General features: G+C 42.7%; 3 protein-coding genes across 4 annotated transcripts in view; all 3 read right to left on the bottom strand.

The window, feature by feature from the left end:
- Nucleotides 1-26,516: 26,516 nt before the first annotated feature.
- Nucleotides 26,517-62,803, bottom strand: COPB1 (COPI coat complex subunit beta 1). Its single transcript, XM_036763500.1, has 22 exons — nt 62,706-62,803; nt 60,943-61,092; nt 55,599-55,828; nt 54,899-55,068; nt 50,552-50,666; nt 50,212-50,304; nt 49,109-49,246; nt 47,507-47,626; nt 42,602-42,709; nt 42,367-42,513; nt 40,924-41,069; nt 39,289-39,385; nt 37,644-37,804; nt 35,315-35,435; nt 34,492-34,719; nt 34,182-34,361; nt 32,404-32,548; nt 30,984-31,103; nt 30,123-30,268; nt 29,235-29,324; nt 28,602-28,757; nt 26,517-26,902 (listed from the first exon to the last, which is right to left on the bottom strand). Exons 2-22 carry the CDS (start codon nt 61,031-61,033, stop codon nt 26,843-26,845), a joined length of 2,862 nt encoding a protein of 953 aa, XP_036619395.1. The 5' UTR covers nt 61,034-61,092; nt 62,706-62,803; the 3' UTR covers nt 26,517-26,842.
- Nucleotides 62,804-63,819: 1,016 nt separating this feature from the next.
- On the bottom strand, nt 63,820-64,776 carry LOC118854148 (mitochondrial uncoupling protein 2-like). 2 transcript variants are annotated; one of them, XM_036764487.1, is made up of 2 exons: nt 64,243-64,776; nt 63,820-64,140 (listed from the first exon to the last, which is right to left on the bottom strand). In XM_036764487.1, the coding sequence occupies exons 1-2, from the start codon at nt 64,774-64,776 to the stop codon at nt 63,844-63,846; spliced, it is 831 nt and encodes a 276-aa protein (XP_036620382.1). In that variant the 3' UTR covers nt 63,820-63,843. The 2 variants fall into 2 exon arrangements, with proteins under 2 accessions (XP_036620382.1, XP_036620381.1); XM_036764486.1 differs by having other exon boundaries at nt 63,820-64,776.
- A 4,774-nt stretch (nt 64,777-69,550) lies between these two features.
- PSMA1 (proteasome 20S subunit alpha 1) overlaps nt 69,551-71,543 on the bottom strand; it is a 13,408-nt gene continuing 11,415 nt past the window's right edge. The window contains exons 8-10 of the mRNA XM_036764871.1: nt 71,253-71,332; nt 70,381-70,491; nt 69,551-69,914 (exon numbers count right to left, since the gene is read on the bottom strand). Coding sequence (XP_036620766.1) covers nt 69,858-69,914; nt 70,381-70,491; nt 71,253-71,332 — 248 coding nt within the window. The 3' untranslated portion in view covers nt 69,551-69,857. The remainder of the gene's footprint in view (nt 69,915-70,380; nt 70,492-71,252; nt 71,333-71,543) is intronic.

The following is a 71,543-nucleotide window of genomic DNA, read 5'->3' as shown; positions in this document are numbered from 1 at the left end:
TCTGCCCTTTCAATAAATCCATATGTGCACTACACACACAAACACACCTCTCCTCTATGTTCTCTTCCTCCAGAACTGTACATCTTTATCACATAACGGAAAGGACCTAACAGTGCCAATTGCGCAGATCCTGCCATCCATCCTGGCGCCCAGCTAGGGGTTGCGAGCAAGAGACTTCTCCGATGTGGCTCTATAATGCTCATTGGATGGTCTGGTCTGAGTGGGACTGTATGTAATGGTAATATCTCAGTTATATGAATGAAGGACTCAGTCATTTGAGACAACAAGGTCTGTAATTGGACTAACATGAAGTAACCAGCAAACAGAAGCCAGGAGTCCAGGTCAGCTGGGAGGCTGTTGGATGTAAATTTCTTTTTTTTTTTTGGAGGGGGGAAGGCAGGGGGTTAAGTGACTTGCCCAAGGTCACACAGCTAGTAAGTGTGTCAGGTGTCTGAGGCCGGATTTGGTGGAATGTAAATTTCATGAGGGCAAAGACTGTTTTGTTTTTATCTTTATATCTCTAGTCTCTAACATAGTGCCTTTCATGTAGTAGTTGCTTAAAAAAATGTTTGTTGCACAAATTAATGAATGAATGAGATGAGGTCCAAGGTGAAAATCAAGAAAACATTATGTAAGACCACAAAGAGGTCCATGCAGAGATTTCAGGAGGCCTGTGAGATTGGAATGGAAAACAATTACATCTTTATTTTCCCCAACATCTCAACTGATATTTAGCATTTTCTTTAATTGCTTTAAAACATTCTTCTGGGAGGGGCTCTGTAGGTTTCACCAGGTTGCCAAAGATCCATGCCCCAAAAAAGGTTAAGGGCCCTTCTAAGGTTCAGAAGGGATTCACAAAAGTGGAGCTTCAGTAAGGTTTAAGCTCGCTCAAAGAGGCACGTTTACATCTGTGTCTTGTTACAGTTTGGGGCAAATCCCATACCTCCCACCTAATTATTCTGATTGGCTCTCAGTTTGGGGCACTTCCCAAGGAAGGCCCCAGGTGTTTCTTCCATGGGAAATAGGGCTGTTGGTGCAGCAGCAACCCCGAGAGAATAAACAGGAACTTAGTGGGAGGTGCAAAGGGAGTCTTGCTCTGCCGCAAGAAGTGACCACAGTTCTAGCCTGGTAGCTGGAAGGAGTGGGCATGAGGCAGAGAGGGGCTACCATTTATGCTACGTGGCTTTGAGAGAAGAGTTTAGAACCAAGGAGGAAGAAGCTAGTTCTTCCTGGAAGACTGACTCAGTGGGCTGCTGAATACACTATATGCAACCCAACTAGAACAGAGAGAAGTGGACTTCCTAAGAGTCCAGCAGAGCCATAGGACACCTCCCATAAGAAGAGTGAAGGTGACCCCTATAGGAAGGGGGAGAAGGAGCAAGCATTTACTGAATGTCCACTTTGTGCTAAGCACTTTACAGATATTATCTCATTCCAGCCTCACAACTCCATGTGTGGTAGGTATTAGTGTGATCTCCATTTTACAGATAAGGAAACTGAGGCACAGAGATTATAGCCAGCGTTTATATAGCACCTACTATATGCCAGGTACTGTACTAAGAGCTCTAGAATGATCTCACTCAAGCCTTAGCTAAGTAGGTGCTATTATGAACCCTATTTTACAAATGAGGAAACCAGGGTAAATAGAGATTAAGTGACTTGCCTAGGATCACACAGTTTGTAAGTGTCTAAGGCCCAGGTCTTCCTGACTCAAAGCTATCCACTTCATCCCTAGGAACCTCACTATAGGTGACCATTGGTGCCTCAAGGATGGCTAGATAGGGGAGGAATCGATCTTCAAGCATTTATTTAGTGCTTGCTGTGTGCCAGGCACTGCATTCAGGGCTAGAATATCTTGGGAACAAATAGTTTCTTCTTCTGTGAAAATGGGGATAATAATAGTATCCACCTCCCAGGGTTACTGAGAATAAAATGAGATAATATTTGTAAAGCATTTAGCGCAGCGCCTGGGCACGCGCACGCGCACACACACACACATGCACGTATACACATACACATTGTATGTAACATATATGTATATCATATATAACACATGCATATATTAGACATATTATATAATATATGTATGTTGTATGTATGTGTGTATTATATGTATACATTGTGTGTGTATATGTGTGTGTAATGTGTATGTGTATATGTATATATGTGTGTGTATGTAGGGGTATGATATGTATATTGTATAATATATACATATACATTATACATGATATATACATAAATTCTACACACTATATATGTTATTAGAGATATATTATTATTTATTAGTATTCTTCTGCTTGGACGTGTGGGGTGTTGGGTCTATATACTTGAGACACGACTCTTCGGGTTTACATCTGACGTATTTATTCCTGCCCAAAGTAAATATCCACCTACATAACTTGTCCACATCCTACTTGCCCTTAGCTAGGGAGACCCTTTGATAGGGATGCTCCAAGGGCAGAGTCTGGACATTCTGTGCTGGGTTACAATGTCTCAATACTGTGGGGAAGGGACTGACGGTTCCATGTCTCCTCCGGCCACCCCCTCGGTGGTGTTTTCCCTCAAATCCCACCTGAGATTTTCCTCCATTAGACCATGAACTCCTGAAGGTCAGGGACTGTCTGTTGCCTTCCTTTGTACCAGAGTGCTTTCTTAGCATAGTTCGGGGCACATGGTGGGCATCTATAAATGCTGATTGACTGACCGACCTTATCATAGAAGTCACAGGCATCTGGAGGACAGGAGGAGGAGTAGGATAAGCCTGTCCTCTTGGGGAGGAAGGAGTTGCTCATGGCCACTTGGGCACTGATTGATAGTTCAGCTTCAGGGAAAGTGTTCTCACAACTGCCTCCAGGGAATTTCCACCACATAACTACCTCAAGGTATTAATGAGGATTCTGAAAATTCTTTGCATAATTTCTCGAAGGTAACCGGGCCAAGGCACTAAGTGGGACCCAGGGGAGATGTTTATTGTATCTTCAAAGAATAATTAAATGAATTTCAATTAATATCCCTCTGGAGAAAAGCCAAGTTTTCAGAGGGTTTGAGTGGGAAAATGTATCAAGAAAGTTCTAGAAAAACCTAATCACAGCATCCACATTGTGGATCTAGTGAAAGAGAGTTCCAGGACCAGGCTCCTTTTGGATCCTGCCAGACACTACCAGGAGAAACTCTCCAGATGGAGGGACTTCTGAAGAACCTGAGGGGGTGCCAGTCAGACCCAGGGGCCCAGTCATCCACTGGGGTGAGAAATGAAAATTACTCAGAGACCTTGACACTGTTACTTCAATGCTGTCTGAACCCTGGATCCCTTTTCAAACCTCACTGTGGTTCTTGGTTTTGACCCTTTTCTCTCCCTACTTAGGCAGACAGAGGTTTAAGTGACTTACCTAGCTGCCTCAAGGCAGGTGGTGGTGCCGTGAATAGAGAACTGGTCCTGCAGGGAGTCAGGAAATCCTGAGTTCAAATCCAGCCTCGGATACTTACTAGCTGTGTGACCCTGGGCAAGTCACTTAACTTCTGCTGGCCTCAGTTTCCTCATCTGTAAAACAGGGATAATAACAGGATTGTTGTGAGGCTCAAATGGGATAATATCTGTAAAGTGTTTAGCAGGAATGCCTGTCACCTAGTAGGCATTCTATCAATGCTTATTTCTCCTTTCCCATCTCCATACTCCAGACACCAAATAGTAATGGTTTCTCTTTTGACCAGGAACCCTGACGGTCTTCCCCTCCCAGTTTGATTTTTTTTTTTGAGTTTTGATTAAAGGGGCCATCCCTGGATTAACTTCTTAAAGAAGCTTATTCACCGAATGAAAGCGAGAACCTGAAAAGACCTTAGCCTGGAAAGGCCAGGGTCTCCCAGTGCAGCCTGGGCCATCTCCAGTCATCCTGGTGAATATCAGGCCACTGGACCCAGATGGCTCTGGAGGAGAAAGTGAGGCTGGTGACCTTGCACAGCCCTCCCTCCCTCTAATCAAAGTCAGCTGCGAGTCATGTCATCATTTCCCTGATGTCATGGTCCGCTTTGAGACACCATCGGCTCTTTCACATCCAAGACTCACCGGCCTGAACAGCCCTGTGGCAGCTCAACTCTGACCTCACTATTTACAAGGACTTCTGGGCACCTGCTCCCCAACATAGAGGATTGACCGAGCGCTGGGCACCTTGCCTGATGGCTCTGCTTCCTGCCCTGCTCAGGAACCACTACAAATTTCATTCAGCTCAGCACTTAGCACAGTGCCTGACACATAGTAGGTGCTTAATAAATGTCTATTGATTGATTCAATTCAACCCTCACTTATTAAGTGCTTACTTGTGTGAGGTACGGGGATTACAAAGAGAAAAAATGAAATAGCATTTGCCCCAAAGGAGTTTACATGCTACTGGGCATAAACAACATGAGTCTATTTTAACTCCTTAAGCATGTATGGTGGATAGAATGTTGGACCTGGAATCGGGAAGGCCTGAGTTTGGACGATGCCTCAGATGCCTAGGGGGCAGCCAGGTGGCACAGTGAATAGAGCACCAGCCCTGGAGTTAGGAGGACCTGAGTTCAAATTCGACCTCAGACACTTGACACACTTACTAGCTGTGTGACCTTGGGCAAGTCACTTAACTCCAATTGCCCTTCCTTCCCCCCTCCAAAAAAGAAAAAAAAGAAAACGTGGATCAATCCACTTGTCAACAAATCACTTTAGTCTCTCCTCAGTTTCCTCATCTGTAACATGGGGATAATAATAGTCCTCACAGGGCTGTTCTGAGGATAAATGAGATGCCTTGCACAACTCAAAGTGCTCTATACATGTTAGCAATTATGACACAAATAATTAAATACAAAATGCAGACCCAAAACTTGAGAGGTGGGGCCAGAGAGGAGATCCAAAAAAGGCCTCCCGCAGGAAGGGGCCCTGGAAGGAGCTGGGGATTCGAAGATGAGATTGGGTGACTGCCTGAGCTAAGCATGGAGATAGGAGCAGAAAAGCCACTGTCCCAAGACAGGAAGGAGGGAGGTTGGGCAGGAATGTAGGGAATGGGAGTGTAATGGAAATTGAGTCTGGAAAGATAGTTTGGAGCCAGAGTGTGAAGTGGTAAATAGAGGAATTTGTGTTTATCTGAGAGGCCTGGTTGTAGGCTGTACTACAAGGCTGTGGGCCCTACTGTCTGCAGGATGGGTCTCCCTTCCCCCAGCTTGTCTGCCCTTCTTCTCCAGGGGTCCTGCCCTACCTTGCTCTGCTCCCATCCCATCAGCAGCAGGCTCCCCATGGTCTCTCTCTCTCCCACTGGGCCTTATGTCCTGAGCTCTGAGGTCTCTCTCCTCAACCCCCAACCTCCTCCTCCTATCTTGGTGCTTGACCCAAAGTCCAAAATTCACAATTATGCCTCTGATGACAGCAGGTGAATTTCCAGTTTTAGTGAGTTGGAGGGAGTAAGGGAGACGGCTGCCTAGAACCATGAAATTTCACATCCTGGAAGCGGCCACTTCCAGAGCATATGGGTGAGACCACCCCTTCCTTGGAAGGGTGTCCAGGTCTGCAAAGGTGGGTCTCCCACCACACCCAAGAGCCAGCTATTATTGGGTGGATGTAATGTAAATGTACCTCCCTGAGTCAGAGACAGAGCAAAGGATCTGCCCACAGCTAAGGTTGTTGAGGTTGAAATAGAAAATCTCCTCTCGTATCTCAGGGAGGCTGAGCTGGTCACTTCTGAGTCACAGCTGTGAGAGCTGGCTCAGAAATAGCCTTTTACCCCATCCCCCACCCCCACCCTGGGAATGTTTGCAAGAGACCTCTTTAGGCGCCATTTTCCCCATCTGGGGTGTTTAACTAGCTAATCTCCAAGTTCCTTTCAAGTGGTAATTTCCTATGATTTTATAAAGTAATAACAGCTCCTATTCACACGAGCTTTTGAGATTTGAGAGAGCATATCATAAGTGGCTAGAGATAGGCCTTGAAGCCAGAGAGACCTGCGTCTAAGCCTTGCCTCTGCAACATCCTGGCTGTGTGACCCTGGGCAGGTCACCATCTTTTGGGGTTTTTTGGCTGTTTTATCTGCTTTGGCAGTAACTCCCTGCTGGTTGGGGCTGTCGGTAGCTGTGGGGCAAAAGAAGTTCTCTGTGTGGAAGGGCAAAGGGGGCAAAAACTTGAGCATCACCAAGAAGATAGAGGTCCAGATGAACCCCCTCTGTTCCATCAGTTCTCCAGACATCTCTCTAAGATGCCATGTTGCACAAAAGGTGCCAACCTCCATTGGCAGGGGGATCTTCTTCACCTTTACCCTGGTGACCAGCGAAATCACAGGGCTGGTTCTTATGCCCGTCCCTTTAAGGTTTATGATGCATCTGACTTAACAGCCTCATGAAGTGGGTAGAACAGGGAGTATTGTCTTCATTCTACAACTGAGGAAACCGAAACTTAGAAAGAGGAAGTTACTTGTTCCTGATTGCAAAGCTAGTAAGCATTTGAACTCAGATTCAGGCTTAAAAAAGAAATCCAGTGCTCTTTTCCTAGACTATGAAAATCTTAGAGCTGGAATGAAATCCAAAAGTTCACCAAGTGCAGCCCTTAGTGTTCAGGCATCTCCATCTCCTCTCCCACACCCAGGAAAGAAGCTCATTTCTTCTAATCTAAACCATCTCCAAGAACAGTCGGTCACCAATTCTTAGGTTCTAGGAAGTTACTTCTTATGTCCTATCATAATCCCTCTTGCTTTAGTTGGGACAGCATGGAATAGGATAGATGGCAGAGAGTAGATTCTGAGATAAATGAGCAAGATAAAGGGGAAGGTGGGTGTTGTGGATCCCCAAACTGGCCTGCTCCTCTGAGCCCTAGGTGGGAAACAGGAAATGGAGGGAGTGTCCTTCTCAGAATTTCAAAGGCTTCTAAGAAAGTAAGGCCCACAGAGACACCTCGGCTAGAGAAAAGGGCAATGGGTTGGTGGGGAAGAGTGGGGGAGGAGGAGGAAGAAGAAAAGGGGATTTCAGTCACCTCTCTGCATATGATATCATACATGGGTTCATAGAATTTCAAGCTAGAAGGAATTTTTACTAACCCCTAGTGCTTTCGGGGGATCCACAAAAGTCAAAACTATTTTCGCAACAATACTAAGATGTTTTCATTTTTAATACAGTAAATATGAATAGATATAACCCATAGAAACTAAAGCTCTTTGGGGGCCTCAATTTTTAAAAGCATAAAAGGGTTTGAAACCAAAAAAATTTGAGAATTACTGTCCTAGTTCAATTCTCTCCTTGTACAAGTGTAAACAAACTCACAAACTCAGTGAACTGAGCCCCAAGAGATAAAGCTTGGGGTACCCTAGCAAGTAAGTGAGGACCCTTTGCCTGCCACTTGCTAACATACAGCATGGCCCAGATCCCTCAGGCCCAGCCCCAGGACATAGGCAGAATGGGGTCAGTGTCACAGACTTTTGGTTATTGAATCAACCTACTTCCTCCGAAACATTAGGGTTAGCCCACTACTTACTGTTCCTTTGAAACAAGAAGACAGTGTAAAGGGATTTTCTGCTAGGCACCACCTTGTAACAGAGGAAGAAAAAGGCTGGCTCTCCTTGGGAGCTGAGGGAGGAAGTGGGTGGGGGAGGGCCAAGTGGGTTAAATGGGACTGGTAGGGAGTTAGAGGAGATGAAATTGAATGAGTGGAGTGGTGAAGATTGACCAACCGGGAGAGAGGGAAGGCAAGATGACCCAGGGTGGGGAAGACACGGTGGAACAAAGGGTGATGGGGTCCTGGAGGGGTAACAGGGCAGAGGAGCTTGCCGCTAGCGGCTATGACATTGAAATGGCTGGAGATGGCTGAGTGCCAGGGGAGTGAAAAGAAAACACAGGCCAGGGGCAGAAGAGCAAAGAACAGCTCCATTTATTTAACTGAGGGACAGGGCTTATATACCTTTTAGGCAAGCAGAGTAACAAATCCACTTGCGAGGCATTTGCATAATGCTTGACTTCCTCATGCTTTTGCTCCCCTTTTGCCGTGAACAATATTGTGTTAACAGCCCACAGGTGGTATTTAGCACGAGGGGGCTGCAGGGGTTTTTGAGAGAGCAGGTGTGTACCGGGGAGGCTTGAAGAGCCTTCATCCTGAGTAGCACGTGCATGCCGAGGGAGGGATGGAGAGCCCACGTGCAGAGTTATCAGCCCAAGGGCAAGAATAGGCCTCTGGCCTGTATCTTATTCCAGAATGGACTTTCTCAGAGCTGGCCCTCTACAGGGGCTTAGGGAGGTGGCATGCTAAAATATAATGTCCTGGACTAGCTGTCTGGAGACTTGGCTTCTATAACAGTGAAAGGTAACGTTTATATGTCCCTTTCACAGAAACAAAGACTATCAGTTTATCTAATCCCTCTCATTTTACAGATGGGGAAATCAAGGTCGAGAGAGGTCACACAGGGTCATAGCTTTAGTGCTGGAAAGAATCTTACAGGTTGTCTAAGTTGTATTTTACAGATGAAGAAACTGAGACCCAGGGAGATTCAGCTGACTAGCCCCAGTTCACACAGATGGCAGAGCAGAACTTCGCAACTAGATTCTCTCCCAATCCAGAGCTCTTCTCATTGTGCCACTTGTGACTCTGCCAAGGTCACACACCTCCTGCAACCTGTCCCGGATGACATTTTATCTCTTCTTCCTCCCCACCTCCCTGAACCCCTCTCCCCCCAAATTCTGGAACCTCCATCCAAGGTGGAATCCACAATCCTGGTGTTCCTAGATGGAGAATTACAAAAGTAACTCTATTCCCCGAGGTTTTATTCTCTATTTCTCTTAACTTTCCACACCAGATTCACTCACAATTCTTTCTTTCTTTCTTTCTAGTAGTTTTCCCATTATAATGAAACTCCTCAGGGTCAGGAATTCTTCCCTCCCTCCTTCCCTTCTTCCTTTCTTTTCTTTTCCTTGCCTTACTCTTGCCTTCCCTTCCTCTTCCCTTCCTCTTCCTTTCCTCTTCCCTTCCTCTTCCTTTCCTCTTCCCTTCCTCTTCCTTTCCTCTTCCCTTCCTCTTCCCTTCCTCTTCCCTTCCTCTTCCCTTCCTCTTCCCTTCCTCTTCCCTCCCTCTTCCCTTCCTCTTCCCTTGCCTTCCTCTTCCCTTGCCCTTTCCTTTCTTTCCCCTTCCCTCCCTCCCTTCCTTCCTTTCCCCCCTTCCTGTCTCTCTCTCTCTCTCCCTCTTCCCCCTTCTGTCCTCCTTAAAAGCCTGAAGCTATCAGGACACATTTCTTCTGTGGGGATTTGGACCACATATAGTATCTCAACTGATTCTCACAGTAATCCAGCGAGGTGGGCAGTGCAAATATTCTCATAGATTGTGAGTTCATCTAGCACAGGGACTCTTTTCCTGCTCTCTGTATCCCCAATGCTTTAGCACATAGTGAGCACTTAATAAACGCTTACTAACTGATTAAAGAAACTGAGACTCAGTGGAGTCAAGTGACTTACCCAAGGTTATACAGTGGCCTAGTCAGGACTCTAACCCAGATCAAGGCAGTGGCTCTTTTTATTCTACCATACCACATTCTGGTCCCAGTTCATCCAGTAACGTGCTGTGTGACTTTGGATGCATTGATTCCCTTCAGTTAAGTAAACATTTATTAAGTGCCAACTGTTTATCTGAGGACAGGAAGATCTATTCAAGCTTAGGGAGGTAGGGAAGAAGACAAGGAAGGATCCGTGGAGATGACACCTCAGCTAGGTCTTAAAATTGGGGAAAGATATAAATACGTGGAAATGGGTGGCAGGGAAATCCATTTCAGGTGTGAGGGATGGTGTGGACAAAGGTGTGGTGACTGGAAAGCAGAAGAATAGAAAGAGGAAAAATGAGTAGTCTAGTTTGGCTAGGAGACTAGACAGGGACAGCTGGCAAGCTAGTTCGTCAAGAACCTTGAATGCCAAGAATAGGAGTGTATATCTTATCCTGAAAGTTTTGGTGCAGGGAAATGGCCTGTTCACTAAGAGTGTCACCTAGGCAGGGAAGGGAACAAGCATTTATTTAGCACCTACTGTGTTCCAGGCACTGTACTGTTTTTGTTTTTACAAATATTATCTCATTTTCCCTCCACAACAACCCTGAGAGGTTCCCATTTTTAAAATGAGGAAACTTAGTAAGACTTTAATTGATTTATCCAGTCACCCAGCTGGTAAGGCTGGATTTGAACTTGGGTCTCCCTGACAGCTGGTGGCTGAGCCTTGGTCCTGGAGTCAGGAAGACCTGAGTTCTAATCTAGTCTTAGACTCTTCCTAGCTGTATGACCCTAGGCAAGTCACTTAACCTCTGTTTGCCTTAATCTACCAGAGGAGGAAATGGCAAACCACTCCAGAATCCTTGCCAAGAAAACCCCATGGACAGTAGTGGCGTGCTATGGTCCATGGGGTCATGAAGAGTCAGATATGACTGAATGACAACAATCGTCCTGACTCCGGCACCATCCAGGAGCCTCATGAAAATTAAGAACTAGACAAAGGCGGGGCTGGAGGCATTAAGAGGCTGTGATAATGTAACCCAGGCACAATCTGCACATGCTCCCAAGATCCTTTACAACAGTAATGTGAGTGAGAAGTCATCAATCAACAAGCATTTATTAAATGCCTACTGTGTGCCAGGCGTTGCGCTAAGGTCTAAGGATACAAAGACAAAAGTAAAACAGTCCTTACCCCCAAGGAACTTGCAGTCTATCAGGGGGAGAGCGTAGGTACATAGATACCCAAGGTATACAAAATAACCTACCAAAACCATAAAGGAACACAAAATGCCCACAAAACAAAAAAGCTAATTTGGAATAGAGGAACAATAGCAACTGAAGGGGATTAAATAAAGTCTTTAAGGAGAAAGAACTTCAGCTGAATTTTGGAGAAAACTAAGGATTTTAATAAGGGGCGACGAGGATGATCTGATACTCCTAGAGTGACATTTTTTTCCTTTAGGATTTTAATTTAAACTTCTTGTTATTCTGATCTTGGCAGACAGCAAATATGAACATTTCTATAAACAAAGAATAGAAGAGGGAAAAGTATAAGAAACCTCTGATCCCTATGATGTGCAGCTTTTTAAAAAAAAACATATAATTAATTCAACATATGAAGTCCAAAGGTATCCTGCTGGCCTGTGTCTTTGGGTGACCTCTTCAAATGATTTAATTTCTCAATCTCAGTTTCCTCATTTGTAAAATGAGAGGGTTAAACTAGGTGGCTCCTGAGGGCCTGATGCTCAGCATTGTGCCTGACCTTTGTTGTTGTTGTTGTTGTCACTCTCTGTGACCCCATTTGGGGATTTCTTGGCAAAAATACTAGAGTGGTTTGCTATTTCCTTCTTCAGCTCATTTTACAGATGAGGAAACTGAGGCAAACAAGGTTAAAGTGACTTGCCCAGGGTCATGCAGTCGGTAAGTGTCTGAGGTTGGATTTGAACTCAGGTCTTCCCCATACCAGGACCTAGCTGCCCAGCCTGACCAATACTAGGCACTTAATAAATGCTTATTCACTCTCACGTCCAGCTCTAGGTGATCTGAACTAGTCATAATTCCAGGGGAACTCATGCTGATCCTCGGAGGCAGAGAGACCAAAGTTACTATACGTAGGTAAACTGAGCCCAGATTAAAAGGTGACCAATACAAGGTTGCCCAACAAGTCGGAAGCAGAAGCAGAAGGAAAACTGAGGTGTTGTGTCTCCTAGCCCAGGGCTCTTTCTCCTGTACTAGGTTTTCTTTTGAAAAGATCTTGAGGTCCCGTGGAAAGCTTCCATCTCTGCTGCCTATCAGTTCCACAAGCCCTAGGGATGGCTAGAGGAAGCCCTGGGTGGGGATGGGCCCACCCTTCCGGAAGCCAGGAACAGCTTCTCAGGATCAGCGGGTCTCCCCCTTCCTGCCTGGAGAGCCCACATGCCAAGGCCACGAGTCATTTGTTTTGCCCAAATCCTGCTCAGATATGATAAATCATTGCCAGGCTGGCTCCTGAAACATGATTCAGCTCCAGGGGGAATACTGAAGCTGCATACTCTGCATGCCAATGGCCTGAGGTCAGGCTGGGCTTCAGTGGTGGACAGAAGGGCCCCTGGCCTGGGGACAGACAGACCATGGATCTCTACTTGTCTCCCTCTGGGAACTCCAGGTATGAATGTCTCAGTGACTGGAAAGGAGAGGCAGGACCCAGCACATGGAAACCGAAACACATTCATGAAGCCCTTACTACATGCTAAGCACCGTGCTGAGAGTACTGTCGTGTGAAAGGGGCACGCACGTGTGCCAGGTCATGTGTTCGTGCACCTTGACCATATGTCCATGTATACACAGGATGTAGAGTTTGAAAGGACCTGACAGATCATCCCAGCCAATGGTTCAGCGGTCCCCTAGGGGTCCTGGAGATCCTTTCAGGGGTCCACGAGGTCACAGCTATTTGCATAATAATACTGAAACAGTTAAAGTTTTAATATGGTAAATAGCTGCACTAAGACTTATGGGACACTCTAGGTTTATCAATATTTATGCTTTAGTAGCTGAAAGCTGCGCCGAGATTTTTGGCACATCCTGTATAAGACACATAAATAAAAGCTTTTTGGGATCCTTAATTTTTAAGAGTCCTGAGGGGTCCTCAAGGGGTCCTACATCAGAAAGTTTGCTGAACGATGATCTACTCCAACCCTCTCGTTTAATAGATGAAGAAACCGAAGCCTAGAAAGGCTAAGAGGTCAAGCCATGAGCAGGGAGCCTTGAGCATAGTAGGCACTTTTTAAATAGATATTTATTCATTTTAATTAAGGGACCTGCTTCAGAGTCACACACCTGACAAATCACAGAGCAGGTATTTGAATCCAGCTCCTCTGACTCTTCTGGGTGGCTGAATGAAGAAGAGCTGCTTCAGACGCTTTGCTAGCTGTGAGATCCTGGGCAAGGCACTTAACCTCTGCCTGACTCAGCTTCCTCACCTGTAAAATGGGGATAACCTCAGCACCGACGTTCCAGGGGGGTTGTGAGGATTAAATGAAGTAATGATTGTAAAGCTCTTTGCCAGTGCTTGGCACGCAGTAGGTCCTTCTGCAATGCCGCACTAACACAAAGTAGGCATGTATATATTGTGGGTCTTTGTGTTTATATACACATGGATTGGTTCATGTATGTGTTCCTTAGTGTGGGCCTGTTGTACATGCGAGGCATGGGTTGGGAGCATCAGCTTTGTAGAACCCTCATTCTAACTGCCTGTGTTTTTAGGGTCATAGTTTTAGTGCTGGAAAGAAGCTGGGAACAGTCAGGAGGCCAGGGATCAAATCCTGGCTCTTCTGACCTCAGTCAATTCCCTTTCCTCTCTCGCGCTGTTTCTTCTGCTATAAAATAAAGGGGTGGGGGTGGACAAGATGACTTTTCAGGGTCCTTCCAGCACTGACGTTTTATGATTTAATAGTACATTCTCACAGGGGGCCACTGAGGCTCAAGAATGGCCTGGCTCCTTGAGGGCCTGGGGACCCATGAAGGATGTAATTTCTTTCTCCCCACAGAAGACCTTCCTCTGAGGAAGGACTGGACAGCTCTGTCAGCACCATCCCAAGGGCTGTTGGGACAGGGCTGGGCCACAGCCCAGACCTCAAGCTCCCCTCCCCCTGTCAGTACTGGACAGAGAAGGGAGTGAGTGTGCGAGGCGGGCCACTTGCCCAAATGCCCCACTGAGGGTTCGGGTGGGGGACAGGGTGTACGGCTCCTGAGTTAGCAATAGTATTCTCAGGGGTCAGCGACACTAGTAATGACCCGGGACCAGCAAGACCACATTTGAAGAGGGATGTTTGTCCACCAAGACTGTGAAGCCCAAGAACCTACGGACGTCTGACTTGGAGAAGAATAACAGACTCACAGAATATCAAACCTGAAATTGATTTCAAAGGGCATTTAGTCCAGCTCCTCCCAGAGAAGGCGTCAGGGGTAGAGAGGACCCTGCACCCTGCCCTCCCCCCCAACCTGGGTCCAAATATCGCCTCAGGCCTATGACCCTGGGTAAAACAATTAACCTTGCTGTGACTCAGTTCCTTCCTCTGTAAAATGGGGGGAGGGTGGGATTTGATGACCCCTAGGGCTGATTCTTCTACAACATCCTTGAAAAGTGACCTTCCAGCTCACAATCTTCTTATTTTTAAAATTTTATTTGTCTTTTTTTTCAATTAACAAGGAAGCAAGCAAGCATTTACCTACTATGTACCTACTATGTGCCAGATGTTGTGTTCAGCGCTTTACAGATATTATCTCATTTGATCCTCATAACAACCCTGGAAAGTAGGTGCTGTCACTATGGTCATTTGACAGATGAAGCAACTGAGGCAGGCTGTGGTTGGATTTGAACTCCAGGCCCAGTACTCTTCAAACTGGCTGCCTCATACATAGGCTCTTTTCTCTGACCCCCAATGGGCTTTGCCATCTGTTGTATTTCATTACAAACGAGACCAGGAAGACTAGCAGAAAGGGCACTGGTTTTGGACTCTGGAAACTGGGGTTTGAATCCCAATCCAAGTATTTGATAGCTGTGTGACCCTAGTCCCTCAGTCTCTCTGACACTCTGAGAATAATCCTTGCCATGACCTAGCTTACAAGGGTGTTGCGGGTGGGGGAAGGGAAAGCACTTTGTGAACCTTTGGAGATAATAGAAACATATGCCATCGTTACCGTCATCGTCAGAGAACCCTCCCCTGTTTGGGCCTGGCTGCATCCACACAGCCGTAAGCAAGGCTCTGGTTGCCATGGCAGCGATATTCCTGGAGTGAGTTGTCTGGAATGACAGCATTCTGACATACACATGAAATCCGTCCAATCTGGTGGTGCTGGAGACAGATGGACCCTTTTATCACCAGATACCCTAAGCCTGTTATTTTTGAGAAACACAGATCATGGCCACCACCCCTGGCTTGTCATATTGCATTTCTAATTATGTGACGAATGAAGTCTCGGGTCCCAGCTGGTCTCTGCTCCAAGTCGGCCTCAGCTGCCTCAGGCACTTTTGAGGGAGGGCAAAGTTGGGGAGTGAGGAGTCACTTGGAGGTCTGTGTCCTCATTATCCCTGTGATGAGATAGTGTGGAGAGACAGTTCAGATGAGGAAAAGGCCATGGACTGGGAGACAAAAAACTCTTGCATTCAATTTCTACCCTGACACTAGCTGGACAAGCTTGGGTATCTGAACCTTGGGGATAACAACACCTGCATTACCTGCATCGTGTGTGTGTGTGTGTGTGTGTGTGTGTGTGTGTGTGTGTGTGTGAAAGTGATTTCTTAATGGATACTCAATGATGATTGCTTATTTGGATATGTTTTCATTTTATATAAAATCTGGCTCCTTTTTAGGAATACTGGTCCTACCTGGTGAGGTGATGCAGTGGAGGCCCCAAGGGCCCATTGCCTTCTTTCCCTCCCAGCCCATTCTCTCTTAGTCAGGGAGAGGCTCCTACTCCAAGACAAGCAATTTCCTTTTGTTATGGATTCTAAATCCTTGAACAATGGCATGCTAAAGCTGAAAGAGCCCCTTAGAGATCGCCTGGGCTAACCTTGATGTGTCATGGTAGAGACTGGAGCCTAGACAAGGCAAGCCATTTACCCAAGGTCACGTTGCTTATAAATGCCCAAGTCCAACCAACACAACCTCATTCTGAGATCAGTGTCCTTTCTGCTGCAATGCATGGCTTAATGGTGTCTTCCTTGACTTTGCAGACCCATTCAGCTTCCTCTGCAAGAAAGGCTATATGATGTTTTCAGTTTTAATAAAATGAAAATTCGTTTCTGTTTTAAAGATGTTGAGATTCCCCTGGAAATAACTAAAGACAGTTTGGGATGTTGCAAAACCGGGGCTCTGGGGGCCTGACTACTCCATTTAGGCCTTAAATGACTTTGTTTGCCTAGGGAGGGAATGGTCAGTCACAGGACCCTCCCCAAGCAAGGGCTGCAGTCTCTAGCACTGCGCTGTACTCTCTAAAGCCTCCAGGGGTCTACCACAGGAATTTATTCCTTTGACCAAAAAAACTACCCTCTAGGGGTGAGTCAGTCTCTCTAAGGGAATGGGCAGCATCAGTGAGGTGCCACATGTCATTAATTAATTTAAGAAGCATTTATTAAGCACCAGCTCCAGAGAATTAAGCTCTGCACTGGGGAAAACTTTAAATAAAACGTGGTTCTGCACTTATGGAGAGTATAGTCTAGTAGAGGAATAAGACAAAGACAATAATAATGGAGTGATGGCTTGGGATGGGGAAGGGAATGCCCTTGTCCCACAATGGGGTGGGTACTGGCTCTGAGCCAGATTCAGTCCTGGAGGACCCTGACTCCAAAGAGAGGAGTTGTTGGCTTTTTCTCTAACTTTCAGGCCATCATGTCCCCATCCTGGGATTCCAGAGAAAATCTCAAGTTCACGAGGTACCTGCCAAGGCTAGAAACATCCATCATTCACCTGTGTCCAGGGAAAGAAACACAAAGTAGCAGAAGCTGCCAGAGACTTGAGATCTGGCCTTAGGCTCCTGGACCTTAAGGGACCATACTTGCTGTTAAATGCATTTACCTGCCATACATAAATCCTTCTTCTGCCTCCCCCTAAAGCTGGTGTTGGCTGTATCCCCACAAAGAGGTTTATTTTTTAAAAAAGTTTTTTTCACGATTCTTTGTCTATCTAGCCTGTGGGGATGGGAGGAGAGATATTCTTGGCTTAGCTGCCAATCATCTTTAACATAGACTTCCCCATGATGGGGACTAAAGGACTACCCAGAAGCCTCTGGTTGTACATGCCCTTCAGCAAGGGTCCAGAGCACATGTCAGATGGAAACAGCCGGGGCACAGACTCATCCCCATGCATGCTGCAGGAGATGGCCCTGCTGCATGTAATAATGGGGGCCGGAAGGAGGAAAAAAGAACAAAGCAAAAAGTGCACAGCCGAGAACAAGAGAAAACTAACAAGGAAGCAAAGAAAAGACAGACAGTTCTCAACACAATGCATAGTATTTATTAAATAGTTTTTCTTGAAGTGGAAATTTATTGTACATATTTTGAATCCTCTCTTACCTTCTGCTATGCACATGACGTTTTTTTCTTTTCTTATGTATTTAAGTCTCAATATCTAAATTTATAATATTTTTCTTTTTCTTTTCTTATTGTATATTTAAGTTTCAGTAATAAGAAAAAATAAATTAAAAAATAATGGGGCAGGTAGGTGGTACAGTGGATAGAGCTCTGGGCTTAGAGTCAGGAAGACCTGAGTTAAAATTTAGCTGTGTGTCCCATGGCAAGTCATTTAACTTAGTTTGCCTCAGTTTCCTCATGTGTAAAATGAAGAAACTGGCAAACCACTCCAGTTTCTTTGTCAAGAAAACCTTAGATGAGGTCATGGAGAGTCAGACATGACTGAAACAACTCACCACCACCACACAATAATAGATTAAAAGGGCAGACAAGCAAAATGCTTCATGGCGCTTTGTAGAGAACTTTGGAGTTGGAAGGGATCCCAGCGGTCTGGTTTAGTCCATCTCCTACCTGAACAAGGCCCCCTTTCCCAAGTCCCTGGCAGGCAGTTACCTGGCCTCCACTAGAAGACGCCCTGGTAAAGGAAACTCATCATTCAGTGGAACCATTTGTACGCCTCTAATTGTTAGGATTTTTTTTCCTCTCACACTGAGGGGAAATCTACCTCCCTGAAATTTCCTCCCATGGCTCCTAGATCTGTTTTCTGAAGCCAAGCAGCACAAAGCTAATTCCTCTTCCCAGTGACAGCCTCCAAATGCTCAAAGGCGGTCATCATAAACTGTACCCCTACCCATTCTTCTCTCCTCTTAGAATGGGAAGGGAAGAAGGGGAACCCACCTTGCCAGCCCATCGGCCAAATCATTGTGGTGACACATGTTGCAGCGGCATCACCCCCACATTCCACGGCAGCCACTTGAAGCTTCATTTATCAAGCTTATCTAAGGCCTCTTTGGGGGGAGAACTCCATCCACTCAGGCCATCCCAGTGGTTGCACTCCATAATTAAGGATAGGGAGGCAGATAGTGTGGTGTTGTGGGAAGAGCATGGGACAGAGCCAGATCTCTGTCTGAGTGACACTGAGTCAGAGATCATATAATCTAGGTCTTTGTTTTGCAGCTAGGGAAGTTGAGTCCGTGCCTCAAAACACACACACACACACACACAGAATGAGAAAGACACACACACACACACACACACACAGAATGAGAAGGAGAGAGAGACACACACACACACATACACATACAGTGCCCATGAAGGTAGTGAAGGTATTAGTTTTACTTCACAGGCTTGAGAACAGACAAGAAAGATACAAAACAAGTTCATAAAAAGGCCTTATTTTTGTAACTACCTTCTTGAAAGGGAGTGACCAATTTTGTTTACCCCACAAATAGGAGGGTTGGCTTAGCTCCTTAAAGATTTGTGGGCTTTTGAGTTTGCACTCACCCTCTGAACCAGGGCAATATTACCAAGGGGCTTCCCTCCCAGGTCTGCAGGGGCTCAAGCATCAAGGCGTTAAGATGGCTTTTTATTGTGGTCACTCACCCCCGTGGCAGCTTCACTCCTAAAAGCAGATGCATTTCGGGAATTTGGTTCTTCTTCCCCTCCCCCTTTCCCACTTTGGTTAGGCCAGTTTCTGCACTCATTCATTTACTCTGCTCTAAGTTATTTTTTACTCACCTAGTTTTACTTCTCATAAATATCTGTGGTTACCCAGACGTACATATTTCCGCGTGTTCCTTTGAGGTCTGACTACACAGCAGAACGGCCCAGTGGTTTTAGCTACACACAAAGACACTGGGGCTGGGCAGTTTTCTTCCCTGGTTCTGGGCTGGGAATCCCAATCCCTGGTCCTTTGCTGCTTTCTCTAGAGCCATTTATCCCATGTTTCCTTATAATGTCATACCACCCTCCCCCCCCAAAAAAAAACAACCCAGGACTTTAAAAGGAAATCCCAGGTAATTCATCTCCTTAAGTCCAATGAGCCTAATTTGCTTGGTTGCTGTGACCCCTAAAGGTTACAGTGGCAAGACAGGGGAGTAGACCTTGCTAGGATCTTTTCCTTAGAAGTTAGGCAAAGCTTCTGAATGATGAAAGACATTTCCTGGGAGCTGGCTGCTCTTCCTTGGAGATCTTTGGGCATGTTACAGTGGAGAGTCAAGTATTCATTGGTCTTCATTTCTCAATGTGTGATTCTGCCTGAATGCTCTGCCTCCCCCTGGAGAAGGTTGTACGCCTCCTTGCCATGGTTACAGAAGCTAGTTGGTCCCCAGAAAAACTCCCCTTGAGCTAAGCTCTAAGGACCAGTGCAGGCTGGCCTTGAACAAGAACAAAGCTGTTTAGCCAGCTTGCTGCCATGAGTAAGAAACAGCAGGGTTGAGAAATCCCTTAGAAGGATAGAGTAGAACACAGCAGCTAATAGACACAAACTCCCAAGACGGAGGGAGGCTAGTCCCATGGTCCCCTGCCTCTGGAACACTGTGGGTAGTTCTGAAAGCCACACTTTAGGAAAGACCTTGTTCAGTGAGGGAGAGCAATGGACTTGGAGTCAGGAAGGTCTAAGAGACTTAATAGCCAAGCAAGTCACTTAGGCCCTTTCAGCCTCAGTTTCTTCACCTGTAAAATGGAGACAACAGTACCTACCTCCCTGGAGTGTTGTGAAGATCAAATGAGATGACATATGTAAAGTGCTTTGCAAATCTTAAAAGCTCTGCCTTACTGTTATGATCATCATCATCATCATTATGAGGAAGGTGACTAGGTTGGACAAGGTCCTGGAAATGGCCATAGGAGGGAACAGGTTAGGGAACAGTGGATTTTTAGCCTGGAGAAGAGCAGAATGGGGTGGAGTCTTCGAGAATTTTGAGGGTTGTCTTATGGAAAAGTGAGTAGGTTTGTTCTGCTTGGTCCCAGAGGCCAGGAGTAGGAGCACTGGATTAATGCTGCATGTTGCCAGATTGGAGCTCAGAATGAGGAAGAAATTCCTACCCCCTCCACTTAGTAGTACTTTATTTTTTCCAATTACATGTAAAAATACTTTTCAACATTCACTTTTGTAAGATTTTGAGTTCCCAATTTTTTTCTCCCTCCCTCCCTCTCCTCCCCAACCCTCAAGACAACAAGGAATCTGTTATGGGCTATACATGTAAGATCACATTAAATGTATTTATGCGGGAGGGATTTCTAACCATTAGATATCTCTGACAATGCTAACAAAGGTTTGAGTGAGGTGTGGACCAGAATCAGGTGCTTTTCAGTTTCTCCTTTCTTTGTGGGTGATGGTTCCTAAGCAGGAGGAACAGGAAGGCTTTTCTTCTTTTTTAATGGCAAAGAATCAGTAGCAAATTACCAACAGGCAGTGCCTACTTTAAAAGTGATCTGTGTTCCCAAATTTGATTTGTAAGTTGCTTGGAACTTCATCTTCCCACAGAATTTATTTTACCTTATTTTCATCTTATGTTTTTACATAATTTTTATTTCTGAAAATAACAGCCCCCCTCTTCCCCTCCCCAGTAAGCCATCCCTTAAAAAAAACCCCAAAAAACTTCAGTAAGCAGTTCAGTAAAATCAGCACTTTCCCCAGCTCTGATAGTATATGGGTGTGTGTGTGTGTGTGTGTGTGTGTGTGTATGTATGCATGAACACATATTCAGCACCTTGTGTTCCTTCCATTGAAGTCATTTCTGCAAACGGGAAGGGGAATTATTCGCTTGATCCTTCTTCTAGGCCAGGCTTGGTCCTTATAGGGACACAGCCTTCAGTTTCCTTTTTTTTTTTTTTGATTCTTCCCATTTACACTATGATAATCATTGTATATATTGATTTCCTAGTTCTGTTTGCTTCATTCTACCTCAGTTAGTGTCTTTCTATACTTCTGATTCATATTTGTTGTTTGTTATGGTACAATTACACTCACACGTCACAATTTATTTTGCCATTTGATGGGCATTTACCTGGTTTCTAATTCTTTACTATCACAAAGAGGTGGCTGTGAATATTTTGGTGGCAGCATTGTTCAGTCCTTTATCAGTTGCACCTGACTCTTCGTGACCCCATTTGGGGTTTTCTTGGCAAAGATACCGGAGTGGTTTGCCATTTCCTTTTCTAGCTCATTTTACAGGTGAGAAAACTGAGGCACACAGGGTTAAGTGACTTGCCCTGGGTCACATAGCTGGTAAGTGTCTGAGGGCAGATTTGAACTCAGGAAGGAGTCTTCTTGACTCCAGGTCTGGCACTGTGTGCACTTTGGCGCCACCTAGCTGCCCTATGTTTTGGTGCACTTGTACTCTTTGGACGGTATGGGGCCTTCTCCAGTTGTCCTTGTCTATATCTTGCCACTGGACCCAGATGGCTCCCGAGGAGAATGTGAGGCTGGTGACTCTGCACAGCCCTCCCTCACTTAAATTCAGTTCTCTTGCAAGTCCTGGCATCACCTTCCTGATGTCACGGGTCATCCTCGAGAATTAAGGACAATCTGTTGATTGGGCATATATCCCACAGTAATAGTTAGAAATGGCAGTCAGGTTCTGAGGATAATCCACAAAGGCCTGTTTAGTCCATAATCCAACATTTACTCATCCATTTAACAAAAACTTACTAAATATCCATTCTATCCAGGCTCAGGGCTAAGGGAGATCCCAAAGATGACCTAATATGCAAATAATAGTAACTCTAATTAGGATACAACATGCACTATAGAGGTACAAGATTCTATAAGGATTCAGAGGCTAGCAGGCTCAGAGAAGGCTTCTCAGAAGTGGTAGCTTGTGTTGAGTAGCACCAAGGGCCAGCTGAATTTCTAGTTTCACAACCATCTTCAGGTGTGTACAAATATTTTACAGATGGAGAACACAAGCACTTGCTCAGGTTACATTTAGTAAAGTTTGGACCTCAGCCTTCTCTCCCAATTCCATTATTCCACAACTGCCAGCTTGCTGGTGCTCAGTAACCCGGGGGGTGAGGGTGGAGAAACCCAATGCAGGGGGTTAGTGAGGACTGAAGATTAGCAGGGTAGGAATGGTCAAAACTCAAAGGTGGAGGAATTCTCAGGAGGTGGCAGGCAAATTGTTGAAAAGGCTGAACCTAAGTCTCTAAGGTCATAGGATAATAGAATTTAGAAATGGAAGGACCCTTAGTGGTCACCTAGTTCAAACTCTTCACATATTACAGAGGAGTAACTGAGGCCAAGAGAAAAAAGTGACTCCATGTGGGTTCAAAGTCCAGCTCGGTCAGTGATAGTGTTCTTTGGGATAAACTATTACCCCTTTCTGGGAATTCCTTATTTGTAAAATGAGGAGATTGGAAAAGATGACCTCTAAGCCACATCGACGAGCATTTACTACAGTATCTAGTCCCTTCCAACACCATACTTAGGACCCTAGGAATCCCAGATGAGTATTCTTTATAGCTAACCATGGCTTCTCTCCCTTCAGGCTCTAAATCCTAGGATGAGACTATGAACTAAACCTTGGTGCATGGATGCAGGATGGAGAAAGAAGAATTGGGTCCAAGGTTAAATAAGTAGTGCAGTTTGGCCCCCTCTTCCCATGCCTATCTACCGGCTGCCAGTCCCATAATACCCTGTTGCTCACCCTGCCCAAGAGTGTTCCTTGATCCAGAATTACTTACAGCCTTCCCTCACCTTAAAAAACAACACAACAACCCTCCTTTTAGGGACAGATTTCAGGAGAAAAGCAATCATCTGCAAGATCCAAGGTTGGATTAAAATTTTGCACATAGCAGAATGATCACCAGGCTCAGAATCAGAGACCTGTTCTTTGGAAGATTACCAACCAGGTGACTATGGTTAAGTCACTCCACCTTGGTAGTGCGTTATCTAGGTGGCATAATGGGTAGTGTTGGAATTGGAGTCAGAAGATCCGAGTTCAAATCCTACCTCAGACACCTACCAGCTGTCCTGGGCAAGCCATTTAACTTGCCTGAATTTCCTCTTCAGTAAAATGAGGATAATAGCACCTTCTCTTGGGGAGAAGGAGCCAGCTCTCCTTATGGATTGCCGCTCAAATGGCAGACAAGTCTGAAACAGCAAGGCACCCTGAGGGGGACAGGAGGCAGCACGTGGCTCACCTTGAAAGTCTGCCATTCTTTGTGCTTCTTTTATGAGCTTTTCATGTAATAGTGTGAATTACAATCATTTGTCTGTTTGCATTTTATTCCCTTTGTGAAGGCAGAGACTATACCCTACTAGAATTTCTATCTCTTCTAGTCACTAGCACAGTAGAGACTTAATAAACGGGGTGCCCTTTGCACCACACCAGGTTTATCTGCACTTTGGCTACAGCTACATTATGCTCCTATTACTGAAGGAACCTGCTGACTTTTTTTGTAGTTTAAATTTTCATTATAAACTTAATTTTAGCATACAAATAACAACTGGGACCTCGTTGGTTTGATTTTTTAAAAGGTATGCTTACTGTCTTGGGGAGTAGGGAGGTGAGGGAGGGAGAGAAAAATTTTGGAATTCAAAATTTTTAAAAAATGAATGTTAAGACTGCCTTTACATGTAACTGGGGAAAATATTATTTAAAATAAAAATAAAAGGTACACATAAGCACAGTTATTGCTATTTATGCCATCTGAACTTTTTGTTTTATTCTATGCATTATAAAATGTTTTATTGATGCTTTTTTTGGGTGAATCTCAATCGCTAACTCACTCTCCTCCTCCAGCCCATTAGCTGTGTCTGGAAATGCACGTCCCGTTTGCATCTCAGCTCTACCCGTTGTCTGCCAAGACGCATGAAGCATGCCGTGAGCAGTCTTCCAGTCATGACTGACCTCTGAACCGGTACCTCTTTCAAAGCTGTTCTTCATACACTATTGTTATTGTGTAAATTGTACCCCCGATTTTGTTCATTTTACTCTGTATCAGTTCATATGAGTCTTTTCAGATAACCTATTGATTCTCATAAACCAAAGGTGGGATGAGGTTATGGGGCTCTTCAGTCTAAACCTTATTTAAAATTTTGGTAGACTGCAATATCGATTAAAGAATCCCTTGGTAGGTAAGCTCCTTTTAATAGTCAAGAAACGTTTTGAATATTTCATGTGTAGTGTAATTAATGGGGGAGAACAGATAAGGATTTACAGTGTGGAGTCCAAGGTCTACCCTGTCTCCTCTCTGCAGGGTTGAAGGCTTCCAAACTGTCGGCCAGAGAGGCCTGAGGTACCAGATCTTTCTGTGGCAGGGAGAGATGCTCGTCCTCATCTGAACACTCCCTGGTGTAGAGCATGGGATATGATGGTGTGAAAGAGAATTGGCATGGGTGTCAGGAGAATTAAGGGGAAGCAGAGCACTCCTAGATTTGCTCCCTCTCTGGACTTTTCCATCTTCTTGCCAGTAGCCCTCCCACCCTGGAGATGTCTCCACCCTGAGCCCCACTGGGGAGTCCCTACCTCAGACCATGCTCACCTGTCTCCCGGTGCAGCTCACTTTCTACACTCAATGTGAGTACCCTCTCCTGCTCTCCTAAGGCTAAAACGTGATTAATGGAAGACCTGGAAGCAGAACACAAGTCTCCTAATGACCAGTTGAATGTTCATTTCATTAAAACCACAAATTAACAAAGTGTATTCAGCTTACCAGAACCACCAATTAACTTATCTTTTTTTCACCAATTAACTTATAGAGACAAATAAAATGACCATTTTTATCTTGCCCGGAACCAGGCCTCCATTCTTGGCCATCTCCTCTCCATATTGCCTACACTTTGAGCATATTCATCTAGACTCCACTCAGTGGTTCCCAGTTCTGTGACGACCTATCTTCGTGAAATACACACACACACACGTTTCACCATATTTTATCTAGAACAAGGCTGCCACGTCCCTCCCCTACCATCAACTCCACACTGTGCCACCATAATGAATAAGTGTCTAAGGATTTCAGTATAATGATTAATGAGTATTTACCTCGAGCTTGGTGGTATTGTTTTTAAAGATATTTTAAACCAAATAAGAAAATGCATTTTCAAAGTTCTACTTGATGCTGTTACTGTCATCAGAATCGGTGGGTCTTGACATATTACATTTTGTTTTCCAACCTGCAAGCTCAAACTGTTGCATCTCCAAATAACCCCTTTCCAGCTCTGCTGATAGATGCTACCAGTTAGGCAGATACTTGTTAGTGCTTGAAGCCCTCAGATGCACATAGACCACCTCCTGAGGATGCCCTAGAAGGAATTCATCTACTGAGAAGGCAGTTGGACTGGATGACCTCTAAGGGCCTATCCTTGGTATATCTCATAGGATGAATCTCTTCTTGAGTGTCCTCAACAAGTGGTCATCTAGTCACTGAATGAACACATTCATTGGGGAAAGAGGGGTGGACTGAGAGTAATTACTTACAATAAAGCAATTTGTTTTAGTTTCGAATGACTCTACCTTAATGTTCTAAAGCAGTTGACTCTTTTTGGCTATTGGAAAATGGTGTGGTTTATGGGTTTGTGTCATGACAAAAGATATCAACAGTAGATTTTCCTTCTGTGTAGTCCAGATAGATATCTAAATTCTCATCCAGGCCTATGGAGCAGAATACACTCTACTCACTGCATGTTGGTCTCCAGGTCTTCCCTTGGATCATCCTGAATACAGTGGGAATATAGGAGCTGGAAGGCAAAGATGCTTGAGGTTTGAGATATATCCTCAGATTTAGCTAAGAGGAAGCAACTCTAAAACCAAGACTCAGTCTGAGGGATGATGGAACCTATCTCCAATACAATGTGGGAGACAGAGGAGTTGAGCAGACATCAGGGTGGAGAGTTTTCTAAATCCTTCTGGTCTTAGTTTTCATAATGTGGCTTTCCTAATTAATCTAAACCACTATGGACTCACAGTAAATAAATTAGTATACTCCAAAGCCACATGTAAATGATTTTAAAAATAGATAATGACTTACCAGTTCTACCAATCTTCTCCATTAGTGGAGACAAGGGGGGGTGTGTGGTGTGTGTGTGTGTGTGTTCCTAACATTTCTTCATGCTGAAGATGAATCTCTTTTCTTAGGTTAATCTGATATGGATTCCCTGGTGCTAAATTCTATCAAATTACAAAAACACACAAGATTTAGTACAGTACATTTAGCAATGTCAGCGTTCAGATGTTAAATGGACATAACCAAGTAGATAAATCAAGGCCTCTGTCTTGAATATACCTCCTTTTCACATTCTCTTCAGACTTATGTCTATTTATAAGCAAAATATACTATATTACACTGGTTAGTTGCTAAATATTTTCTTCTGAAGAGGGTACCTGTACCTGGTTCTATTCATTTATAGCACAGTAGCAAAAGTACTGAATCAAGGGTGGGCACACCTAGATGCTAGGCCTCACCTCTGCCGCTGAGCAGCTCTGGGACCTGGAGGCATTCCTGCAGGACCCAGAAGCCCACCTGGGGCTAACCTCTAAGTTTCTTTCCAATTCTAATATTCTTCAAGTCAATGAAAAGTCAAGTAACAATTTCAGGACCTGAACTCAAATCCTACCTTATGTCCCATTCAAAAAAAATACACAAAAAGATAAGTAGCAAATCAAATTATGCATTTATTTATAAAATGACAAAAGTCCTAAGAATAGACAGATTTATTGTACTGTGAAACAGTCTTAGTACATGTGGAAGGTGTTATACGCTTTAAAGACAGTACACAGAATGGCTAAGACCAAAAGAGAAAAATAAACTGTAATTTTTAATTCAGTCTTGATTTAGGGTAAAAGTTATAAATTATCTGCTGGAATGCGTTCAGCACAAACTCAGATTCTACATTACACAGAGCATGAAGGAATACAAGTTGCTTGGAGTCCAACAAGACACATACCTAAATCTGGAAATCTGAAAAGGGCTTTTCTGACTTTTATACACTAGTTTTCTTCTGAGACAGATTGATCTTATCTCCAAGGCTAAGGGCCATTCCCTGTAAAGAAGAAAGAGCATGTTTGCATTTCTGACACCACATAAAAGCAGTGAGTCATGTGCATGGTCCCCAAGTTCACTAACAGTCACATAAACAGACTCAGGAGTAGCAGCCACCTAATTCCATCCCAATTCTCAGAGTTCTCGTGTTGCATTTACAGAAGGCAAGGCTCTGCAGTTTATGTAAGAGAGAGCCAGGCTCTATGCTGGTAAGACTACACTCAGAGTATTAGGTCCAATTCTGGACCTGTTTTAGAAGGACACTGACAAACTGAAATATATCCAAAAAAAGATGACCAAGATGATGAGGAATGATTAAAGTAGCTGGAAGATAATAAACTATCTTCATATATCTGAAGGGCTCTCTTCTGGAAAAGGGACCACATTTATTCTGTGTACCTCCAGAGGGGAAGAGAGACTGGGAAAAATACGACCAGACAGTAATTCATATAAAAGTGACCAGGGATATGGAGGGGAGGCTCTTAGGGAACTGCAGGTTCAAAGCATGATATAAATAGACAAAAATAGCTAATTTAAGCTAAAGATAGAATTTAATCTCTGGTTGTATTAGTATAAACTCCAGAAAAAGGGAGACAATAGCCCAATTGATCGCTGCCATAAGGCAGCTAGGTGGCACAGTGGATAGAAGGCTGGGCCTGGAGTAAGGAAGACCTGAGTTCAAATCTGACCTCAGACACTTACTAGCTGTATGACTCTGGATAATTCGATTAACCACTGTTTGCCATTATCCACTGGAGAAGGAAATGGCAGACCACTCCAGTGTTTTTGTCAAGAAAACCCAATGGACAATACTGGCATGCCATGGTCCATGGGGTCACAAAGAATAGGACATGACTGATCCACAATGATTCTACCAAGATCTACAAAGATCAGGGTAATGAAGCAGGGATGTAGCCTGCAAAAGAGAAGACTTGGGAGGAGAGGGAAATAGCTGTCTTTAAATAAATGAGATTAATGTTAAAGAAATTTTAGTTTCATTCTGATGGTTAGAAGTTCCTGAGAGGCAGATCTGAGCTATCTGTAGGGAAAAACTTTCTATTGGTCAGATATTCAAAAGTGGAAGGGGCTTTCTTGAGAATGAATGAATTTCTAGTAACTGGAGGCCTTTATGCAGAGGCTGGATTGACCATATGTCAGGACTTTTGAAGGGACTGAGCTCTGAGTTCTATGATCATCAAGTGGAAATTAAGAGGGGGGAAGAGTTCAGCTCAACATAAGAAGAAACTTGCAACAATGAAAGCTCTCCAAAAATGTAATGGTATATTCTGTGAACTAGTAAGCACCCTGTCATTAGAAGTATTGAAGAAAGGCTGAATGACCTGGATGCCATAGAGGAAATTACTGCAATGGATGCGATGCTTGATTAGATAATTTCTAAGATTCTCCTGAAATTTTCTGATTCTCTGCTTTGGGATGAAATTTGGACTGCAGCAATCTTTATGGAAAAGGCAGAGAGGCTTTACGCACAATGTCCAGAATAATGATCCCCAAGGGGGATGTAAGTGAATTAATCATCTTGCCTATTAAGAGAATATGCCTACTATGTATCTACAGACCAGGAAAAACTATTACACAGCAATGCAGACAGTGATGAAAAAGGTATTTTTAGAGATAACTTTCTTTCCTACATTCGAAAAGCAGAAAGTACAAAGACAGTACAAAGGAAGGACAATCATTACCTGACTCTTTGCACGAATTCGTATGTGGCCAGTAACTGGGGCTTCTGGTCCAAGATGAATTGGCTTTTCAATGCTGACATTTGCAAGTGCATCTTCTCCAAATATGGAACGGGCATAGAGATTGGCGGCCATAAAGCCACAGTATCCCGAAAGGGCCTGAAAAAGAATAACAATGACTTCAACACTTCACCCAGGGGCTCAGCATGCGAGGTCAGGTATACCATATAAGCCTTTATTTGCAGGGCCTGGAGTCGTATGAGTCAGGTGCCTATGGTGCTACATCAACCAGAAGTCAATGAAAACCACTCTGTTTACCAGCAAATACATTGTGATTCATATCAGAGTTACTGTAAAGGGGTAGGATGTTGGGGTGGGGGGTGAGAATAAAAGGGAGGGAAAGAGATAGGTAGAAGCTGGGGGAACTGCCAGTATTTCCTGATAAGAGCAAAAATAATTACTTATACAGAATGCTCTGGATAAAGCCTCTAGAAAATTGGGGAAGAAATGATTAATGGGGGTGGGGGAACCTAAACTGGCCATTCAGTAGGCTAATCTAGGTAGATTGTTCTTATAGCAGATACTCATTAGGAGGCCACCCCAGATTGTAAACAGCAAATTCACACAGAGTGTTACCTTCTCGGGAGTGAGGCACTTCATATTGGTTGACTTTAGTATATGATGTAAATATTCATTTAAATCAATTATATTTGTGTTAACTGTCACCTGCAAGGAGGAAAAAAAGATCAATGAGAACAATGGACTGGGAGTCAGGGAACTCTCTATTCCTAGGTCTATACTGTGGCTGTATGACCTCTGGGCCTCAGTTTTTTCATTTGTAAAAACAGGAAAAGAAAAGAGAAATGGGTCGAAGATAACCTCTAAGTCTCAGGTCTAAAATGCTATAATCTTAAAAAGAAAAAAATTCTTACAATAATTTCTTTTAGGGTTGCAAAAACTTATAATTGCTAAAAAGTAAACTACAGCATTATTTTAATTTTACTTTGTATCAAGGGTAAAAAAAAAAAACCCTTTGCTTTCAGAGGAATAACTGTATTCTTCACATTTCCCTTCAAACTGGATGCCAGAATGAATACTTTTTAATAGGGAATGACCTCACAAAAATAAATCTATAATGCTTCTTGCTGAACATCTACAACAGTTGCCAAAGATGGAATTGTGGCAGTCTCTTGTGGTGACTGGATTCAGTCATATTTCATATCCTATCTGGGACACAGCCCATAACATTTTGATCAGTTAGACTAACTATGCAGCTGCTAATCTCATGCCTAAAAACAGCAATTAGTTTTTTCAGGAGAACTTAAACCACATGACTGTTTTCTTGATAAGCCTAACCAATGCTAATTTCTAGGTAGTATGAAAGGGCTGAAGAAGTTTGAAGTTTTCTTTCTGTATCTATCACTTGCCATGGGGAAAGATTTCACTAGAAACTCCTGACTACTATACTAGCCCAAAAGTAGGGAGGATAAGACCAAGAAGCCCACCACTTTCCCAAGTACTAACTTTGTTTTCCCACTCAAATTCTGCCCACATCTGACGGAACTCAGCATCAGTACAAGAAGCAGGTTGGATGTAGTCCATGATGTCAATGTGAATGTCACTGAGGACCACACAGTTTCTGTCACTTGCTGCTCCAGATACATCATATACTGCAGATATAATTTTAAAAACACACAAAACCCCCACACAACTGTGAGAATGGCAGGTTAATTCATATGAATGAAAAGCATGACTTCAACGTTTACAAAAGCAAAACATACTCTGAAATTGCATTTTTAAGAGGGTTTTTCTTTCACTGAACCCTAACCTCATTTTTACAATTCAACAAGCAGTATTAACCAACTAATATGTGCCTCGTATTGGGTAATGGCATTTCACTGATGTCCTCTGATGCCTAATTGTAGATACTGTGGACATAATCTTGGGTTCTTAAAGACTATGCTATGAGAGCACATGTGCTGGTCAGTCCAATCCAAGCTGGAAAGCAGCTGAATATGGGCCTGGAAATAGATGGTAGATCTGTCACCTGAGCACCAGGTTAGCTAAGGGCAGAAAGGCTTATCACCAGAGTGCTAGAACCCATGGAATGATTTTTTGGAGGCGATCAATTCACAAATACAGTTAAGGGATGGAATGACTATGACCTGGGTTGGTGGCCATGCCAATGAAATATGTGAAATACTAATATACTGTGCTAGGTATTTTTTGGGAGGGATACAAAAGCAGTATAAGACGGAGATTAGAACCTCAAAGAATCATGAATTGCATACCACCAGTCACTTATTAGAGAAGACCTTCTTTAGATTCCCTTTTTCATGATGTATGCCCCAGATCTGCTATTATGCATCATGCATGGCATCTTACCTATATTACCAAAAATAATTCCATTTTCTGTTGAAGCTACTTTAACGTTAGCCTTAATATTTGCAAAATCATGAGGTGCAAGAGTCAAAGGAGATGGTTTTTCCACAAGTTTAAGATCCCCTGAAGAAGAAAAAAAATCAGTTTGTATATGGTAAAATTTTAGACATCAAAATATAAATTGCTTAAGTTTTTAGTTTATTAGCTTTTAGCTTTCCCCAGAAAAGGGGACACATTTTGAGTTATGCCACTGTTTAGCTTTCATTTTAAAAATGGGGTCTGTGCATTTTTATTTGTTTTAAAACTTGAGAACCTCATAATAATTTTATAGTCATTCTTCATCTGAATACCCAGAGATCCAGAATGATGGATGCTAATCATTCATTTCAATGCATGTACACAAAATTCTGACAAAGATGACCTCATGTTAAGGAAGTAATGCATTCCAAATTAAGGAAGCTATCTGGCCATACAAAGAAAGGACAAATTTGTCTATACTTAAGAGTTTCTACAAAGGTCTCCATACAGATCCCGAGCTGCACCAAAGTAAACAGGGAGGATTCCTGTATTTGAAGACTCCCCCCTCTCTCCATTTCCCTCTGACTTACACGGTCATCCCAGGTACTAAATGACTCCTGGGAATATTCACATTTTTGCTTTTCAAAGCAAAATGTGAAATAGAGTATGGATATAATCTACTTCAAACGTGCACTAAGCTAAGGGCAGAGGAAAAAAGGGGATCAAGAGGAGAACTCAGTAAGATCCCACCAAGGTGATGAGCGTTACAGACGAGTCCCTATTTGGTCATGAATAAAGGTAAAAAATCTGTGGGTGAACAGGCACCTAGTTCTGTACTGAGCAAATTAAAAGTTTTAAAAGAGTGAAGAAACAATAAATCTTCTATTTCAGCTGTTCCCTTCACTGACACCCGGAAAAATCTACACTTACCAGAACTATCAGGTATAATGAATTGCTCAGCTTCAAATGACAAAAACAGAAGAGAGCCAGTGTGAAAACACAGACCCAAGGAAACCCAAGTTGCAAAGCTCTGATTGTTGTGTAGCATTTAATCCATTATCCCAAATGTTACCCCAAAAAGCTTCAGGTCATTGTTATGCTAAAGCTTTACTTGCTTGTTCACTTGAGTAATGTCATTTTAATAAACAAAATATGATTAGAATATATCTAGAAATTGTAGCTTTGTAAGCTACTGACAAACATCTTGCAAAGGAGTTCAGACCCAGGAAAATGGCATTTTGATACTTCAAAAAAGTCCTAGGCTAGGGGTTTGATAAGTATAGTTATCTGAAATCTACTAATTTGAATTGTCATTTCTTCAACTCAATAGATGAGAGCCAGTGCTAAGTTTCAGCTTCAAAGCGAGGATATCATGGTAACTTTCTTGTAGAGGATATGTCCTTACCTAGTGTGGCTAGTTCTAATGTGCAGTTCTGCAACGTATCACTGGTCTGGTTTACAACAAGTACATCCAGAACGATATCATATTGGTTGACGTGAACATAAGCTTCTGCATAGACAGGATCTGAGAAACCTGTCAGCTGGGTAACCTGCCAAACAGAAATAAAGAGATTATTGAATGACTGGATTTCCAAGATATCCATTTTACATCAAGCATCTGTATGCCAAATGATTACACCTTGTAGACATCTGACACAGTGCTGTTTGGTTCTCTTAAGCAATAGATGCAATGCTCCAGATAAAAATGTTCTAGAATACCTGAGTGGGAAATTAATGCAAGACATTAAAACAACTCTCCAAGTGGACCTGGAGAATTGAATTATTCAGCATTTACAACAGAATTTCAAACTAATGTATAATTTGAATGTTCTAAAATCTCAATATCAAAATGGATTTCCAGACCTCCATCCCTGCCTAGCTTATCAGAGGAAAGATGTGGCATATATCTAACAAACAACACTTGAGGAATAAAGTTTAAAAAATTCTAAAATACTCTTCCTCCTCCTCATGATTACTTCTTGCTTTCTGAGGAAAAAAAGGAATATATCAGTAGAAGGAAACAGACTAGGAAGCAGGAAATCTGCTTTTGAGTCCACAACTTGCCATATTTATATAACTCTGGGCAAATAACTTTCCCTCTGGGCCCTATGTTTTGTCTGTAAAATTAAAAACTTGAACTAGATGATCTCTGAAGCCAAGTCCAGCTCTAATATTTCGTATTTGCAACTTCGAGCACAGGTTTTCTGGACATATTGAGACAGTGGACACCAACAAACTGAACTCATGGAAGTGAGGTATTTTTCTGTAATGGCACCAATGGATGTAGTTGCTTCCTCATCCTGGCTATGAATGTTAACAAAACAATGTTAACTTACTTTGTTAGATATATTGTACAGGGGATTCCAATTAAGATGGTGACTTGAAAAGTCCTAGAATACCTATCTCTCCCAGAACTGCACCAAGAAAGAGCTAACAGGGAACCAGAGTAATGATCAAGAGACCAAAGAGGAACACCAGTCAGCTCTTCCATCCAGATCAGAAACACACAGGAAGATAGCCAGAAGTCTGCATATCCTTGGAGACAGTGGGAAAGGGTGGAATCTGGCTGTGACACATAGGCCCAGAAAACTCCGAAAACAATGAAAAAGTACTAAAGGTTAAGAGAAGGCCAGAAGCAAACCCCACAAGAGATTTTCAAAAAATATTTTACTCTATACTAAGAAAAAAATGAAACAAAGGATAAAAAACAGAATTAGGGCTCTTGAAAAAACTGGAAGGAAAATAAGTAGCTTCCCCACACAGTATAATGCACCACCTGAAAAGTAGAATGAAACAAAAAGAACTCAATGATTCCATGAGATAACTAGAACTAATAGAACCAAGTTAAAAGACTAAAAAAATTAGAATAGGTAAGATATCTTAAACAAATGAACTAGAAAACAGGTCAAAGAGAAAATTTATGAATCACTGAAAACCACAACCAAACAAAAGCTCGTAGGTTTGTTTGTTTTTGCATTAAAAACTTACCAAGGTATCTCCCTGTCAATTCAGGCAGGACAGTGTAACAGAAGGTAAACGACATCAAAAGTCAGCTTATGTTCTTTTTAAACTAAGGACTTCTAAATATTTTTATTGTAATTACAGAAGAAAACTTTTAAAAATATTCCCTAAATGAAAGATCCAAAGAAAAGACAATTCAGAGAGCTTGCAATTTTCTGTTACCTTGTTAAGTTTTGACGCTAGCGGGTCGGCTGCTTCCTTCCTCTGTGTGTTCCCCATCGCTGCCAGCAGGCTCAGTTGAAACTGGTCCTCCTTACAGTTGATTTCATTTTTGGCAGTGAGTTGCATGAAGGAAATGGGGTCGTCAGGCTGGACAGTCACATTCCTCTTTTCAGACTCTTTCTAGGTTGAGAAAGCAATACAGAGCTGTCCTCAGGATGCTGAGAGGTTTGCCTTCTACATAACTACAATTAAACACGATCAAGCTGCCAGAGCACCGAGCACAGCACGAACAATCTGTGAGGTGCCTTACCTTCTGGGAGAGCTTCTCTTCTTCCAGTTTAGCAGACAGCATGTGAGAAAGGGACTGCCTGCACTCTTTATTGAAAATGTCATTCATTAAAGGCGAACACTCAGACAAGACCTTGAGGCACAGGGAGATACGGTCTACATCATCATCTGTAATTGGCTTCTTGGGAAGAGAGGATTTGCCCAGATGAAGAATAGTGGCCATGAGCAGCATAGCTTCAGCGATAAAAGACTACAGCAGAAAAAAGTTTGCCTTAGTTGTTCATTTCTGATCTTTAACAAACATATCATACTAGGAAACAAAGCAAACTTCTTTACCCTCTGCCTCTTTTTTCTCCATATTCAATTGCCAAAAACTTGAACTGGCACCCCAACTGCCTAGAGGATAACGCTCAAATCTTTAGCCTGGCATTCAACGCTCTCCAGAATCTGACCCCAAGCTTCATGTCTAGGCCTTCTCCAATTACTCTCCTCTAAATATTCCAGTTAAACTGGACCACTTGCCATTCCCCAAATAGATTTCATGCTCTCTCGCTTTTGCTCATGCTATTTCTTTCAGATGAAACGTCATTTCACTCTTGTCATTTTTGATAGTACAACTCCTACCAGCCTCCCCCAAGCAGGCTTCTCTGGTTCCCTGAGCCAGCTCTATGTGCCTCCTGTGAATGCCCATAAGCTTGTGCCTGCAACGTGTTAGGGCGCGTGTCACAATCTGCCTTCTCTCATAGCTACTTGTTTCCTCCTCTAGACCAAGTTGCTTAAAGGTGGGTCTGGGGTCTTAAGACAAGCCAACCTTTGCTCAGTGACCACTGGAGAGATGGACTTACATTTTGCTTCTTTTTCTCCTGAACCAGGGCCACATAACGCAAAGCGATCTTGGTCAGAGTTGTGGCGAGGGAGGCTGCAACAAAGAAGTCCCCATCAAGAAGGAATGCCCGAAGTGGAGGCCTGAGGGGAGAGAAATGAGAGGCAGCCTGAAGCTGGTAAAAAAACACACCTGTTGGCACACTTTAAGCCCCTTGGAAGAAGGGGTCTTGTTTCCTGAGCCTCTTTTTGAGAAAGAGAAGGAAGCTAGAGTACAAGCCACCAGTGTCTCCACCTAGGCTCTGCCATACCCTTGATGCACAACCTCTTAGAGCCTGTTTTCTTTTGTGTTTTAACTTTTAGTTTCAATTAGTAAACATTTATTCGCTGCCGCTGCCCCACCCCCCATAGGAGGGTGGGGGCAAGGAACAAATAGTTAACATCAAGTCAAACCAGTTCCTATGTTGGCCAGAAACAGATATGTCCCATTCTGCATCTTGAACCTTTTACCCACCCATCAGGAGGTGGACAGCAAGTTTCATCATTGGTCTATGGAACTGTGGTTGGCCACTACCCTGGGCAGAGTTCTTAAGTCTTTCCATGACTGTGTTTATCTTTACAAGGCTATGGCTGTATAAATTGTTCTCTGGTTCTGCTTACTTCACTCTGCATCGATTCATACATATCTTTTCAGGTTTTTTGAAACCATCCCCTTTATCATTTCTTACAGCACAGAAGCATCACTCGAACAAACAGCCCTAGGCTGATGGGCACCTCCTGAGTTTCTAGTTCTCTGCCTCCACAAAAAGAACTGCTCTGGATATTTTTGTACATATATCTTTTTCTCTCCTCATTGCTCTCTTTGGAGGTACAGGCCTAGGAGTAGTACAGCTGAGTCAAAGGACATGTAGTGTTTGGTGCCTTTGGGGACATAGCTCCCCAATAGCTCCCAGAAAGGCTGGATTATTTATAGCGACACCGTCAGTGCCTTTATTCACATGTCTTTTGTCCCATAACCCTTCCAACAGCTTTCATTTCCTGATCTGTCACCTGCCAACATGTCCAGTATGAGTTAGGACCTTAGAGTTGCATTAATTTGAATATTTCTATTTGTTTTTTCATATGTCAATTGCTCCTTAGAAAACTGCCTATTCATAACCTTTAACCATTTATCAATTGGAGAATGGTCTGAGCCTTAGTTTTCTCATCTGTAAAATCAAAATAAGTTTTACTATCTGCCTGAGAATGGTTGGGGGGATTAAATGAGAAGTATATGCACTTTATAAACTATATGTAAAACACCTTACAGCTTTAAAGTAAAATGTAAATTAATAAAACATTTCTTTTTCTGAGATAAATGGCACAGAAAAAAAGATATTTAACTATACATCACCTGTAAGAGCCAAATGGACATGGAAATAAAAGAATTCAGATTATGATGATGAAAAAAACAAAGAAGAAGAAACCCAAGGCACCCTAAATCCCAACTGCCATCCATGTTGCATAAAGGGGACTAGAGATCTTAAAGAGCAGGTTTTTCAAAGGGTTCAGGAAAGAATAGAAAGGCTTCAATGTTCTATCATTTTGCAAGGGAATTAAGCTGAAGAAGGATGGGATGCTCTCAAGAATGAAATTGCAAAGATGTGAAATAGAATGACTCCCAAGAGAATGAAAATCGAGAACTATGCAAAGCGACTGATGTAGCTGAATAGGGACCAACTCATATTTGGAAAAGACATATACACAAGATGGTTGTGGAGGCCATTAACTGAGAATGAATACCAAAGAGGATTACAGATAGATTACAGAAGAGCATCAGGATTGCTAAATCCTAGAATGGACTGAAGTTGGTAATGAATGCTTAAAGGCAGCAAAAAAGTGTCTCTTTAAAAGCTATGTTGGGAGCAAGAGGAGGATCAAAGAAGGGTTGACTGCTGCTTAGGGAGTATGGAATGGTGACAGGTGATGGCAAGCTGGCTGAACTAGTCAACTCTAACTTTGCCTGTTCCCTTCTCCAAAGGGTATTATATCTTTGAACTAAGAAGGACAAAAAAAAAAGTTAATGAGGAGTTAAAACCCAAGAATTATGAGATGGTTAAACAAACTCTAACTACCTCAATGGACTCATGTGCTGAGGGTCTTCAACCTGATAATGAGTCAGTGTCAGTGATCTCCAAGAGACAATGGAGAGGGGGACAAATGCTATAGTACTTCATATCTGAGTCTCAGTTTCATCATCTGCATAATGGATTTTTATGAAATCAGATGAAACAGTATCTATAAAGCACTTTACAATAAAAAAGCCAGTATGTTTGTAAGTCAAAATTCTTAGAAGATAGGTGACTTGGTTACCTGTCTTCCTCCTTTTTGGCTGGTCTGGAACTGCTGAGAGCACTCTGAGTAGCGTAAGTACCCATCTCGGTTACCAGTTTCTGAACTGGCCCCACATTGATTTCTTCTTCAGGTTTTAATTCACCAGCTTCTTTCTTTATTTCTGATTCCACGATTGGGATCTAAGAATCAACCAGAAACATGACCAGTAACAACTTCAGGCACAGAAATAACGAAGCTGTCACCACGCTCCTCATTTTAGATGATGCTTTTATAACTTGATCACTTCAGGAGATACTGTAAGCTCTGCTCGAAGACAGGAAATACAATTTTTAAAGGGAAAGACCATTTTTAAATGGAAGGAAAGGGTTATTTCTATTAACTATGACTCATGCTAACTTACTCCAACTTCACCTATTTCTATGGCTCTCTAGTTCACAATTGTACCTCTTTTTCTTTCCTTCCCTTGAAATACTGACCATAAGTAATACTTACTTGTCACTCTGTCCAGCTGTCAATATCACCTTCATCATCTGCACATTTCCTATCTACTTTAGATAACAGCTCATGTTTATACAATGCTTTACGATTACAAAATGCTTTCATAGACAGTAACTAATTCCACTTTAATAACTCTTTGAGAGAGGCAGTGAAAGTAGTAGTATTCTCATTTCACTGATGAGGAGAGAAGAAGAGACTTTTCTGATGTCACATAACTTCATGAGCAGCAGCGGCAGCATACACGAGCTTGCAGACTGCTGGAGTCAGAAGACACCTCTTGTCCAAGCCTCTTTATTTTACAGATAAGGAAACTTAAGACCAGAGAAATTAGTAACTTGCTCAAAGTCAAACAGCAAGATATGACCAGCTCTAGCCCAAGTCTTTTTTTTTAAATTAAATCTAGTAATCTTTCTAACACAAAATGAGTATTGAATACAATTTTCCATTTTTATGTAATCCAAGAAATTAAAAATTTGAAGGGATCCTGAGACACTCTTTCAGTTCAATTCTCTCATGCTATAGACATGGAAGTTGAAGTCTACAAAGGTTAGGGGACTTGTCCAAAGTCACACAGCAGTTGAGATAAGGACTCAGACTCCCAACTCCCAGTTATGGTCTATTCTAATGAAAACTATGGTGGGCTTTACTAAAAGCATCTGCTTTTCCATCTGAACATCAGTACATGAACAGAATTAGTCTCAAATGGTCCATATATCTCATAAACATTTTTCAGCATCATATCATCTGTCCTGGAAGAGGCAACATACAAAGGTATGTTTGTATGTTGCCTCCTACACTCCTGCCAACCTATAAAGGTAACTTTGGAGTCAGAAAAACCTGGGTCTAAGTCTTGCCTCTGGCCCCATGATCCTGGCCAAGTCACTCACCTTGTGCTCTGGGCCAAGTGTCCCAATTAAATAGAAACAGAGGCCACAGAACCATACCTAAGGACCCCTTCAAGATATATAATGTCTCAGTTTTCAAAACTGTGTCATCTGTTTTTCACTGCGCTTTATTTACTTTGTTAAATACTTCCCAACAACATTTTATTATGGCTCAGGCCACACTTTCCCTAACTTTTGCATTACTTAGATAAAACACATCACTGAGTGAATGAACAAAAGTAAAGTTTTTTACATGACAGAATTACTAAGCAAAAACATACCTCCCCCAGGGACCTGCGGACTTCAGTCATCACACTCTGTATGTCTTCTTTGGTACTACAATACTCTCCCAGGATCCACAAAGCTCCCCGGTAAATTCTAGCAGAAGAAAAACAGGTGCACTATGAGCCAGTTACTGAATATGGTCCCAGCAACAAACACCTCGACTGGAATTTTCAAATTGAAGACAAAAGCACAAGACAGTATGATTCTAAGGAACTGTAGATGATACTGTAAAAAAGATGCTCTTGCTCTCTCTTGCATGTGCCACTGTCGCACTCCACACCCGCCGCCGCCCCCCCCGCCCCATACACAGATTATATTTCTTTGGTATCTTTCCACATACCATAAGATTAACAAGAAAATTACGCTTCATTCACAATTAAGAACTAAAAACTCATTCTAAAATGTTATCAGTGCAAATGGTAAACACAGGGGTAAAAATTGAATTTCAAAAATGTTTTCTGGAGTGGGCTTCCTTCCATTATTACCTGTGTACCCTTGGACATGTTCATGATACTCTCTGGGCCTCAGTTCCTTCATTTGAAAACTAAGGGACTAGAAGATTTCCAAGTTCTTTCTATTTCTAAAACCTACTAAGGACAATACTAAAGTATATTTAATTCTATCATCTTATTATATTTAGTCACTCTGAAAGGTTACTATGCTTCTCTACTTTAAAACAAAAAAATTATTCTTCTGAAGCTTTCAAAGGGGAATTAATTTTATGAATGGGACAGCAGACAATAAGGGGAAGCAAGGTACTAGCTCTTAATAAACTGTGAAAAATATACAGGAGTAGAGAGAAGCCTATATTTGTTTTACCTCTTAACCTGAAACAAAGAAATACATCACCACAACAGAATCACATAATTTACAGCTGGAAGAGACTTGAGAAACATGCTGGTTTACAGAGTTTACACTCATTTTATAGAGGGAGGAAGTGAAGTCAAGTTTGCTAATGTGACACAAGTACCAACCAGAATCTTCCTTAACACATTCATTACACTTGATCAGAAAGAGAAACAGGTAAACAACAGGAACTGGATAATAAGATCGTATAATGGTGGGGAGGAAGTACTTTGCCATGACTTCTTCCTTATCATGGAAGCAACATTTGTCCACCAACACAAATGCTGACCTGACATATTGATGATACAGATTTGTCATTTTCCAGTTGCCCTTTACTAGGTGGATGTCCAATTTTGGTGTACTGTCATGTGTATTTAAATAGAGTAAAATTCAGATCTAACAATCTTTTATTAGCAATAAAGCTTGCCCTTTAATTTCTGCCCCCTAACGCATATAAAGTTTAATTTAATTAAAAATACTGGAGAAGTAGTGATATTTAATATTACATACACACATATGTATGTCCATATCTGCCTATCAAGATACTGTCCTCACTCGAGTTTTAAGGAAGCCAGATGGGGAAGGAAGAGTTAACTCTTTAAATCACGACTCTTTCCCCCTAGAAATTACGGATTCACTAAATGACACTGGTGCTCTCTGGACTGTTTACCCTAAATCATTCTCCTCCACTGGATTTGCTATCATCTACTTCAATTCTTAAAATCTTCAGAAAGAAAAAGAGACAAAATGTCAAGTTTACAGTTTTGAGAAGATTTTAAACTTACTTGACAGACTTAATAGCATGAAACACTTCAAGCATTTTCTCAACAATAAGCAATCGGAGATTGTCAAACCGCTGAATAGCTTCCCGGACAAACTCTAAGACGTCAGCAGCTGCTGCTTCATTGTTGTCGCTGAGAAACTCCATTAGCTTTAAAAAAAAAAAAAAAAGGAGCCACTGTATAACTCAGGAAGAACGAGAGCCCAAGTCAGAAGCCCATTCTTCAAGAGAATTAGTGAGCAAGCATTTACTGATCACCTACTGTGTACCAGGACCGCACTCCATGGTAGTGAGCACAGACAGCTCACTAGTCCCACATTTTGCCCCCTTGGCCTCCCCCTGCCCCCAAAGATTGACACAGCACTCTCCTCAGGATCATTATCTTCTCCAGACCCTTACCATACAGATAAAGAAGCTACAGCCCAGAAAAATGACATGATTTGTTAACGGGCACATGGGCAACAAATGGCAGGGACAGAGTTTGAACCCAGGTTTTGGGGATCCAAAGAATTGCTTTATCAGGTGAAGAAGGCAAAAGGTCCCACAACAAGTGTTGGAGCCGGCCTCAGGTCTTCTTCCTTGAAAGCCACTGCTCTTGCCCAAATACTAATGCTGTGGTCCCATTACCAACTGTGAGCCCATGATACAAACATTCATTTTACTCTCAATGGGATTTGTTTGACATAACTACTGAAAGCAGGCACTGACAATAAAATATTGTTTTTGGGTATATTCACTGGTGGGGAAAAAGCATTACTCATTTTCTTACCACTTGCTCATTATAAAAGGGTGGCTAATTTACAACTCAAATACTGTCATGAACTTCTATAATTTGATAAATGGAAATGAAATCATACCAAGACCTAAAAATCCCAAGACATAAAAGATAACATTTTAGAGAATCGTGGATTCTCAGTGTATTTTCCAGAAATCTGAATCTTACAGGTTAAGTAATGAACTTTAAAAAAAAAACAACACCTTTTATAATGGCATGCAGAGTACAAATTAACCGTCTGCTGTTAATTCAGGATAGTGTGGTGAAATATTATTACCAAAGAAAGAGGTTGTCCCTTCCAGCCCTAATGTTCTACGGCCTCTGTGGGCAGTAACAACAGCTCTCAGGAGTAGGTGTGCACGTTACCATGGTCTCCCAGAGTTGTCACTTCTCAGCAACATCTCAGAAAACCTCTTGGCTCCCTGCTCATTTCTGCTTCCATATGTTGCTCAATATAATTTAGGAAGAGCTGAGGGCTGAGAAACCAAGCTTACTGAATCAGTAGGATGAATTGTACGCATAATTCTAAAGGCTTTGAGGCTTGAGGCTCCCCACTTGTGCTCTTCAGAAAAAGCACAGGTTGGTGGTGGGTATTTTCCTTGCTCCCTTTAAGAGGAGTCTGACGATGTGCCTACTGGAAATAGCTTTCTGAGACAGTCAGGTTCCACTTACCACTGGAATGACATTGGCAGCCATGTCTGGAAACCGAACGGAGCAAGAGTGCAGCGTGCGGACGAGGAGCTGCCTGTATTTGTCAGTATCTTCGTGCTCCGACACATTGTTGGTTTTAATCACTTCCTTCTTCAGGACAATCACTAGCTACAAGACCAAATACAGATAAGTTCCCAAGTCATACATTAAAGTACATTAGAGTGGATGGAGCATAGTAGTCAGAGCTTGCTTTTACCTCTTCCACATTTCTGGAAGACACAAGGTCTAGTGCTAACTGCAGAGTCTTCTTTCGCACTTCTAAATCTGGAGTACTCAACACTCTTAAGATGTCCATAACCAGATCCTAGAAAGAACAAAAACTCTATTTAAAGAAGCTTTCTTTTTAAAGTAACGTTTATTTTCATAGATCAAACATAGAAGCTAAGATTTTTAGTGTGTAAGCATTTTTGTCAATATTTTCCAAGAAATTTCAAAATATTATTATCTTTTTCAATAAAGAAGCAATGTCATATGGGAAAGTGCACTGTATAAGGAGTCTAGAAACTCAGTTTTGACCCTGTCTGTGTGATGCTGGACAATCACCAGGCTACTCTGGCCTCAGTTACCTCATCTGTAAAATTAAGGAGCTAATCTCTAAAATAATCTCTAAGAGTTCTTCGAATCCTAATTGTCTACATGTAACAATGTTAAGCAAACTACAAGTATGATGGAGATAACTGTTAAAGAAGAAAGTTTATCTTGGTGAAACACAATCCCAATTAATTAGGGCCTACTTAATCAAAAGCCTAAAAAAAAAACTTTCGGAAATTTGCATGTCATTCATTCTATTTTTATGAGAAAGGCAAATATCAACAAACCAGGCAATATCTGAGAAGAAAACAAACTTCTAATCATCCTTTGGCATTAGCATAAACTCAGTTCAATTCAACAGACATTTAAATGCCCATTCTGTACACGGCTCAATTCAGGTTCAATAAACATTTATCATGCCTTTGCTATGTGCCAGAGGGCAGCTAGGAGAAGGAAATGGCAAACGCTTCAGGATCTTTGCCAAAAACACCCCAAATGGGTCTCGAAGAGTAGGACAAGACTATAATGACCGAACAACAACAGGATACTGCACATTCTCCCTACCCCCTCAGTCTCCTCTCCCTCTGATTGGAGGGAGCACCAAACTCCACCCAAAGCTTTCCTTTATAGAGGGCAGGGCCCTGGACTCTCCCTACCCTCCTCCTCTTTCCAGCTTTATCTTCCTTCATTAGATTGTAAGGGACTATCTTTCTTTTTCTTATTTGTATCCTTAGCACAGTGCTTGGAACATGTTGTTATTCAGTTGTTTCAGTTGTATCTGACTCTTCATGACCCCATCTGGGGTTTTCTTGGCAGAGATACCACAGTAGTTTGTCATTTCTTTCTCCATCTCATTTTAGAGATGGGGAAACTGAGGAAAACAGGGTGAAGTGACTTGCTCAGGGTCACAGAGCTACTAAATATCTAAGGCCAGATTTAAACTCAGGAAGATGGGTCTTCCAGCACTCCATGCACTGCACCACCTAGCTCCCCACCAAGGGTGGTAGGGGAGAGAATAAGACACGAGAGAGACTGAAAAAGGCAATGGAAAAGGCTGAACAAAATGCTAAAAGAAATGAGGAGCAAAAAATCACTTTAGCTGGGAAGGAGGGAAGGCTTAAAGGAGAAAGCGGCATCTTGAGCTGGTAAGAAAAGATTTCAGCAGGCAGAGATGTGCAGAGTTCTGAGGCACAGGCCTCAGTGAATACATGCAAGAACTTGTCTGGAATACTGGGTGTGTGAAGGGATGTATGGTGGGGAAGCCTCAGCTGGTCATTATTTGGGTCTTGATGGCTCAGAGTGAGTGTTAACAGCATTTGTTTTTGTTTTGGCCAGAAACTCGGGAGGGTCTTCCCCTCCCAAACTGCTTTTTTTTTTTTCATTAGGTAAAAGAGGCCATTTTCTGCCTCATTTCTTACCTAGCCTTAATCACTGAATGGGCATTACCTTAGTCAGACTGAGAACTGTTAAAGACCTTAGTTTGAAAAGGCCAAGGTCTCCCACTCTATCAAGGGCCATCGCGAGTCTTCCTGATCTATATGCTGCTACTGGACCTAGATGGCTCTAGAGGAGACTGCATAACCCTGCCTCACTTAAATCCAATTCACTTGCAAATCACGGCATCACCTCCCTGATGACATGGTCCTCTTTGAGAACAAAGGACAAATAGCAGTAGGATAAAGCTGGCAAAACAGAGGGACCACCATGTGTGTGCCAGGTGCGGGGGATACAAATAAATGCATGTTAGACAGTGCTTACCCTCAAGGAGCTTATATTCAAAGAGGGAAAGACAAAATAAAGGAAAGCTGGAAAGCAAAGGGTGAGGGAGAGATACATGATGGTAGCATGGCTAGAGACATCTCACAGGTGCTCTGGGGGCCAGAAGCTGAGCAAGATAAAGTTAAACTGGCTTATTGAAGCCTGGTTTTCAGATGGGGAGGAAGTGGAAGAAATGGTCTGAGCTGGAAATGTCTGGGGAGTGCTGTGGAGGTTCCGTCCAAGCGGGAGAAGGCCATGGCTGCAGAAGGCCTTACCTGCCCAACTAAACACTCTGTATTCCATGACTAATATGGAAATGTTTTATATAACCCATATCAAATTGCTTACTATTTTAGGGAGGGGATAGGGGAAGAAGGAGGAAGAAAAATCTCTAACTCAAAATTTTTATAAAAAAATTAATGTTAAAATTGTTTTTACATGTAATTGGAAAAAATAAAATACTATTTAGAGTCTGTATTCCATCACTGAAATGGTTTCAGAAAAACCCGGGAAGATCTGCATAAATGATACAGCAAAGTGAGCAGAATCAGAACAGAGTAACAGCAATAATGTAGAGAATCAACTGCAAAAGACTCAGGAAGTCTTAAGATCAACACAGTCACTAACCATGATCCCGAAGGACTGATGATGAAGTATGCAATCCAATGAGAGGGGGGTGGGGTGGGGGGGAGGATGGGAGGGAGAGGGGGAGAGGGAGAGAGAGAGCGAGAGCTGATGGACTCAGTATGGACTGAAGCGTATTTTTTTCTTTTTCTTGCCTTTTGCGGGGGGAGGAGAAGAAGGGAGAATATGGCTGAGGAAATTTGTTTCGCATGACTATACATATTTGTAATGGGTTTTGTTTTTCTTGCCTTCTCAATAGGTGGGAGAGAGGAGGAGAGATAATTTGCAACTGAAAATAATATAAAGTTGATGCATTTCATGCTCAAGGTATTGAGGAGCCAGTGATAGTTTTTAAGCGAGAAGTAATCTCGTTGGGATGGTGCATTATGGAGGTTATTTTGGCAGTCATGAGGGTCCAGTGAAAGGAGAGACTTGCAGGCACGGGGCCAGTTAGGTGGCTAGTGCAACAGTGTCTGAGAGAGAACAAAGGCCCAAATGAGGGCAGTCGTGGTTTAAGTGAAAGAGAGTGGAAGAAACTCACAGGGTTTGACAACAGATACACAGGGTAAGGAAGGCAAAGAGCTGAGCTATCCCCAGTGCCTACTGGGGCGCCTGACACACAGAAGGCACTGAACACTCACCCAGCCTGGGGGGCTAGGGAGAGCTGGTTTGGGGAAGAATCAATTAAGAACACAGTGAATTTGAAGTGTCATGAGGACACAGAGGAAGTTGGAAATGCATGACTAGAGCTCAGGAGAGAGAGCAGAGATGGATACACAGATTTAGGAGATGCTTCCACGGAGGTGATGACTGAAACCATAAGCACTGGCTGAGATCATCAAAAGGAGAAAATGCAGACAGAGAAGTTAGATGAGGATACAGCCTTAAAGGACACTTGCAATTAGAAGAGAATGAACTAGGATAAGAATGTCCATAAAGTCAGAGATGGTTTTATTTTCTATCCTATATCCACGATGGCTCATGGCAGGTGCTTAAATGAATGCTTGTTGAGTAAATGAAAAGAGGAGACAGACTGCTGGACAAAGTGGAGGAAAACTGAGTGAAAGCCCAGAAGGTAAATGAGAGGTTAGGGAGGTTGTGGTCAGCAGCACTAAAAGCTGCTGAAATGTTAAGAGGATAAGGCCTGAGAAGACCCTCCGATGGTGGGCCTGACAGAGAAGGGATCACTGGGGACACTGAAGAGCTCTTTCAGTGGTGGGGAAGCTGAAGGCAGAGGGCTGAGAAGGGGACAAGGGACGAGATACTGCAGATGGTCTTTTCTACAAGTTTCACAGTAAGGGTGAGGAGGGCCTTAGGATAGCTGGAAAGGAGGGCAGACTCAAGGAAAGGGGGTTTGTGGGTGGGGAAGCTGCAGCACATCTGTGGTTAGAAAGGAAGGACTCAGAAGAAAGTGAATGCTCACTCACAACCACCAAATCACACTGACCACAGCAATACTTCCAACCCCTGAGGTGTTCATTTGGTCTAGGATTTATACCAACAGATTTAGTAATGACTCAGTTCACTTCTGCTCAGAAATCCTTCCCCTTCCTTCCAAACACAGCTCAATGAGCACAGCCATGAAGGAGGAGGAAGGATTCCATGAGCAGAGATGAAGTGAGTCGTTACTACCACCTGAAGACTCTACCGATCCCCTCAGCTGCCAATATCTTCTTCTTCCCAAACTGGCTTGTAGTAAACTTTGTTGTTTAGTTGTTCAGTTGTGACCCCGCGAACCATGCTGTCCACGGGGTTTTCTTGGCAAAGACACTGGAGTGGTTTGCCATTTCCTTTTCTGGCAGATTAAGGCAAACAGAGGTTACTTGACTTGCCCAGGGTCACACAGCTAGTGAGTATCTTGAGACTGGATTTGAACTCAGTTCTTCTTGACTCCAGGCCCAGCACTCTATCCACTGAGCCATGTAGCTTCCTCTTGTAGTTAACTACTTTTTATTTATTTGTATTTATTCTCTTTATATTTATTCTGCATACACTTATACATGTACATGGTCCCTGTCCCCAAACAACATACACTCTGGGAGCTTGGTCTGTTTTCATTCATTGTATTTATATCTCTCCAGTTCGTGACGGGGTCCCTAGCACACAGAATGTATTAAGGAAATGTTTGCTGCCTCACTGACCAAAAGCCTTTGCCAGCCCCTAAAGACTGTTCTGAGACCACACTTACCTGTAGCACGCGCTCGTGAGCAGGATGCTCTTTTAGCTCTATCAATCGATCCAGGACAATGAGCTTTACATTGTTGTCACTCTCTTTAATAATTAAGTCAATGTAACACTGAGCAGCGGCCTGGAGAACAGAAGCACAAACATTTAAGAACATATTGCGGTGACCCCCAACCACACATACTAGAACAGTCCAGTCTAGCAGCCCCAAGAATCAGGAGAGCAGCACAGAAGACCCCCGAGCAGCCAAAAGAGCCCAGAGCTTCATCTACTGCATCACCGAGCTGCCTCTAGGTAGGTCACTTCCTGCTGTCTCACTCCCTCTATCTGCAAAATGGGGATGCTAGCACATCCCTCCCAGGACTGTCGTGAAGACCAAAAGAGATCGTATTTATAGTGTGCTGCAAACTTCTAAGTGCCAGCTGCTGTTTTTACCTCATTTCCCAGCTGACAGCAGATGAACAGCAGCAAATGAGAAGGGGAGATGGGGCTGCTCTAATGACAAGAAGTGACAGCTAACAGTCTGGAAGCAAGAGTGCAAAAAGAAAAACCACGAAAAGTCGGTACACAAGGACCAGCAGAAGCCAGGCAGCTCAGCTCCTCAGTGAGGGGCAAAAGGCTCTCCCAACCTCGGCAGAGTCTGAGAAAGTCCCTCGAGTGGCCGAAGCTTTAAGAGGCGGAGGCAGGCCTGCAGAAGGAGCTCCAGGCTGTCCAGGAGGGAGAAACAAGGCTTTGAAGCCCTCCTTGTACACTAGCTGGCACCCTGGGCAAGCCATTCCACTGCCAACTGGCATTTACAAAACCGGGGCAACAACACTTGTACTAGCTACCTCAGAGGGCTGCTGTGAGGAGGGCACTACGGAAACGTGATTCTTATCATCATGGCCAGGAATAATCAGGAAACAGTTAAACTGTGGCCAGTATACTGTTTAAGGCAACAAGCAAATCTAAAATTCATTCTGGAAAGATTTACATCCCAAATAATTGACATATATAACAGATCTTGGAGTTTAAAGAGAGAAACACTCAGCTCTCCAAAGAACCTGAATATTCAAAATGACTCACTTCCTAAGACCTTTGGAGAGTTGCTCTTTTATTATATTTCTGATCGAAATTGAGGACAGATGGAAAAAAGTGACTGGCTAAGATCATGAATCAGAGCCAACCAATGCAACCTTTCTTGTAATCCAACTAAGGAAAGCTTTTGAAAGCACCTCCAAGAAGGAGGAATGCTGGTAGGCCCTGAGGATACCGTGTCTCTCAGAAAGTGGGCTAATGTGAGGATTTGTTTTGACTATGAATATTTGTTACAAAAATTTGTTTGTGGGTTGTCTCCTGTCTCCCCCCTTCTCCCTCCCCTGGGGCTGGGGAGGAAGAGGTAAGAGAGAAAAATGCTTAATTGAAAAACTAAAATAAAAAAGAAAAAGCAGAATCACATTAGGTAAGGAAATGGCTTCATGTAATTCCTATTCATTTTATGTTGTATGAATACAAAGTGAACTGTACCAAGTGACTGAACACAAAGTCCATAAAACATCTCATTTTTTTTTTTAACATCTCATTTTTTAACCAACATTATCCCGAAAGACACAAATGACTTCAATACCTTGATTGCTGTTGGGGCACTAGAGAGTGTCACTAAGGTGCCTGCAGCTTCATATTTTACTGCAGGGCTAGATGATTGCAATAAATTATAGATGCAACGAATAAAACGAGCTCTTTCTGATGGATTTGCATGACACACCTAGAGAAAAAAACAACATGGTTTCAACAGACACTAGGAATACTTGTCCATACAATAAGAAAGCTCCTATAGGACTTGATCCTATGAAAGATCACCTTTAAATAGGATTTATATAAAGACAATAGAATGGCCAATGTAGTAAGAGACTGTGGCAAATGACATACTCAAGTAACTTTTCAAGAGGATGTTTTTCATTTAAACACTTCCTACCTTGTATAAAGACTTTTATGTAATATATTGGCCACGGAAAAGCAAATTTTTGTAAAATCTAACATATTATCGAAAGCTGAACTCTTATTTAAATCAAATAATCACTAACTTATTTGCTTTGTAAGACTGGGTATTTATTTCAGAATTTGTCTGGCTGTTAAGTAAGGGACACCAGTCAAAACGCCCTTAGACCATCGTGGTCTAGAAATTACTTTTCTATTAGGCAAAGGGGAGGCTGCTAGACAGCAAGGAACCTTACTCTCAGGAAATCTTCTGGCTGTCCTAAACTATCATTATGTTAATGAAAAACAGCTGTTTGTACCATTTGGCCCAATTCCCCCTCCATTCTCCATAAAGAAGAGTTTGGCAATTTCAATTTAGTATATTAAAATTTACTCCATTCTTTAAGAGACATTTTCTGAATTCTTTAGTAAGATAGGGCTAATTTAGCATTTTGTCCAAAAATTAAAACTTAACCTATTTCTACTTTTTACAACAATTAATTGACAAAGCTAAATTAGCAAAGTGAAGTGTCTCTGGTAAGTATTAGATTCTCTTAACCAAAATGTGACCCTGAGCACAGAGCTGTGAAGAAATTTGTTTGAGGTTCCTAAAAGATGTGGTGTTGCAGTCAAGTAAATGCCTTGGGTTTTACTCTAAGCCACTTTGAGGCTGCTTTTAAAAATGTCAACGAGTTTAATTTGATCCGAGGAGTAGGCAGGCTGCTTTAACATGATGTAGATTTTCTCCCTTACCTTGTAAATCAGTTCGACAATGACCAACTGAAGAATGTCCCCAAATGTTTGAACTTGGTCAATGCAAGTACTTAGGTAATCCAAAGCTCGATCCTAAATAATTGAAATAACATAATGCCACCATTCAGAGAAGGTGTAAAACCCTTTCAGAAAAGTAATTTTCTCTTTACTCAAATTGGGTTCTCGGGCCTAAAGTCAATGAAATGACACAGATCTCATGCATTGTAAATGAAATTATCTTGATTATTTTAGGGTATGAACCACTAATGATAGAAACAATTATAAATAAATCTTTCGGTTCTAAGCTTCATTTTGAGTATAAGAGAAAAAAGTACTTTACCTGGTCAGCATGGATGAGCATCATAAATGCATTTCTTTTACAACTTGCATCTTTCTCATTAACCAGGAAGTCATGGATGAGTTCAGGAGCATCAGGTATAAGATGTTCAAAATTCCTTCAAGTAAAATGGTAGAAAATTCTGAGACACCAAAAGAAAACCCTTCCATGTCAGTTGTTTCAGTACTAGACTTGACTCCAAGGCCCTCCAGACATTTGCCCCAATTAGGTTGGCAGCAGGTATCATAAACCTATGTTAGCATCTTGCACAGAAATCACCAAATTTTGCCGCTAGAAAGGATCTCAGCAGACGATGTGATCTCCAACCACCCTAATTTTACAGGTAATGAAACTGAGGTCTAGAGGTTGGAAACAGCTTCTCCAAGGCCTCAGTCACAATGAGGCAGAACAAGTACTGAGATCTTCTCTTTTACAGTCTGACGCTCTTTGAACTAAACTAGAGTGCTTCATTTATTTAATAGCTGTTCTTTACTTTAGTAAAATATGTTACAGATAACGGTGAAAGACAATTTAGCCAGGATTTTATCAAACAGAAACTTCTTTCATGACTCACACAATTTATGAATGTAATGATAAATGGTGATCCTAAGGCTCTACAACATGATCAAGCACCTTCTATACAGTAATTCATCAACTATTAGGGATGCAGCAGAGAACCAGGAAGAAAAAAAGGTCCCTGAACACAAAAATGTTCATGTTTTAAAGTCCCTCCCTCTGAAGGGAGGGTGCCCCCAAGCCCCAATCTGAACCCATTTCCTCTTACTTTACAGACACGGTGTCAATTCTAGAGGCAGGCTCACAGTAAATGAGTGAGGGAGCCTGGCAGCAGGGTAGGAGGCAGAAAATTCCAAAAACAAAGGCATTGGGATTGAAGTCGGAGAGGGACAAAGAGCCATGCACAAGGCCCCAGAACATCCCTGTGCCACCCAGCACAGCCCTAGGCACTAACTGATGGTCAGAATACTGATTTGACACCAGGTCACAGGGGTTTTCTGTATCTGGCAAGGCTCAACCAACTCTCTAATACACCCACAAACAACAAGTCCTGAGTGAATACACAGATCCTCAAGTGCTCTGAAGGGCTGAAGCCACAGGCTTTGTAAATGACAGAAGGGAAGACAAATAACTGCATTATACTCTTGTGAAACAAACGTTCTCAGAGTGAATTTGTGCCTATCATAGAAAGAATGTATTTTTTAAAAATTATATTTTTAGGGGGGTGGAGCCAAGATGGCAGCTGGAAAGTAGGGACTAGCATGAGCTCCCTGCCGAGTCCCTCCAAAAACCTATAAAAAATGGCTCTGAACCAATTCTAGAACTGCAGAACCCACAAAACAGCAGAGGGAAGCAGGGTTCCAGCCCAGGACAGCCTGGATAGTCTCTGGGTGAGGTCTATCCCACACGGAGCTGGGAGATGAGTGGAGCAGAGCCCAGTGTGAGCGGCTCGGACCGACCAGACCAGGAGCTGGGAGGAGCGGGCCCTAGCGCCCTGAATCAGTGAGCAGCGGCAGTTACCAGACTTCTCAACCCACAAACACCAAAGACAGCAGAGAAGGTTAGTGGGAAAAGCTGCGGGAGTAGAAGGAGTTTGAGGTTTGGCCACCGCCCTGGGGCAGCGGAGGTGGGGCAGCTACAGCTGCTGTTGCTTCTGGCCCCAGGCCCACCTGGTGGGAGGAATTAAGTGGCGGATCAGAGCAGGCATGTACAGCCTGCTGAAGATCTAAGCCCAGTCCAGGTTGGGGGTCCTTGGGGAAGGAGGAGTGCTGGTGTGGCAGAGCTGGCGCATCCCCCCCAAATGTGGAACATAGAACTCTTTAGTCTACAAGCAGTCATACCCCGCTGACAAACTCAAGGATCAAGTTAGTTGGTTGGGAATATGGCCAGGCAGTGAAAACACACCCAGATTCAGTCTCAGACTTTAGATTCTTTCTTTGGTGACAAAGAAGACCAAAACATACAGCCTAAAGAATTCAACAATGAGCAAGAGCCTACACCAAAAGCCTCCAAGAAAAACATGAACTGGCCCCAGGCCATAGAAGAGCTCAAAAAGGATTTGGAAAAGCAAGTTAGAGAAGTAGAGGAAAAACTGGGAAGAGAAACGAGAAGGATGCGAGAAAACCATGAAAAACAAGTCAATGACTTGCTAAAGGAGACCCCAAAAAATACTGAAAAATACACTGAAGAAAACAACACCTTAAAAAATAGACTAACTCAAATGGCAAAAGAGCTCCAAAAAGCCAATGAGGAGAAGAATGCCTTGAAAGGCAGAATTAGCCAAATGGAAAAGGAGGTCCAACGAACCACTGAAGAAAATACTACCTTAAAAATCAGATTGGAGCAAGTGGAAGCTAGTGACTTTATGAGAAATCAAGATATTATAAAACAGAACCAAAGGAATGAAAAAAATGGAAGATAATGTGAAATATCTCATTGGAAAAACCACTGACCTGGAAAATAGATCCAGGAGAGATAATTTAAAAATTACTGGACTACCTGAAAGCCATGATCAAATAAAGAGCCTAGATATCATCTTCCAAGAAATTATCAAGGAGAACTTCCCTGATATTCTAGAGTCACAGGGCAAAACAGAAATTGAAAGAATCCATCGATCGCCTCCTCAAATAGATCCCAAAAAGAAATCTCCCAGGAATATTGTCGCCAAATTCCAGAGCTCCCAGATCAAGGAGAAAATACTGCAAAGCAGCCAGAAAGAAACAATTTGAGTATTGTGGAAACACAATCAGAATGACACAAGATCTGGCAGCTTCTACATTAAGAGATCGAAGGGCTTGGAATACAATATTCTGGAGGTCAGTGGAGCTAGGATTAAAACCTAGAATCACCTACCCAGCAAAACTGAGTATCATGCTCCAAGGCAAAATATGGACTTTCAATAAAATAGAGGACTTTCAAGCTTTCTCAGTGAAAAGACCAGAGGTGAATAGAAAATTTGATTTTCAAACACAAGAATCAAGAGAAGCATGAAAAGGTAATCAAGAAAAAGAACAAGAAAAAGAAATTGCAAGGGACTTACTAAAGTTGAACTGTTTTGTTTACATTCCTACATGGAAAGATGATGTGTATGATTCATGAGACCTCTTAGGGTAGCTGAAGGGAATATGCATATATATGTTTATGTATATATATATATGTGAATGTGTTTGTATGTATGTGTATATGTATATATAGAGAGAAAGAGAGCGGACACAGGGTGAGTCGAAGATGAAGGGAAGATATCTAAAAGAAATAAAATCAAATTAAGGGATGAGAATATATTGAGGAATATATTGAGAGAGGGAGATAGGGAGAGATAGAATGGGGTGGATTATCTCGCATAAAGGTGGCAAGAGGAAGCAGTTCTGTGGGAGGAGGGGAGAGGGCAGGTGAGGGGGGAATGAGTGAATGTTGCTCTCATCAGATTTGGCCTGAGGAGGGAATACCATAAATACTCAATTGGGTATCTTACCCCACAGGAAAGAAGAGGGAAGAAGATAAAAAAGGGGGGGATGATGGAGGAGAGGGCAGATGGGGGTGCAGGTAATCAAAAACAAACACTTTGGAAAGGGGACAGGGTCAAGGGAGAAAATTCAATAAAGGGGGATGGGTTGGGAAGGAGCAAAATATAGTTAGTCTTACACAACATAAGTATTGTGGAAGGGTTATACATAATGATACACATGTGGCCTATGTTGAATTGCTTGACTTCTTAGGGAAGGTGGGTGGGAAGGGAAGAAGGGAGAGAATTTGGAGCTCAAAATTTTAAAAACAGATGTTCAAAAACAACAAAAAAAAGTTTTTGCATGCAACTAGAAAATAAGATACAGAGGCAATGAGGCGTAGAAATTTATCTTGCCCTACAAGAAAGGAAGGGAAAAGGGGATGGGAGGGGAGTGGGATGACAGAAGAAATGGCTGACTGGGGAACAGTGCAACCAGAATATACGCCATCTTGGAGTGGGGGGGAGGGTAGAAATGGGGAGAAAATTTGTAATTCAAACTCTTGTGAAAATCAATGCTGAAAACTAAATATGTTAAATAAATAAATTTAAAATAAAAAAAAAGAAGTAAAAAAAATTATATTTTTAACTGACTGCAAATAGTTTACATTTTATTTGGAGTTTTTTCCCCATATTTTATTTGTTGAGTGTTAGTAAACTTATTTAAAAAGTTGCCTAAGGAAGGAAGGAGCCAGTATTGGCTCTGTGAGAGGAGAGAAAAGGCATCTAATACTGCCCAGTGCTCCCAGAATTAAAGACATGAAAGATGTTGTCAGCTCCTCCTCCCACTTACTCATGTCTGTACTGCAGTAGAAGCATGAACACGAATGTACCTGTAAATAGTATAGATGGCCAGGACAGCATTCCTCCGGACGTAGCTGTGCCGATGCTCCAGGCAGGCCCGGATAGCTGGCATCAGAGGCTCCAGTAACTCAGCTTCTTTCAATTTGCAAAGAAAACGAAGAGTGGAGCCCCGAATAAACTCATTGGGGTGCTGAAGATCCTGAAACACAAATTCAAACAGCAGATACTTTCTTTTTTTCTGGAGTCCTCATTATTTTTTAAAGAAATATTTATCCTTCAAAGTCTCTTTTTTAAAATGCTAAAGCCACCAAAGAAGTTTTCAATGTCATAATGCTTTGAAGGAAGAGTGCAGGAAAGAAGAGTTTTACCACTTCCATATCAAATGGAACATGTTAGCCTAATTCTAACTGCTGCTCATATGAATCAACTTAAACTTTTGTTCTCTCTGTGTCCTTAGTGTCAGATAATTTTATAAAAGTTCTTGTTAAGTACCTTATTTTTCATTCATAATATGTACATAGGGAATACCAGCAAAGACAACAAGAAATGAATTCATTTTGGAATAAGATGAATTTTCCCATTTCACAAAAAGGAACCTAGTTATGAATATCACTACATTTTTCTGCTCAAAAAGAAATCTTAAGGAAATGACAAGTAATTTTTTAAAAATTACTCAGAAACAGGAGCAAAAACAGAACCAAATTCTAGCCCTAAAGCACTCTGATTTACCTTTCGATAAGCATCACACACAAGAATCATCTCGTGTAAAAGTCGACCATCTGGAGTTGTTTTGGGAACGATTTCCCAAAATACTAGGAGTAATTTTTTGATGGTGTGATCCTGGAGAGGCAGCACAAATCGAATGATGGTCATCAGTAGTCCAGGAAGCTTTTCACCATTCAGGATCATAATGATTACTTTCTTCAAAGCCTCAGTCTTTGATTTCACATCTCCCTTTTCTAATTAAAAGCACAAGTTAAAAAAAATGCATAATAGTCTCAGGAAGAAAGTTATTGAAATAACAACCAAATGAAAAACATCAAAACTTCAGCCAACAAAGCCCAAAATCAGTCTCATGAAAAATTCAAGCTGTAAAGACTTGTGATAAATACCGAATAGGAAAGAGTCATGTGAAAATGAAAACACAAACTAATTAGTGACAGGGTCCTGGGACAGTGAAAGAGGCTTGGCCTGAGAGCCAACAGATCTTAGTTCTGGTCCTCCCTCCACCACTGACTTCGGCAAGTCCTCCTCCCTCTTTTGTTCTCAGCTTCCTCATCTATAAAATGGAAGGAATGGTATAGTTGGCTGCTAAGGGTCCTTCTGTAGTCCTAGGATACTGGGACTCAGGGTAGAGAGGTTTGCTTCAATGTGGACCAAGCTCAGAAACCGAGACTGATTAGAGAGAGTTCCATGCAGCAACATTCAATGAACTTGGGGGTTTTCTTTCTCCTTTCCCCCTCCCTCAGCTATCATCCTGAATCTGAGAACTGTATGTACTGGCTTGGCACTATGGAAGATACCAAGTCCAGAAAACATCACTAATATCTCTGTTTTTCCATGATTTATGTTTATTTTGTTCTTGAATTTTTACTAGTATTTATAAACTAGCAAAACTAAGAGATGCAAATTTCCTTAAAAATCATTAGTATCTTACTGTTCAATCTGTAACAAAAAAATGTTGGGACGTTTTCTCACTTCGATCATAGCTAGATTTGCCTTTGTCATGTATACTCCACTGCTTCTAGTTCTGCTCTGTGGAATCAAGAACAAAAAACTGCCCCCTCCCAGAACAGAAAGCTAGCTCTCAAGAGCCACCCTCTCCCTCCCCAAGTCTTTTCTTCAAGATACACACAGGATTATAGGATGAGAGCTTTAGTAAAGCAGGAAAGAACCTCAGAGACCATCAAGCTCAACACCTTCATCTTACACATGAGGAAATGGAGGTATGAGGGAGGCTACATGATTTACCCAAGGTTCCCCAGGCAGTAAGCACCATAAACAGGATTTGAACCCAGGTCCTCTGACTTCAGGGCCAGGACTTTGACCTTTCCCCAGTTGATCCCATCCTCATATGGCATGATCTTAAGGCCCTTCACCATCCTAGCTGCCATATTCAGGGCATTTTCCAGCCTATCTTTGTAAAAGACGGCCAGCAGACTTGCATACAATATTCCAGATGGGGTTTGACCTAAGGCAAAATACAGTGGAACTGTCATCTCCTCATTCATTTTACTGGCTACCATATCATCCTGGTGACTTATCAAGTGGGCCTGCAGTCCATTAAAACCCCCAATCCCTTTTTACATGGACTTCTGTCTAGCTAAGTCTCCCTGTCAGCATAGTGCCACCCCCTGCATTTCATGCTAGGGAAACCATTTTTTCCAAACAAGTGTAAAACTTTATCCCTATTTAAGTTTCAGTAGATTCTACCCAAGATTCTACCTTGTCAAGGTATTTATGAATCCTGACTCTGCCATCCAGGGAACTTTCTATTCCTCTGTGTCATCTGAAAATCTGCTAAGCACGTCATCTTTGTTTATCCAAACCAAGGATAAAGATGCTCAACAACCACTGTTCCCTGGGGTACCAGAAAATGCCTTCCAAGGTGACAGCCAACTATTACGGACTGACTTTTACATCAAGCCATTCCACCAGTTCTGAATTCAAGAACAGCAGAATTTGTCCAGTGCTCTAGCTATCTATCTCAATCTCAGAGGGAAGGGAATGGCTCCCTATTAGCCACTTAAAGTCACTTTGCTAGGCTAGGCGGAGAAAAGAGAAGTAAAATAAGAGCTGGGCAGCTCAGCTGTGTCTCTTCCTCTATCACTGACCCATTTACCAGGCCTGTCTTCTTACGTACTCCACTTTTCCCAAACGTAGCTTTAAAAAAACCAAACTTTTCTGCCATCTCTCACCTTCCTTACAACTGTGGCTCAATCTGAGTGTTCGTGCTCTAGACACTATTTTTACAGGGCTGTGCCACATTATTATTTCTGTATTCAAGATGGCCAAAACACAACTCATTATCTTTTCCCAAAACCCACCCCTTTTCTGAACTTTCCTATGACTACTGAAGGTACCTACAGTCTTCCGGACAGCCAGATCCGAAACCTTGGTATCATCTTTAGCTCCTCTCTCTTGTCTTGACATACTGAGTCAGTGGACAAATCTTTAATTTCTTTCTCTACAATATCACTTCACCACTTTTGTGCAGGACCTCATCACTGCCGGCATAGACTACTGAAACAGTCTTCTGTCTCAGGCCTCTCCCCACTACGATCCATCCTCAAGAGCTGCCAAAGTGATTTTCCTAAAGTGTTAGTAGGACTGTATTACACACAACCCTCTGCCCCTCATCAGACAGAAGGTTTTTTTTGGCATTTAAATCTCTTCCTTTTATGGCCCCTTGCTACCTTTTCAGTCTTTTTACGTTCTACTCTCCTCTACATACTCCATGATCCAGCCCTACTGAAACACTTGCTGTCCCTCACACACAACATGCCTTTCCAAGCCTCTGCACAGGCTGTTTTCCATACCCAGATGCTCTTCCTCCTAACTTTCAACTCTTAGAAGAATAACTGTCTTCCTTTGACTGAGCTCAAGTACCAGCTACAAGAGGACTTTCCTGGTACCCCCAGCTGCTAATGCCATTCCTTCTAAGATTAGCTCCCATCGGCTGCATATTTATCTTGTGTGCACTGATTTATATATATTATCTTTCTCCTTTAGAATGTTAAGTTCATTGTAGGCAGAGCTTGTTTTTGCTCCTTTTTATTTCCAGTGCTTATTTCAGTATTTGGCACTTAGTAAATGTTTGATGACCAATTGAACCTCTGTTATCTGTGCTTGCTTTCATCTTTTGCATATGTCTTTTACAAACTCAATTTGACTGGTAAGTTCCCTGTGCATCTCCACCAGTCTCTTTAGACATCTCCCTTTTTTTCTCCTTATTTCTCTTTGGGTCTTTGGAATCTTATTGAGAAGTTCCTATCCAACTTCCCCAGTAGATTTTTAAGGCCATGGGAGCCTATTTGTCTTTGATCTTAACTCTGAAATCTACTTCCCCCAAATCTAGGGTGAATGTTATACTCTTCTCCTTTATCATGAATTCTAAGAATGAGTGGTCACATTCCCCGAGGGTTTCCAACATGTCCATCTTAGCATCAAGTTACTCCTGTTCGTTAGATTCTGATACAAAACAGAAATTTCTCTTGCTGAATTTCTTCACATTTTTAAGAGTGAAATAATAATGGGAAGTCAAGAAATTATTAGCTGCTCTGCTTTTGAAATCACTATTTCTAACAGACATCTAGATAACTGACCCCTCCCTCTTTCTCACTACTATAGCAAGCCTCTGCGCCAGTCTCATGATCTGCTTCCTGAAGTACTCATCTATACCTCCTTTTTATCTTGGTGGTCTGTAGTATGCTATAATGACAATGATATTTTAGTCCCTTCCTCTGTGGTTCTTCACCCAAACACACTGTATTATGTTTCTCCCATGTGGCTCCTGGATATCCTCATATGGATTTTTTTTTTTTACTGCATCTATGAGGTCATCCATGTGGAAGCTCCTTCTGTAAGTCAGATCAGCAAATGCTCAGTCACTTACAGGCTTACAGAATTGCCTGGGGCACTGAGAAGTGATAGATCTTGTCCTGGGTCAGAACCGCTATTATGTGTATCAGAGGCAGGACCTGAACCCAGGTTCAAGGTAACCTCTTTACCTGTCCTCTATTCTGAATAAGATAAATGCTTCCAGGACCATAATCTTGTCATAAGGACTTGGATGCAAATCCTCCTTCTGCTACTTACTATAAATATATGGCTTAGATAGGTCATTCCACACTCCTCTGTGCCTCAGTTTCCTAGTTTCTGCAGAGGATTGAGGCAGAACGAGAGATAAGAAAGAATACAGAACTTGGGAGTTCAGGAAGTCTGTGTTCAAATACTTTCCTTGACATTTAGTATTTGTATTACTATAGATAACCTAAGTTTGAGTTTACTCAGTTGCAGAAAGGGAAGATAATATCTATAAGCTCCCTATTTTTCACTGGAGATTAACACACACACACAAATATACATATAAAAACTGCTTTGCAAACTTTAAAGGTGCTATATAATGCCAACTATTGTTATTATTATTGCTAAGTGTCCTTCTAGCTCTAAATCTTATGATCTTAGGTAAGAAGTCAGTCTCCTTTGGTTTATGTAATATAAGAAGACCACACAAAGGTCTCACAATGAGACCAAGACAGTCTCAACCTTGTACCCACCACCAATTACCTGTAACTTCTTAAAAAGAAGAGAGGACCTCTAAAAGCAAGGCTGTGCTTTGTGGGAGGTGAAAGGGAATAAGCATTTATACCGCTCCTATACAAAGCACCTTACAAATATGTCATCACACAGCCCATCTCTTACGTTCTTTTTGCATTATTCAGATAGATCATGTCCTATTTTCAAATTTCAATCCAATTTTAAAAATATTTGATAAGTGCCTGTTACATTCAATGTGCCATGTAGGTGCTGGAAATTTAAACAAATAATAATATATGTAGTCTTAGCAGAAGAGAAATTTTAATTTTTAGTATGACAGACATTCACAGAATGTTTAGAAGCACTTTTACTAACCTATTTATACATGGTTTTCTTCATATGAAAGCTCTAGACTAAAATCCCCTACATTAACTTTTCTTTTATGCCTCTTCACAGTGTGGTGGTGACCACAGATTCGCAAAGGCTGTGTCAGCAAGGTTCAAGCTCTGTCTTACCAAGGAGAAAAGGTCTGAAAACCTAGCCTCCTAATGCTTTTTATCATTGGAAGACCAGCTTAGCAAGGTTCAGAAAAGCACATCCCCAGAAAGTAGCCAAAATGTAATGAATTTTTTAACCCACCACAACTCATGAAGACAGTAGGCAAGGCTGTGGGCTGCACTGATAAAGGCAATCTCTACAAAGATGAAATCATAGATCTCTTGTACTGAAATAAAATAAAAATCTACCGTTTCCAATTATAAATTAGCTTCATAAACAAATATGTCCATGTCAAGGTTTCCCATCCTTCACTTACCGAGGTCATTTTTTAAGATAATTTCTGATGGTGGTTCTGAATCCATTGGTACATTAATTAACGTATAGCATACGTTTTCTGCGGCAGTCATGATGTTTGGTTATGTGTACTCCACAGTGCGAGTATTTTTGATGATAAATATCAGAAATCCTAGAATAAGCACAAGACATCATTACTTATTAAAAAGTTTTAATAAGTCAATAAACATACTCTTAAGTACTGGCAAATAAACACACTCAGTTCTGCTTAATAGCTTGAAAACAGTCTAAGACTGCCTGGGTACAGCATCACATGCCTGTGATTCTTGCTCCTAGGGAAGTTGAGGCTGCTGGACCGCTTGAGTTGGGAAATTCTGAGCTAAAGTCAACTGGGCGTCAGCACTAAGTCTGGCACCGATACCGCGAGCCTTTGGGAGGGAGGGGGAGAGCCACCTAAGGAGAGGACAAAGTGGTCCAAGTTGGAAAAGCAGACAAATCAAAGCTTCTGCGATGATCCATGCCAGGATTAGCGGGTGTGTGGCCAATGCACTTCCAGCCCGGGCAAGGTAAGGAGACACAGTCTCAATTTTTGATAATAATTATAATCTAAGATTCTGAGGAAGTTGCTTCATTGAAATGAATATGGAGTCACTTAAACATGCGCCAAGCATCTGTGTACAAAGCCTTGTGCTCTAAACTTATTTCTCTGAGAGAAAAAAAGAGATAAAGTTTCTGCCCAGTCTTGCCTTTGATACACACTATGTGGCAACTGCAGTACTCTAGGCTGCTAAGATTAAGCTGCAGTGAAGGTGCCAACCAGCTCTGGTGGGGGAAATTAAAAAAAAAATGACAAGGCCAGTCCCCTAGTCTCCTATCTCACCCTAACTGGGCTTAGAGTCTATGAGGATACACGCTGAGAGAGCTCTAAGACAAATACTGGATTCAGGGTTTGGGAGAGAGCTGTGTTTCCTTCCCTATGTTACGGCTCCTCTGTGACCCCGGCTGTCACATTTGCTTTCAAAGGCTCAGTTTCCCTCGTTGGTAAAACGAGAATAATTCTTCTACCTACTTCCCCTTTTTCTTTACCTACTTCAGGGTGGTTTTGAGCCGATTTCAAACTGCTGAAAGAATAAGGGCTATTTTTGTTGATGGTAAGTACAGGATCGGTCAACGTGCGTTTATTAAGCGCCTGCTGTATGCCAGACGCTGCACTAAATGCAGGAGATATGGGGAAAGGCAGAGGGCAGTGCCTGCCCTCAAGGGGCTGCCAGTCCAACGCTCGCTGGTGCAAACACCATAGAGAAGGGGTCCAGGGCTGCCTGCGGAAGGCGGGGGTAGAGAAGGGGAGAGAGGGCATTCCAGGAGGCGGGGACGGCCAGGTGAAAAGCCCGGGGTCAGTAGATGGATACGGGGGACGCGCAGGGCGATGCGGAGCAGGGGGCTGGGAGGGGCGGCTCCGGACGAGTCGGTCCCCGGGTGCCCGGGCCCCGGCCTGGGCACGGAGGGCTGGAGGTCAAGCCCTGACTTGCCGGGCCGAGTCAGACCTGCGGAGTCAGCACCCCCTAGGTCAGGGGTCAGAGGCCTGACAGACGCCCCCCCTCCGCCACTCCCGCCCCCGGCCCGGCCTCAGCCTGAGGGGGAGGGCTCCGAGGACTGGGCCGAGCAGGCCCAGGGACGCGACCCCGCCTAAGCCCGCCCTGCCGCCCCTTCCCAACGGAGGGGCGCGGCCCGACCTCGGGGCGCCTCGGCCCGCAGCCCGGCCCAGCCTCGACCCCTACCCGCTACCTGGCCCGGGGCGGTGACGGCGGCAGCAGCAGCGGCGGCGGCAGCTCCTCAGAGTCCCGGGCTGACGTGGAAGCGATGGGGACCGAGGCCACCTAGCGTCTACGGCGGCCCGGACAGGACACGCCTCCTCCCGCCGCGCAGCTTCGCGTCCCACGTCCTCGGCCCCGCCTCAACTCCGCCCCGCTCACGCCGATTGACGAAGCCAAGTGGAGCCTTCCAGCAGCTCGCCCCCTGCTGGGCGGTCGCGCATTCCCGCGAACGCTCTAGTTAAGCAGCCTGGGCTCCTCTGCGGGGATCAGACCGGTCCTGGCCGCGGGGAGCTCCCATTCTACCCAGTGCAATTCTGTCTACGTGACCCTGGCAGCGCAGCACTGTTATGAGCAGTGCGGAAACCCAGAGCCGAGCTGAGAATAACAGTAGTGATTATACCATGATGTAATGCCATGTATAACATGTAAGATATAATTGGACAGCCGCAGTAAGACTAGAGGTGTCACCCTGGGCAAGTCACTTAACCCTGTTTGCCTCAGTTTCCTCATCTGTAAAATCACCTGGAGAAGGAAATAGCAAAACACTCCAGTATCTCTGCCAAGAAAACTCCAAATGGGGTCACGAAGAGTCGGAGACAACTGAACCACTAACCTTATATTTGCTATTTATATCGTCTCTGATTTTTCCCTGCTATTAGATGTGTAGTAAGCTCTTTTAAAGGCAGAGAATGTTTCATTTTTCACATTTGTGCCCTCTGCCCTTAGCAATCAATCAGTAAACATTTATTGGGCACCTACTATGTGCCAGGCATTATGCTAAGCACTGGGGATACAATAAGAGGCAAAGACAGTCCCTTCCCCTCAAGGGGGTTACAATCTAGGGCTCTGCACACCCTAAGTGCTTAAGGCTTTTGTTGTTGTTGTTGTTTTTTTTTTTGTGGGTTCTGGTCTGGCTTTATTAGAAGGAGCTTAAGAACTGGGTGAGGCTGTAATGGCAGAAGTAGGCTGGAGAAGGTTTAAATGGGGCTAACTAAGGTGGAGGGGGTTCCTTCAATGCTAAGGCAGGGGAGGAGAGGAATAGGGGAAAAATGGGGAGGAGAGGCAGGATGGGGTCTGAACTCAAAGCAGAAAAGCTAGCAGGAGAGGGCTCAGAAAGGAGCTTCCCGGGAAGTGTGAGTGGCCATCAGGGCCCGTTTCAGTTGTTTGTAGGTGACAAACATCACTACATTCCAGGAGCCCAAGTGGAGGAAGGAAGGCATGAACCCTTTGTAGAAGGCTTGGGGTCCCTCCTTCCGAAGCGTGGTGAGGGCACAGTGGCCAGCACTGGCATACTGGCCCGCAGCAGAGTTCATGTATCTCGTCTTGACCACATCCACAGGGGAAGCAATGATGGTGGTGCAGAAGCCAGCCCCAAAGGCTGATGTGAAGTGGCACGGAAGATCATCAGTCATGAGATGGGCCTTCAGGAGGGCATCTTTGATTAGATCATAGGTCACCAGCTCAGCACAGTTGACGATAGCATTGCGGGCGACATTAGGTGAAGTTCCTTTCCATAAGCCCCGAAGGCCCTCCTCTCGGGCAATATTCTTATAGGCATCCACTGTACCCTGGTATCTCCGGTTGCCACCTGCACGAGCCTGGGCCTGGAAACGTACCTTCCCCACATCTGTGGGTTGGGGTACGCCCACTGCCAGTGCCCCTGTGGTGCAGCCTGCCAGGAGGCAGCTCCCAATGCCTGCATGCTCAGATCCCTTGGTGTAGAACTGCTTGACAGAGTCATAGAGGCCAATGCGGACAGAGGCAAAACTCATCTGGCGCTGCAACCCAGCCACCAGCCCATTGTACAGACTGCCAGGGCCCTCAGTCTTCACCATGGTCAGAATGGTGCCCATGACACCCCGATACTGGGCATTGGTAGAGGAAGCTCGGATGGCCCCCTGGCTCTCTCCTTGAATCTGCAGCCGGACTTTGGCTATGTCCAGGGGGAAGGTGATGAGGTTGGCGATGCAGGCAGCGGTGCCAGCCCTGAGGAACTTTATGGTGGCTGTTGGAGGCACATCTGTAGGCTTAAATCCAACCATGATGGATGCTGGCTTTCTGCTACTTCCCAGGAGGCAGAGGAGAAATGGATTGAGCAAGACGAGATAGAGGAACTCTGCCGGAGTCCTGATCTGAAGGGTCTCACAATGATGGCACCTTGATCAAGCTTCTCTAAAGGTGTCCCGCTGTTCAAAGTTGCTCACGGCAACCATGGCCCACTTCCCTTGATTTTCCATAGAAAGTTGTTGGGAAACTGAACACCTAATGATCATACTATGTGCCCGGGACCGTAGAGGAAAACACGAGGAGCTGGCGGGAGACACGAGGTCTGCAGCAGGATCCGGCACCCGGCAGGCTGGAGGGGCTGCCTAGCTGTCTCTCGGCTGGGTGCCTAGAAGATCTCAATGAAGAAGATGAATGAGTGATTAAATGAGTGAAATAACAATAATAATAATTACCAGCATTTATATAGTACTTACTATGGTTATCTCATTTGATCCTCACAGGAAGTAGAAAGCAGGACCTAGGCAACTGGGGAAAACTTTGGGTTTTTGTAAACGACATTGCTACTTCTGTTGCAACTCATTTCCAGAAAGGGAGACAGGTATCAGGTCTTTCTAGTCATCTTGTTATCAAACAGGTACTTATTACCTATTATATCTTATCCTCCAATCTACCCATTTGAAATTTTAAAGAAAACACTCAAAATCCATTCCAACTCTAGTATAATTTTCATGCTTCTCTCCCCCACCCCCTGCACCACCTCCCCCAGCCATCATTGTTGTTATTCAGTCATGTCTGACTCTCCCTGACTCCATTTGGGGTTTTCTTGGCAGAGATACTGGAGTAGTTTGTCGTTTCCTTCTCCAGCTGATTTTACAGATGAGGAAACTGAGGCAAACATGGTTAAGTGACTTGCCCAAGGTCACATAGTTAGTAAGTATCTGAGACTGGATTTGAAGTCAGGTCTTCCTGACTCCAGGCCCAGTGCACCTTTCACTGTGCCACCTTGCTGCCCTACCATCACAGGGCAGTTAAAGTCATTTCCAAGGTGTGTTTATTGGCAGATATCAACTTCCATTGCTCCATGATGCTAGGGCACTGTAATTACATATGGTACGTATGTGAAAAGTTTTGCTTTTCCCTGATGATTCATAGGATCATAAATCTAGGGCTGGAATGGACCTCAGCGGACAGCTAATGCAATATGAGAAACACACTTGGAGAGGTTAAGCAGTGTCGGGGCAGGGAAGGGGAGCAAGCGGATCCATATCACATTATTTATTAATCAAAAAACACTTGTTAAGTGTCTACTGTATGCCAGGCATAAAGAAAGTATAGGATTCCATTAAGAACACCAGAACAAGAAAACCAACGTTTTGGCTTTTTAATAATAATTAACATTTAAATAGTGCTTACCATGTGCCAAGTACTCTGCTAAATGCTTTACAATTATTTTATTGTCTCATTTGAACCTCACAGCGACCCTGGGTGGTAGGTGCTGTTATTATCCCTGTTTTACAGATGACAAAGCTGAGGCAAACAAGAATGTATTAGTCTTTTGCATTATGGTCATAATCCTTTCAATTTACACTTTAATAATTAATGATCGTTTCCATAGGTACAGACCTTTACTCTTTCCAGACATTTCTCAGGTCCTTGCTGTGTACAAGGCTCAGTGTTAAACACCAGGGGTGCAATGACGAAAAACAGTCTCGTGAGATAGGAAATGATTGTCATCTCCATCTGAACGGGGTTGCCATGTCTCTGTGCTTCCTTCGTGACAAAATAGTGGTTTGGGTCAGATGTGAAGTTTTAAGTGGGATCAGATGCATAAATCATAGCGTCATAGAGTCTGAGTTGGAAGGAACCCCAAAGATCTTCTCTCCCAACCCAGGATGCTAGAATGGAAATCAACAGATTTTGAGTCAGAGGACCTGGGTCTGAATCCCAGCTCAGATGCCTAAATAGCCCTGTGACCTTATTCATGTCACCTCACTTCTCAGTCAATAACTTAAATCAATTAAGAACTACTACTATTTAACACTGTGCTAAACACTGGGGATATAAAAGAAAAGCAAAGTTGGTCCTTGCTCTCAAGGAACCCAGTCTCTTGGGAAAGACCATATGCAAAGAACTGTGTAGAAACAAGATACAAACAGGATAAACTGGAGAGAATAGATTAATAGATAATAGGAAATAATAGGCAGCCACATTAAGGTACTTCTTGTAGGTGTTTATTTTTTTTAAAACACCAGCCTCAGTTTACTCATCTGTAAAATGGGTGGGGAGAAGATTGAAGGACTTGATCTTTAAGGTCCCTTCCAACTCTAAAGCCTATGACCTCTGAGAAATGGTTGTACAACCTCTGCTTGAAGACCTTCAAGGAAACTCATGTCTCAAGGTAACCCCTTACACCTTTGCACAGCATTGTTAGCAAGTGTTTCTTTATATACCTGCCTCTGTAGCTTCCACTAATTGTTTTTTAGCCTGCCCCCTGGGGCCAAAAAAACCTATACACATGACAAAATAACTTCAGACAGTATTGATAGCTGTGATGAATCCTATTACAATCTTTTCTTTAGGCTAAATCAGCCCAGTACTTTCAACTAGTTCCTAAATGTCAATTTCAAATCTTTTCACTGTGTTGGTTAACCTGTTACATATAAATAATAATAATGAACACAGTGCTGCATAGATTACATAGGTTTCCAAAGACCTTTGTATATGTCACTTGAGCCTCATGACCTGTAAGGGTGGTGATATTATTATAGGAAACTAAGGTCCAGAGAGGTCAATTCACTTGCCTACTGTATCAGTAAGGTAAAAAACACAAAATCAACAATAATCGTGAATATGCCTATGTAGTTCTTTATTGCAAGGTATAAGAGACTCTCCATAAAGAAGGTAAAAGAAGTATAACATTTATTCAGACACCAGAAAATCGTATCCCATCACCAAATGTTCAGCTCCCACAGCCAGTCAGCCCACTTTATCATAACAGCAAGGAACTTAAAACACCTTGTAACAGCCTGGAGCCTTGCCATCCCAAAACCTCTCCGACCCCCTGCTGGGGTTTTCCCAAAGACAAACTCACAGCATGGCTAAGTCAGCCTGTTCAGTTCTAACAATCATGAGGGCAGCCATTAGCGGCTATTAGTAGCCATAACATCTCTCTCTCTCAGCATTTCCTGTGACATAACTTCCTTTTCTTGTCAGGAAGCTCCTCCCACCATGCATCTTTGGCTTCCTGTGATGTAAGCAGGTCACATGGCTATTAATGGGTAGGAAAGATCTTCACATCTAAATTGCTACTACACCTACCTAGCATCACACAGCTAGTATCTAAGGCAGGAGTTGTGACTAGCTGCTGCAGGAACAGTGGCCTGGCTGCATCTCACAGGGGCTGCCACCCAGGACAGTGGCTGAGAGAATTGCTAATCCTAAGGCTCTTGGACTCTGAGTTCTGGGCTGCCTCAGTGCCTGAGGGGAGATGATGATCAGTGGTGGTAGTGGTGGTTGTTTGCCAGCTCTCTCTCCCTCAGGGGGCCTTGCTGCTTCAGCTAGGCTGGCAGTAGATGGTGGTTGGTGGGGATGGTTGACCTGTTCTCCACAGGAGCTGTTTCCCAGGATAATGGCCGAGGGCACTGGGCAGGAAGCATCACTATTCCTAAGGCTCTTGGGATATTTGCATCAGACTGAGGAGCAATGAGGGTGGTGCTATAACTTATCTGGCACCCACTAGCTTGCTTCATCTCAAAAATGGTACTCCTGAAACCTGTAACACCTACCTCCCAGGGCTGTGGTGGGCAAGGTCCTTTGCAAACTATAAAGCTACTTAAACATCAGCTTTATCATTATAGGCAAACTAGCAAATAATGCCCATCTTTGGTATTGTTCTTTGGACCATACGAGTTCCTTACAAGATTGATTTTATTACTAGTGTTTTATGTTAAAATTAAAATGAGTTTAACTTTGTGAGGGTTAAGTGGTGGGTCAAGAGTATGGTGGCCAGTGATCAAAAATTCATGAGTTTAAGAATAGAAAGGAGAGGCTACATCCTTTCACCTAGTGATCTCACTTGTGGGAACATACTCTGAGGATGTTAATGACAAGGGGAAAGACTGGAAAGTACAAAAATATTTGTAGTACTGTTATTTATAATATTGAAAAACTTTGACTACCCAAATATCCATGGACTGAGGAATGGTAGAAAGTTCCCCAGGATTGGAAATTGTTCCCACCTTACCTCCGCTGCTCAGACGGCTTAATTTCCTTCAAAGCTCATGTGCTGTCTTCTACTTTCATATCTCTCCTACACACAATTTACCTTTTGTGTTGCAAGGAAATCTGAGTGGGGTCATATATAAAAATAATAAAACTGGATGATGTGCACAGAAGGGATCAGCGGAAAAAAAACAGGATGTTAATGTCCTTGGTGATTCCTTTTTTATAATAAGCAAGTTTGGAGTTTCTCAAAAAAAATTTAAACATAATTTCTACAATGTTACCTTTTAGAAAAAATTATAATTTTTAAAAGAATGGGCCCCAGATAATTGGGTGTTTCCTCCCACTCCAGACCCCTTATTCCAAACTACAACTACGTCCTTACTGCAAGGCTAGTCAAGGGATTTCTAGCCTCACTGCCCTGTCACCCTCATTTGAGGGTTGAGAATGAAGGCGATGGTATATTCTTTTCCCCTTTCAGTTCAGCAAATTTCAAGAAAATTAAAATCACACACATTAACTCTGACTATGGATATGGAAAGTGACAAAGTGTTTTTGTTGAAGCTATCAAAGAAAATAAATACCACGATCAGTTGAAACAATTTTATTTCACAGTTGCCTTTAAAATCATAAAGACAATATGTTCTTCATATAAAAACAGTAGTGCTGATACCCCATTCTTTCTAGAAAATGATTACATCCTCCCTCTTAAAGAAAATGCACCCAGTTATAACCTTATAGTTAGGTTTCTTGGAAAAATCCTTCCAGGACTGATTCCTAAGAACATCTCATTCTGTAACTCTGCATCTGGCTGAAAGCGTGGATAATAACTGGCTTTTGGACACAAGTGTTCCTTTTAGATTTGCTAACATAGACACAGACTGGCTTAGACAGATCAGTGCTCCATGGGCTCGTCAGCCTTCTCTGCAGGTTCCTCAGCAGGCTGAGCAGGCTGAAAGGGAAAACACAAAGAATACACTGAATACCGAACAGCAGGTAGTTCACTCCACGCAGTAAACAAAGCCACATTCTAAATTCCATGGCGTAGTTTTTGTTTGGTAAAACTATACATTTATCAAATATTGACAATAATCGAAGCCTGACCACAAACTTCCACTAACACATCACATCACACTCCTACTCAGTCTTAATGTTCACTCTGATCTCACCTCCTATCTTTTTCTTCTGGCATTTTCCTTCTTATATTAATGGAAGTGCTTTTTCATTCCTACATGAAACTACTTTAAACTCATTCCTATCAAAACACAATTTACATCTACCTATTTCTTAATCATTACTTAAACTGCAATCTGATTATATTTCTGCAAGAAGTTAGAAAAATTTTTCTCTGTGGGGCTGTATTTTCTTATGAAGGACATGGGAGAAAAGTCCTGTTTGCAAGCAGCTCCATGACCCACCTGTGCTTTTCTCTGTGGTCTTTCTTCAAGACCTTCCAGGAAAGGAGACACGTCATCATCATCATAGATTGTGAACTCCAAATCTTTCCCAACAATTCCAATGGAAACATTCTGGGAAGCAGAATTTTAAAAATATCAATATACTGTGTAAGCTCATTAAACTGGTATTAAACTGACTACTCCATCTGGAGATGGAAACAAAATGCATGAATCATGCCAAGATGCACCTGGTTAAGAAAAGAAGGAAATTCTTTATTGGATTTAATAGGTTTTCTCTCATTATAAAAAAGAAGGGGATGGACTGGAAAGAGATGGTTTTACAAAAAAAAAAAAAATCTACTTTAAAAATTTGATCATTTATAAAGTTATACTTTTAAAAAATATCACACTATATATATTGTTTTTTTGTCAAATATTAGAAACCAACTTCTGAAATTTGCCAACCACTTCACACAAAACTTTTTCAATCATTACTATCTAGCAAATGAAACAAAATTTTTGATTTATCAGTTAAAAGAAATTTTGGATAGGAATGCACAAAATTAATGGAAAAAAATCTGGGACTCCCAACAACACTAGATAGACCATAATAACTCATATAAAACTTTAAAATTTACACAGTACTTTCTCATGAAAGCTCTTGCTTGGGAAACTGAGGCCTAGGCAGGTTAAGTGCTTTATTCAATTACAGTCAACTAATTAGTAATGAGGTAAGTACAACTGGAGGGGTATTTGGGGTTGGAGAGCACAACTATAAAAAGTATATAGTGAGAAGCCAAGAAGTTACCTCTTCCCAAGCTGAAAGAACTATATAATCTCTAATTCAGCACCATTTCATTAATGGAATGTAATTGAAAAACAGTGAAATTTACCTTTGTAGTTAGGTCCTGTTCTGCAGGAAGTGTTTCTCGTAAGGCACGAAGACCATGTTTCACCAGCTCATTCAAATTGCCTACAGGGGGAAAATAACCAATGTTGCTTTACCTTACAAGTCAAACTTCTATTTATCAAGCCTGCATTTTAAATCCGTGTTTTCCCCAAATACTTAGCACTTTTCAGGCAAATCAGCCACCAAAATCAGTAACAAGTAACAAGTACTTTACACAAAAAATCATAAAGATGACCTAATAATCAAGATTAGGATTGCCTTCAGGAGAGGATAC

The sequence above is a fragment of the Trichosurus vulpecula genome, chromosome 6 (assembly GCF_011100635.1).
Source record: "Trichosurus vulpecula isolate mTriVul1 chromosome 6, mTriVul1.pri, whole genome shotgun sequence".
Lineage (NCBI taxonomy): Eukaryota > Metazoa > Chordata > Mammalia > Diprotodontia > Phalangeridae > Trichosurus > Trichosurus vulpecula.
The sequence above is the reverse complement of the archived record's forward strand: the minus strand, read 5'-3'. Positions and strand labels throughout refer to the sequence as shown.

What these genes read in the sequence shown, in the direction of transcription:
- COPB1 (XM_036763500.1), bottom strand. Translation starts at nt 61,033, where the DNA reads ATGACTGCCGCAGAAAACGTATGCTATACGTTAATTAATGTACCAATG. An exon ending in GTGCCCCAACAGCAATCAAG is followed by an intron (nt 47,627 to 49,108) that starts GTATTGAAGTCA and finishes TCTGTTCTCCAG; the next exon opens with GCCGCTGCTCAGTGTTACAT. An exon ending in CTGCCAATGTCATTCCAGTG is followed by an intron (nt 41,070 to 42,366) that starts GTAAGTGGAACC and finishes TTTTTTTTAAAG; the next exon opens with CTAATGGAGTTTCTCAGCGA.
- LOC118854148 (XM_036764486.1), bottom strand. Translation starts at nt 64,776, where the DNA reads ATGGTTGGATTTAAGCCTACAGATGTGCCTCCAACAGCCACCATAAAG.